At 51.7% G+C, this 67564-nt stretch overlaps 1 protein-coding gene across 1 annotated transcript; it reads right to left on the bottom strand.

Moving 5' to 3' along the window:
* Positions 1-6842: 6842 nt before the first annotated feature.
* Positions 6843-49350, bottom strand: SLC45A1 (solute carrier family 45 member 1). The gene is made up of 9 exons (XM_064363203.1): positions 49279-49350; positions 41287-41707; positions 40627-40719; positions 39676-39900; positions 34393-35120; positions 22946-23099; positions 12104-12280; positions 10124-10329; positions 6843-7263 (listed from the first exon to the last, which is right to left on the bottom strand). Exons 2-9 carry the CDS (start codon positions 41681-41683, stop codon positions 6997-6999), a joined length of 2247 nt encoding a protein of 748 aa, XP_064219273.1. The 5' UTR covers positions 41684-41707; positions 49279-49350; the 3' UTR covers positions 6843-6996.
* Between the last annotated feature and the right edge of the window lie 18214 nt (positions 49351-67564).

The raw sequence follows: 67564 nt of genomic DNA, 5'->3' as shown, positions 1-67564 counted from the left end.
TGGACAGCTGTGGCCATTGTCACCACTCTGCCACACACTCGTGAGGAAGAGGGCCAGAAAACGCTAACCAGACATCTGCTGGGTGGAAGGGGAGGAGGGCAATGGGGCCATCCTCCAGCAGCCCTCTGAAGCCAGGCCCTCGCCTCTTGCTGCCCCAGTGACGTCCTTTGTGCCCTCTGCCCCTGGTTCCTGGAAATGCATCCTCAGCTTGGGCATGGTTGCTCAAAAGCCCCACTGGTTCCGCTGCAGGTGGGCTAGGAAGATGGCACTTTGCAGGGCATGATGTAAGTCCCAGGGCCTCAGCACAGTGTAGGTGCGCAGCTGGGTATGTGGCTGTTGTTGCTAAGTATGCATGGTAAGTCCAGGGACGGGAGGCCTCACTTGGGCCTCACCTGGGTGAGTCAGGATCACGTATCTGAAGGTCAGTGGCCTCCCACATAGACATTGAAAGCTTCCAAGCCCTCAAAAGTCAGCACTCGTGAGCTGTACAATTGTAGATAGGATCAGCTGATGAGTGTTGGCGGGGCGGGGGGCAGTGGATGGTCAGGGCCAGAGCCCTGTGTGGAGGCTGAGGAGACACGGGGACCCTTCATCTGAGCTAAGAACCCTCACTGGCCCCATTCTGACCATGCGGTGAGACCCAGAGCAGTGTGGCTGGGCACGAACAGACTTCAGTGACCACCATCAGCCTCACCTGACCAGCCCAGAAGGTCCAGGCACATATCTGAACTCAGAGCTTTGACATCAGAACCAGCTACCCAGACACGGGATGAAGCTACCAGGCCCCAAGACCAGTGGAAAAATCTGTCCCGCACTAGACTCCTGGGGACCGTCCTGCTGCCCGGTGGAGACCCAGGAACGGTGGAGTCCTTGGTCTCCCTACCTCCTCCTAGGGAGGATCTGCCAGATGAGTCAGCCAGGGGAGGCTGCCGCGCACTTGGCCATCCAGGTTGACTGACGTGGGCTGCAGCATACAGCCAGCCCTTTCTCGTTCATGAGGTTCCTGGACCTCCCATTGGAAGGCAGGGCCTGGCTGGAGCTGGGAGCTATTGTGAATCCCCAGGGGGCCAGAAACAGCCTCCTGCTCAGCCCGTCGAGGTCCAGCTATGGATGCCTCACTGGGTCCTCTCAGAGGCGGCATGGTCAGCCTTTGGAAGTCTTGGTGTCTGAGGTCCTTTCCCTGAGTCTCCACTGGGTTCCTGGCTGCTCTGAGAGCCCTGGCAACTCAAGCTCTGGGCCCTGGTTCTCTGCTCCTCCAACTCAAGGTGGCTTCTCTAGTGTCTGTCTTTGCCAGGAGAGGTCATTGTTTCCTTTTGACACCTCAGGGATCCAGGCTGCAGAAGGCCCCCCGTAACTCCCGCAGCCCAGCTGTGTGTGTGCACAGGCACCCGAGCCCCTTGTTACTGAAACAAGCAAGTTCTGTGTAGAAGGCACTTGCTCTGTAGTTATTTGCTGAATGGATGGATGGATGCATGCAGGAATGAATGAACGAATGAATGAATGAGTGGGCCTTGCAGGGCAAGGTTCCTTGCTGCAGTCCAGATGTGCTGTTGGGAAGGGAGTGTGAAGGGCCGGAGAGAAGGACCTTTCCGGTTGAGTTGGGAAGGCTTTCCAGGGACTTCCCGACTCCTCTGCTGAGCGCCTGGTGACCCTCCCTTCACTTTCTCCTGACTGTGTGGGCCCTGCAGCTCCTCTGACCCCAGCCCTGGTTAACACCATCTTAGAAGTGGGGAGTGGGGCTTGGGGGATCGGCCTTTGGTGAACCCCTAGGGTATGAGCAACAATTGGAGTAAATTTAATTAAAAACAGGCCTTTAGGGCACCTTTTAGTTGGCCCAATTTCTTGTCTATCCCATTGTTTTCTGGGCACCTGACCACCCAGCCCTCTCCATCCCCTTGGACCCTGCTGCTGGGCAGCCATTGAACAGAGTCCATCCCCATGCTAGCCACCAGGTGGCAGTCGTTACAAGGTCCAGGTGCCTGCCCTGGTCCCGAGGTTGCCAGGAGACCTGCAGCCTGGGTGGTGACTGGCAAGTCAAGGCTCCAGCGGCAATGATGGGGAAGGCTGGAGGGTTTGGCAGTGGGCATTGTCTAAAAGATCCAACGTTTCCCAGAGGCAGGTGGCTGGACAGGCGGGTCAGAGATCAAGAGGTGACTGGAACAGGCCCCCGCACAGCAGGGTGTGGAGACGGCTGGGAGGAAGCGGCAGAGTGGGGCAGGGAAGGCTGGCGGCTGTGGGCAGGTAGGCAAGGTGGGCGTGGCTGTGAGAACGAGGGCAAAGGCCTTGCCTAGAGACCAGGAAGTTTCTTCTGTTCTCTGCTGCATTCCCAGGGCTTGGGCAGGTACCTGGTGGGAACTCAGTCAATGTGCTTTTATGGAAGAGAATCCCAGAATGGGCATCAGCCGTGGATGACTTCCAAGAATCATGACTCCGAGTGCCCCCACGCCCTGAAAAGCGCCCTGAGAAGCTGCTGGGAGTCCTTATGTGCCACGAAAATACCCACCCCCAGTTCCAGACACCCGCTCCTTCCCTCTTCGCCTGCCACCCGCTCCCGGCAGGGGATGATATGTCATGCCCCACGTGTTGAATGGATTCTGCAGACACTCCCAGTGAGTGCAGGGAGGGCCGGGACCTCGCTACTGCTGGGGATCCAAGCGATGGTCAGTGTAAGGTTTGTTCTCGGGTTCTTGCCGAGTTTAAAAAGAAGAAACTGAGGCCAACACAAGAAGATCCAATATGAAGGAATTTATTCAGGCTCCCGGGGGAGGTTCTGCGGCCCGACAGGAGGGGCCGGAGAAGTCGCACGGACTCCTCTCAGACGTGGGGTTTTATAGGGAGTGAAGGAGCTCGACTGGTTGTGGGAGAGCAGGACTACTATTGGGTAAGGTTACAAGCCTTTGTTTGCATACAGGACTTGACTGCTATTGGTTAGAATTACTCAGCTGCTATTGGTTAGAATTACTCGGCTGCTATTGGCTAGAAAGACTCGGCTGCTATTGGCTAGAAAGACTTGGCTGCTATTGGCTAGAATCACAAGACCCCGCTTGCATACTGGGTTCTTTAAGGGAAGGCCAGGCTATGCGAGAAGGGGAGAAGGGAACATGCCTGAGCATGTCCGAGCTTTCGGACAAAGGGGAGCGGAGTGTGCGTCCAAGCTCCCGGTGAGGCAACCGGCCTTACAGTCAGTTCTTGCATATTTCATGGAAAGCACCTCTGTTCTCCCAGAAACCTGTAGCCCAGCCTGGTGAGTGTGGGAATGCCATCTTACACTGTCCTGGTCCCCCCAAGGAATGGTCTGGGGGAGCCCAACAGCCTAGGGAGGTAGAAACACAAAACCCAGGGAGATGATGACCTCAAGGGCAATTCCTTTGCTTTGATGCTGGGTTTCCACGCTGAGGGTCACGGGCAGCGCTCGGAGGCAGTTAGGTGTGTCTCATTTCGAGTGGTATCAAGGAATGGGATCCATTTTCCAAGTTTGCTGGTAGGAAAGTCGGGAGTGCTTCAGATCTTGGTGGCACAGTTTTAGTTTTGAGTGGCCTGAGAATTGTGAGTCTTGCGGAGCGCTGGCCTGTAAAGCAAGTGGCCTTTTCCCGCTGTCTCACCTCTGAATGGAATGAGAAGCTCCCTCCAAGCTGAGCTCCCTGAGGAGCGAGCCCAAGGCCTCCCTGCAGCAGCGCAGTGTTCAGGAGGCAGACAGGGAAGGAAGCTGCCTGCCCTGTCAGCTGTCACAGCACTCCCGAGGTCCTCGGCAGCATGAGGCTGGAGTCACAGTCCCTGGGCTCAAACCCCACCCTGTTGTGACCTGGGCCAGGTGCTGGATGTGCTTGTCTCAGGGTCGAGATCTGTCCAATGGGGGAATGATACCTCCTTCCCAGCAAGGTGGGAGGTTGAATTAAGATGCACGTGGCCGCATGCGTAGTGAGGACTTGGCAAACAGCATGCAGCGGTGACTGCCGTCATCATCACCACTTGAGTTTCAAGTAGACAGCAATCCTCTCTGAGATGTGGAAGTCAAATGAGTGTGGCTCTCGGTGAGTCCCAGGCCTCCTGCCATCTGCTGGGAACAGACCTGAAGGTCAAGGCAGCTTTTTGGACCTGGCCCGAGGGCAGTACCCCCACAGTTCGGGAGGCAGGGCAGGTGCTCAGAAAAGAGAGCCTGACAGCAACAACTCCCACGTGTAGAAGCAATCTTTGTTTTGTTAGAAAGTTCCAGGAAGAGGGCCTAGGATTTGACAAGCCGAGAGTAAGAGGGAAGCCCCCTATTCTTCATTTTGACCGGTTCTGGGCAAAAACAGCCCAGACTAGAGGACAATCACCCAACCCCACATTTTCTAGAAAGTCTGAAGCTCTTCCAAGCAACATCAATGTGAGCAGGATAAGTCTGCAGTTCCAGGAGAACCGCAGGGCCTAGGTCCACGGAGGCCCAAAGGAGCTGTGTGACTTTGAAAAGCCACTAAACCTCTCTGTGCTTCAGCTACACGTGCATCAGGGACCATGAGACCCACCTCACTGAGCTCATGACCACGAAGGGTAAAGCAGCATCACATGAAGGCACAGGGAAAGAATCACCGACTCCAAGCAGGGTGGACTGCACGGGGGAGGTGGCATTTCAGACATGTCTACATGGATGAATCAGATATTGATGGGCAGAGAAGAGGTGGCCTTGGTCTGCAGGAAGAGCCTAAACACAGGCACAGACTGCGGCCCTCGAGGGTTCTGTGGCTACAGTCCAGGGGGCTGGCAATGCTGTGGGTGGGGTGGCCAGCTCGGGAAGGTGGACTGGGCTGTTTGGTGGGAGGAGTTTTCGCCTGATTCCTTAGGCTCCAGGGAGCCAGGGTAGGTGTCATGGAAGACTGGATGGGCTCAGGCTTGTGTTTATAGCCCCCAGCTTCGGGGTGGAGGATGGGCGTGAGGGTAGACGGGAGGCCAGGAGTCAGGCAGGGGCACAGAAGGAGCCACCTGGCCTCATGTGAGCCCACACAGGCCACTGGGGCTCCAGGAGGCAGCAGGCAGTGGCGCTGAGGAAGGCCGTGGCCCAGGGTGGTCGGGGCTCTGGTGGGAAGGTCATAACCAAGGTGGGGAGGTCATAACCAAGGTGGGGAGGCCGTGGTTGGGAGGGAGGCCATGGCTGGGAGGGAGGCCGTGGTTGGGAGGGAGGCCGTGGCTGGGAGGGAGGCCGTGGTTGGGAGGGAGGCCTTGGCTGGGAGGGAGGCCGTGGCTGGGAGGGAGGCCGTGGTTGGGAGGGAGGCCGTGGCTGGGAGGGAGGCCGTGGTTGGGAGGGAGGCCGTGGCTGGGAGGGAGGCTGTGGCCCAGGTGGCGAGGTGGCCTTTCTAACGTCACAGCAAGATGACAGGACACTGTCGTGAAGCCCAGACCTCCCCTGGCTGGCAACAGGCCCTGGAACCCCTGTCGTTTGTTTTGGATTTGTGGTCAAGGGTGTCTCATGTCCCCAGCACACAACATGCAGCGAGGGATCTGGGGGCTATACAACCCCATGCCAGGCCCAGCACGGCAACGACGGGGACCCGGCCGTGACCACTCGCGGCCAGTAATCAGCATGCGGGGAGGAGCCCTCCCAGGCCTCTGGGAAGGGGCCTCAGTGAGCTCTCGGTGTCAGGTGATGGAAGATGGTTAGAGGCCAGATGGCAAGGGACTGCCACACTCACGAGAGCTTTGCCAGGTCCATAAAGGAGCACTGGGAGGCAGTGGGCACAGCCCAGGCAGACCCAGGCCCAGCAGTGCCCGCACACAGCAGGCACATGGTGTCCACTTGAGGAATGAACACTTGGCAGATGGAGGGGGAAGAATGGCCCGAACCTCACCCTCCAGCCCCTAGTAGGCCTCCCTGCTAGGGACTCCTCTGCCTGTGGAGTTAAAGGGCAGGATGGGCACTGACCTCCTTAAAGTTCCAACTTGGAGGACATTTTACAATCCATGCACCTTGGTGCCTGTGCTCCCTCGAACCTGCCAAGCAAGTGCTTACCTCAGAGATCCCTCCCTCACTCCATCAGTCCCCTGCTCAAACAGCACCTCACTAGTGAGGACACCCCCGCCACTCTGTCCTCCTTCCCTGCGCTTGCGCTGCACGGAACCTCAGCCAGCCGTGTGTCTCCCTTCCTCTCACATCGGTTCCACCAGGGCAGAGTGGACACTCACAGCTGGATCCCCAGGCCAACCACTGCCTGCCACATGCGGGCACTTGTCGGATATCTGGAGTGTGGATGAGTGGATGGGTGGATGGATGGATGGATGGATATATGGAGAAGTGGATATCTGGAGTGTGGATGGGTGGATGAGTGCATGGATGGATATATGGATGGGTGGATATTCAGATGGGTAGATATTTGGATGAGTGGATGGATGGTTATGTGGATGGGTGGATATATGGATGGATAGATGAATGAACGGATGAAGAATGAATGGACGAATAGACAAGTGAAGGAATATGAGGCCTTCTGATCCAAAAGACCTGTCTGATCCAAAAGAGCTCAGACTCTACCCTGGGATGCAACGTACAGAATGCGCAGCCCGGTTAGACCAGGCTCTCTCTACTCCGCACAGTTGACGCCTGGGTCTTGCTAGCTCCTTGCTGTTGGGGTGCTCCTGTGCACCGAGGGAGGTTTACAGCATCCCTGAGTTGTGACAATCAAAACTATCTCCAGATATTGCCAGATGTCTTCCTGGGGGTGGGGTGACAATATTGCCCCTGGTTGAGAACCATTGAATTACATCTTTACTTTCAAAAAAAGATTCTTACAAACCTCCCCCCGCCCAAGTTCTCAGGAGAGTAACTCGGTCCCCAGAGCACCTCTCAGCCGCCGGAGAGCAACAGCTAGAAACTGTAGGCTTTGCAGCTGTTGTTTATTATTTTATCACATATTTACATTCCAGTAGGCAGCCTGTCCCCCTGTCTGCCAAGGCCCTTTGGTCCTCACTGGTCGGCCTGCTCCAGACCCCCAGCTGCCGGTGCGAGTCCAGACTTGAGGCTCCGCGATGTCAGACGTTCAGCAGGAGGGGCCGGTGCTCCTCGTCGGCAGTGTCGCTGGGAGGAATTTCATAAATGACAAACAGGGAGGAATACAAGCAGCCCAGGAAGGACACGAGGCTGGAGAAGTACATCACCCCGTTGGCGCTGCCCACGGCCGAGGTCAGGGGCCCCAGGACCAGGGAGACCAGAATCTGGGCCAGGAAGTACTGGCAGCTGAGCAGGGAGATGTCGACGCCCATGCCCCGCCGGGTGCCATCCGCACTGGACCCTGCAAACTGACCCAGAGGAAGAGACGTGTCAGCGAGACATGCCACAGCCAGTACGAGGTGACTGAGCCCCGCGTGGCCTGCGAGCCCAGGAGGCCCGAGTGGCCCACGCACAGCGGCTCATGTTTTCCAGCACCGACGTGCACGGGGAGTTCAGCCAAGAGTTGAACAATATTTGTGTTTGGAGAGATGACGGCAGTGAAAAGAATCTGTGACTAACGGGGCGGAGGGCTGGGCTCCCACGGGCCGAGGTGGCCGGAGACACTTTGCCCACTCAGCACGTGAGCTCGTCCCCATCCTCTCTGTGACTAACGGGGCAGAGGGCTGGGCTCCCATGGGCCGAGGTGGCCGGAGACACTTTCCCCACTCAGCACGTGAGCTCGTCCCCATCCTCTCACCCAAAGATAACCAATCTGCCCAGCCAGGTGGCCACTCCACTCCTGTCTTCCCCTCTGTCACCTTCATCCAGGATGGAGCCTGCCCCACACCCCGAAGTCCTCCGCAAGTGACGGCCTCTGCTCCTGTGCCTGAGGCTCCAAGGTCTTCGTGGCCTCCAGCTTGGACACGTCACTCACTCTCCCTCCCCTGCCCGCCATGCTGGGAGACAGTGGCTGAGAGCGTGGTCTGTGCGGAGTGATGGTGGGGAGGGGTGGCATGGGCTCCCCTCACTTGGCTCTCCCAGCACCAGCTGGCCTGTCAGGTGCTGGGTGAGTGGACATCCCTGTGACCTGGGGGCCTGGGCCTCCCCTGTGGCTTCCCTCTGCCAATTCTACCGCCATCAGAAGGGCTGTGTTCAGGGCTGGCCCAGTTGAACTTGTCAGACTCCAAACTCTCTAAAACAAACCAGGGCTAGGCCTGGGGGAGGCAACTGAGGCATGAGATTAAAAGGGAGAAAAGGCCGGGTGTGGTGGCTTATGCCTGTATTCCCAGCACTTTGGGAGGCCAAGGTGGGCAGATCACCTGAGGTTGTTAGTTCAAGACCAGCCTGGCCCCATCTATACTAAAAATTCAAAAAAATTAGCCAGGTGTAGTGGCAGGCACCTGTAATCCCAGCTACTTGGGAGGCTGAGGCACAATAATCACTTGAACCCAGGAGGCGAAGGTTGCAGTGAGCCGAGATCGCACCATTGCACTCCAGCCTGGGCAACAAGAGCGCAACTCTGTCTCAAAAAGAAAAAAGGAAAAAAAAAAAAATCTATGCTGAGAAAATATCAAAAAAAAGTTTAAGGCACTTTATTTATTTAGAGACAGAGTGTCTGTCACCCAGGCTGGCGTGCAGTGGCACAATTTCGGCTCACAGCAACCTCCACCTCCCAGGTTCAAGCAATTCTCCTGCTTCAGCCTCCCAAGTAGCTGGGATTATGGGTTCAGGCCACCACACTCGGATAATTTTTGTATTTTTAATAGAGACAGGGTTTCGTCATGTTAGCCAGACTGGTCTTGAACTCCTGACCTCAAGTGAGTGATCCACCCACCTCAGCCTCCCAAAGTGTTGGGATTACAGGCGTGAGCCACCGTGCCCAGCCTTTTAAGGCATTTTTTTTTTTTTTTTTGAAATGGAGTCTTGCTCTGTCGCCCAGGCTGGAGTGCAGTGGCACCATCTCGGCTCACTGCAACCTCCGCTTCCCCAGGTTCAAGCAGTTCCCTGCCTCAGCCTCCTGAGTAGCTGGGATTACAGGTGCCCACCATCATGCCCGGCTATTTTTTCTATTTTTAGTGGAAATAGGGTTTCACCATCTTGACCAGGCTGGTCCTGAACCCCTGACCTTGTGATCCACCTGCCTCGGCCTCCCAAAGTGCTGGGATTACAGGTGTGAGCCACTGCCTCGGACTCCAGTATGGGGTGGCTCAGCACTGTTACTGATCTTTTCTTATTTTTTTTCAAAGTGTAACTATATTATGGTATAGAGTAGTATTTTATACATTAGCTCATTTTATACTAAAAACATTTATATACCACAGTAGAGAAACCACTGCACAAATAATTAGAAAATTATCTTGAATTAGAAAATATTGGCTGGGCACAGTGTCTTATGCCTATAACCCAGCCCTTTGCGGGGCTGAGGCAGGTGGATCACTTGAGGTCAGGAGTTTGAGACCAGCCTGGCCAACATAGTGAAACCCTGTCTCTACTAAAGAAATACACAAAAATTAGCTCGGCATGGTGGTGGGTGCCTGTAATCCTAGCTACTTGGGAGGCTGAGGCAGGGAAATCGCTTGAACCCGGGAGGTGGAGGTTGCAGTGAGCCGAGATCACTCCATTGCGCTCCAGCTTGGGTGACAAGAGCAAAACTCTGTCTCAGAAAAAGAAAGAAAATATTTTCTCTGTAGAAAATAGTAAAAATTATAACGTGTACCAAGCTAGCTCAACAAGTTCATTTAAGCCAAAGAGTAGCTAAATGCATTAGACGTTTATAAATACGGGTTGAATTCTGGGACCCAGGATGACCTCCAGTTTCATTTATTGAAGCAGCCATGTTTTAAGTTATGTGAAGTGAAATTTCTATTAATCTTATGCCTGATTATTTTTCTTTATGCTAAATCCATAATCCATAACAAGGTTTAGCTGTTCGTTTCTAAAGGACTGATACTGTATCCTTTTAATCTGCTTGATAGGTACCCATGCCTGTCCAAACAATGAAATGGTTCGGCTGTTATTAAAGCATGCCCGGTATTTGGGCAAAACCAGATCTGATAAATTACGCTGTCACCTCACACCCACGGCTTGATGGGAAGCCACGGGGAACAAGAGCAAACTTAAAACTGGCAAGTAGATCAGGGACTGGAAGCAAGACAGCTCCGAGACCAGAGGGCAGCGGTTCCTCTCTCTAAGGAGCAAACCCGAAGCCAGACCAGGGCGAGCACTTACCTTCTTACTCTGGTAGTAATCGCAGAGCAGTGAGTAGGGCAAGGTGCACAGCGTGGAGAACAGAACCCCGTAGGTTATACAGAGCGACAGGACCACGTACACGTTCCTGGAGAGGGTGGCGAGCCCTGTCCCCAGGCCGAAGGCGAGATAGGCGATGAAGTAGAGGGTGCGGACGCTGAGGAACTCCTCCAGCTTCTCCAGGATCGCTGCGGGCCGCAGAGAGGGTGAGCGGTGCCACGCGGCCGGAGCCTCCAGGGACTCAGCTTCCAGCGCCACCTCCCGGAAGCTGCCCCTGACACTAGCAGTGGTGGGAACTGGCTTGGCAGGCCACTTGCCCCAGACCAGAAGGTACTTCCTAGGGGACCCAAGGGAGCTGGGAGCCCGCCCCAGTAACTCTGGTGGGTGCCCAGGTCAGGACTGTGTGGATGGATGGCATGACCGGGGTGTCTTGTTCACACTGGCCTGGGCAAGGTCCCCAGAGCTTCTGCAGGTAGAGGGGCCTTTGGCCTGTGACACCAAAGAGGCTCAGGGACTTAAGGTCTCCAGCTAAACGTCTGTGTTCTTGTGCAATTATGGGTACAACAGCAGCCCGTCCCATAGCCAGCCACCATCGTTACACCCCCGAGAAGACGTGACGGGGCTCCCTAGAATCAGATAAAACGGGGCCACTTCCCCACACCCTGAGGCACCCGGCTATGGGGGAACCCAGCACCCAAGGAGCCGCCCCATAGACTCACAAGTGAGATCTGACTGATTTCTGCTTGCTGCAGCCCCTCGGGGACCCTCTACTTTGGGGCTCGAACCCACGAAGCTTGGGGCAACTAAAATAAAGCAGTTGGCAGATTATGGCTCAAAGGCGAAGTCCAGCCTACAGCCTAGTTTTGAAAATTAAAAAAAAAAATTTAAATTTTTTTTTAAAAAGGGGCAGGGCGCGGTGGCTCACGCCTGTAATCCCAGCACTTTGAGAGGTCGAGGCAGGTGGATCACGAGGTAAAGAGATGGAGACCATTCTGGCCAACATGGTGAAACCCCGTCTCTACTAAAAATACAAAAACAGCTGGGCGTGGTGGCGTGAGCTTGTAGTCCCGGCTACTCAGGAGGCTGAGGCAGAAGAATCACTTAAACCAGGAAGGTGGAGGTTGCAGTGAGCTGAGATCACGCCACTGCATTCCAGCCTGGTGACAGAGTGAGACTCCGTCTCAAAAAAAAAAAAAAAAATCAAAAAGAGATGAATATTTTGTGACGTGAAAATCCCATGAAATTCCTATTTCAGTGAACACGGTGCAGATCTACTGGCGCGGCGCCCGCTCCGTTTCCCATGTCTGTGACTTTCAGTGAGGGGCTGCAACAGAGACCGCTGGGCTGGCAAAGCTGGAAATACCAGCTCTCCAACCTTTTACAGAAAAACTGTGCAGACCTCTGGGATAAAATTTCCCCAGTGCATGCGTCCCGTCAGGCCCCGTGGATATGGCAGCTCGGCTTCGCCCTGGTGTGAACTCAGCACTGCACTCCAAGAGTCCCCCAGACACAGAACCTCAAAGTCATCTGGGCCCCTGGCCCCTGCCCACCCCTATGCTCCACGATCACACAGCCCTGCCCCCACCTCCCTGGGGACCGGCTCCTTGACGCGAAGTGGAAAGGAGCTGGGGGCTGGCAGACAGCACGCTGCCTGGGAGTGGCCTCGGGGTCCCCCCCAGCCCCCTGCTTCACCCTCACTACGGCCTGCAGGTGTAGTCAGGTCCTGACACACCACACCCATGCCCCCGAGGGTCACCAGCCCTCGGAAGCCTGAGGCCCCCAGGCTCAGCCTCTTCAGCTCGGCTCCCCCAAGCCCAGGGCCCTGCAGCCGGGAAAGATGTGGCGTCCCCCGAATTGGGATGTAGTGTCTGCAATCGTAAGGCCAAGGTCCTGCCTTCATTTCACAAGCTCCACGGACCCAAGCGAAGCCCTCACTGCCTGCCAGCTGGCTGGGCACAGTACCTGAGTAGAAGGCAGCGCTGAAGGCGTAGATGCACATGCCCCAGCAGCCCATGGTCACGCCGCTGTTGTACTTCTGATACGCCTCTGACGTGTGCGGGGCCTTGGGGTCCCCCTGAAACACCACCTCGCCCATGAAGTCCGTGTAGAAGAGCAGCATCCCCTCGAAGGAGAGCCACCCTGGAAGAAAGAAAGGGGTTCATGACCTCAGGGCAAAGGCAGCACTCTGCCCTTTCCCTAACCATCACACGGTTACTGCTTATAAAAGTTACGAGCGATTTGTATGGATTGAAACGGTAAAGAAGAAATATCTCTAGCTTCACCATCGAGGATAAGCTCTGTTAAAACTATGTTCAGGCCAAGCACAGTGGCTCATGCCTGTAATCCCAGCACTTTGGGAGCCCAAGGAGGGCGGATTGCAAGGTCAAGAGTTTGAGACCAGCCTGGCCAATATGATGAAACCCCGTCTCTACTAAAAATTACAAAACTTAGCCAGGTGCACCTGTAGTCCCAGCTACTCTGGAGGCTGAGGCAGGAGAATCGCTGGAACCCAGGAGGCAGAGGTTGCAGTGAGCCAAGATTGTGCCACTGCACTCCAGCTTGGGCAACAGAGCAAGACTCTGTCTCAAAACAAAAACAAAAACAACCCCCCCAAAACTGTATTTGTTTCAGATATGGTCTGGCTGTGTCCCCACCAAATCTCATCTCAATTTGTAGCTCCCATGGGAGGGACCCAGTGGGAGGTAATTGAACCACAGGGCCCCGTCTTTACCATGCTGTTCTCATGAGAGTAAGTCTCATGAGATCTGATGGTTTTATAAAGGGCAGTTCCCCTGCACACGCTCTCTTTCCTGCCGCCATGTAAGAAGTGCCTTTCCTTCCCTTCACCTTCTGCCATGATTGTGAGTCCTCCCCAGCCATGTGGAACTGGAGTCCATTAAAACTCTGTTTCCTTATGAATTACCCAGTTTTGGGTATGTTTTTATTAGCAGCATGAGAACAGACTAACACAGGTCCCTTGCAGTCTTTTATTTTAAGCCACTATATATTTCTATAAACACGAGGCAAGGGTAGTGGTGAAGGTGCTCCAGCTCCCTGGGCGATGCAGGGGCAGGGGGCCGTTTAATTGGGAAAAATCCATTGGGGAGCACAGACATGAATATGATGCCATGGACCTTAGCACTCCATTCCCTGAACCTCAGCAGTTCCCTCTTCGGTAGAGGAAGGTGGTATTTATAGGCCCTCTTGAACCATAATGAATTATCACCTATGATGTTCCATGCCATCAAGAATTATTAATCAGACTTGTTTGGATGGCAGCAAAATACTTCACAGTGTGGATGCACCAAATATATTTAACCCTTCTCCAACTCCTGGACATTTCTAGCCCCTGTTGAGTCTGTGGCTGTCCTAAACCATGCTATGATAAATGCCTTGCACATATATTCTGAATACAGTCTTTGATTATGGGCTTGCAGGAAATACTGAGTAAGGTCACGGGGATAAAAGGTAGGAACATTTTTAAGATTCTCATGCATTATGACATTGCGTTCTAGGTTATGTTGGTTTATGTCCCACAAATGTATGAGTATCTCAAATTCTTTTTTTTTCTTTTTTTTTGAGACATTGCTCTGTCACCAGGCTGGAGTGCAGTGGTGCCATCTTGGCTCACTGCAACCTTGGACTCCCTGGTTCAAGCAATTCTCCTGCCTCAGCCTCCCAAGTAGCTGGGATTACAGGCATGCGCCACCACATCCAGCTAGTTTTTGTATTTTTAGTAGAGATGGGGTTCCACCATGTTGGCCAGGATGGTCCCGATCTCCTGACCTCATGATCCGCCTGCCCCGTCCTCCCAAAGTGCTAGGATTACAGGTGTGAGCCACTGTGCCTGGCCTCAAATTCTTAATCATGCTCAAATGTTTGACAACTCCACGGCAAAAAGAGACCAAATGGAACAAAAGGCAAATTGGTGCTTCTCAGTGGTCATTGGAAGGCTGAGCGAAGTGAATTTACAAAGTGCAATAGACATTGGCAGGCAGGTGTGGGGTCTGTGCTCCAAGACATAGCAAGACAAAGTGGGAAGGTGGGAAGGTGGGAATGTGTGAAGGTGGGAAGGTGGGAAGGTGGGAATGTGTGAAGGTGGGAAAGTGGAAAGGTGGGAAAGTGGGTAGGTGGTGGGAAGGTGGGAAGGTGGGAAGGTGCGAAGGTGTGAAGGTACGAATGTGGGAAGGTGGGAAAGTGGGAAAGTGGGTAGGTGGTGGGAAGGTGGGAAGGTGGGAAGGTGAAAAGGTGGGAAGCTGAGAATGTGGGAAAGTAGGAAGGTGTGAAGGTGGGAATGTGGGAAGGTGTGAAGGCGGGAATGTGGGAAGGTGGGAATTGGGGATAGTGTGAAGGTGGGAAGGTGGGAAGGTGGGAATGTGTGAAGGTGGGAAGGTGGGAATGCGGAAAGGTGGGAAAGTGGAAAGGTGGGAAGGTGGGAATGTGGGAAGGTGGGAATGTGTGAAGGTGGGAAGGTGGGAATGTGTGAAGGTGGGAAGGTGTGAAGGTGGGAATGTGGGAAGGTGGGAAAGTGTGAAGGTGTGAAGGTGGGAAGGTGGGAATGTGTGAAGGTGGGAATGTGTGAAGGTGGGAAGGTGGGAATGTGGGAAGGTGGGAAAGTGGGAACGTGTGAAGGTGGGAACGTGTGAAGGTGGGGAGGTGTTAAGGTGGGAAGGTGAGAAGGTGGGAAGGTGGGAAGGTTGGAAGGTGGGAAGGTGGGAATGTGAGAGGTGGGAAGGTGGGAAGGTAAAAAGGTGGGAATGTGGGAAGGTGAGAAGGTGGGAAGGTGGGAATGAGGGAAGGTGAGAAGGTGGGAAGGTGAGGTGGGAAGGTGGGAATGTGTGAAGGTGGGAAGGTGGGAATGTGGGAAGGTGGGAAGGTGGAAATGTATGAAGGTGGGAATGTGGGAGTGTGGGACTGTGGGAAGGTGGGAAGGTAGGAATGTGGGAAGGTGGGAAGGTGGGAAGGTGGGAATGTGTGAAGGTGGGAAGGTGGGAATGCGGGAAGGTGGGAAGGTGGAAATGTGCAAAGGTGGGAAGGTGCGAACATGTGAAGGTGGGAATGTGGGAAGGTGGGAAAGTGGGAAAGTGGGTAGGTGGTGGGAAGGTGGGAAGGTGAAAAGGTGGGAAGGAGAGAATGTGGGAACGTGGGAAGGTGTGAAGGTGTGAAGGCGGGAATGTGGGAACGTGTGAAGGTGGGAATGTGGAAAGGTGGGAATGTGGGAATCTGGGAAGGTGGGAATGTGGGAATCTGGGAAGGTGGGAACGTGGGAATGTGTGAAGGGGGCAATGTGGGAAGGTGGAAATGTGGGAATGTGTGAAGGTGGGAATGTGGGAATGTGGAAAGGGGTAAAGTGGGAAGGTGGGAATGTGGGAATGTGTGAGGTGGGAATGTGGGAAGGTGGAAATGTGGGAATGTGTGAAGGTGGGAAGGTGTGAAGGTGGGAATGTGGGAAGGTGTGATGGTGGGAAGGTGTGAAGGTGTGAAGGTGGTAATGTGGGAATGTGAGCATGTGGGAATGTGGGAAGGTGGGAAGGTGGGAATGTGTGAAGGTGGGAAGGTGAGAAGGTGGTAAGGTGGGAATGTGTGAAGGTGGGCATGTGTGAAGATGGGAATGTGGGAAGGTGAGAAGGTGTGAAGGTGTGAAGGTGCGAAGGTGTGAAGGTGTGAAGGTGGGAATGTGGGAATGTGGGCATGTGGGAATGTGGGAAGGTGGGAAGGTGGGAATGTGTGAAGGTGGGAAGGTGAGAAGGTGGTAAGGTGGGAATGTGTGAAGGTGGGCATGTGTAAAGATGGGAATGTGGGAAGGTGAGAAGGTGGGAAGGTGGGAATGTGGGAATGTGGGAAGGTGGGAAGGTGGGAACATGGAAGGTGGGAAAGTGGGAATGTGTGAAGGTAGGAATGTGTGAAGGTGGGAATGCGGGAAGGTGGGAATGTGGGAAGGTGGGAATGTGTGAATGTGTGAAGGTGGGAAGGTGGGAAAGTGGGAAAGTGTGAAGGTGGGAAGGTGGGAAGGTGGGATGGAGGGAACATTGGAAGGTGGGAACATGGGAAGGTGGGAAAGTGTGAAGGTGGGAAGGTGAGAAGGTGGGATGGATGGAACGTGGGAAGGTGGGAACGTGGGAAGGTGGGAATGTGGGAAGGTGGGAACGTGGGAAGGTGGGAAAGTGGGAATGTGGGAACGTGGGAAGTTGGGAATGTGGGAAGGTGGGAAGGTGTTAACGTGGGAAGGTGGTAATATGGGAAGGTGAGAAGGTGGGAAGGTGGAAATGTGGGAATGTGGGAAGGTGAGAAGGTGGGAAGGTGGGAATGTGGGAATGTGTGAAGGTGGGAAGGTGAGAAGTTGGGAAGTTGGGAATGTGGGAAGGTGGAAAGGTGGGAAGGTGGGAATGTGTGAAGGTGGGAATGTGTGAATGTGTGAAGGTGGGAAGGTGGGAAAGTGTGAAGGTGGGAAGGTGGGAAGGTGGGATGGAGGGAACATTGGAAGGTGGGAACATGGGAAAGTGGGAAAGTGTAACGGTGGGAAGGTGAGAAAGTGGGATGGAGGGAACATGGGAAGGTGGGAATGTGGGAATGCGTGAAGGTGGGAATGCATGAAGGTGGGAAGGTGAGAAGGTGGGAAGGTGGGAAAGTGGGAAGGTACGAATGTGGGAAGGTGAGAAGGTGTGAAGGTGAGAAGGTGTGAAGGTGGGAATGTGTGAAGGTGAGAAGGTGTGAAGGTGGGAAGCTGGGAAGGTGAGAAGGTGGGAAGGTGGAAAGGTGGGAAGGAGGAAATGTGAGAAGGTGGGAAGGTGGGAATGTTGAAAGGTGGAAAGTTGGGAAAGTCGGAATGTGTTAAGGTCAGAATGTGGGAAGGTGGGAATGTGGGAAGGTCAGAAGGTGGGAAGGTGGGAATGTCGGAAGGTGGAAAGTTGGGAAAGTTGGATTATGTGAAGGTCGGAATGTGGGAATGTGGGAAGGTGGGAAGGTGGGAATGTGTGAAGGTGGGAAGGTGGGAATATGTGAAGTTGGGAATGTGTGAAGGTGTGAATGTGGGAAGATGGGAATGTGGGAAGGTGGGAATGTGGGAAGGTGAGAAGGTGTGAAGGTGGGTATGTCGGAAGGTGGGAAGGTAGGAAGGTGGGAAGGTGGGAATTTGGGAATGTGGGAAGGTGGGAATGTGGGAAGGTAGGAATATGTGAAGGTGGGAAGGTGGGAAGGTGTGATGGAGGGAACATTGGAAGGTGGGAACATGGGAAAGTGGGAAAGTGTGAAGGTGGGAAGGTGAGAAAGTGGGATGGAGGGAACATGGAAAGGTGGGAACGTGGGAAGGTGGGAACGTGGGAAGGTGGGAAATTGGGAATGTGGGAACGTGGGAAGTTGGGAAGGTGGGAAGGTGTTAACGTGGGAAGGTGGTAATGTGGGAAGGTGAGAAGGTGGGAAGGTGGAAATGTGGGAATGTGGGAAGGTGAGAAGGTGGGAAGGTGGGAATGTGGGAATGTGTGAAGGTGGGAAGGTGAGAAGTTGGGAAGTTGGGAATGTGGGAAGGTAGAAAGGTGGGAAGGAGGGAAGGTGGGAAGGTGGGAAGGAGGGAATGTGAGAAGGTGGGAAGGTGGGAGTGTTGGAAGGTTGAAAGGTGGGAAGGTCGGAATGTGTGAAGGTTGGAATGTGGGAAGGTGGGAATGTGGGAAGGTGAGAATGTGGGAAGGTGAGAAGGTGGGAAGGTGGGAAGGTGAGAAGGTGGGAAGGTGGGAAGGTGCGAAGTTCAGAATGTGTTAAGGTGGGAAGGTGGGAACGTGTGAAGTTGGGAACATGTGAAGGTGGGAATGTCGGAAGGTGGGAATGTGGGAAGGTGAGAAGGTGTGAAGGTGGGAAGGTGGGAAGGCGGGAAGGTGGCAATGTGGGAAGGTGGGAATGTGTGAAGGTGGGAAGGTGGGATTGTGGGAAGGTGGGAATGTGGGAATGCATGAAGGTGGGAATGCATGAAGGTGGGAAGGTGAGAAGGTGGGAAGGTGGGAACGTGGGAAGGTGGGAAGGTGGGAAAGTGGGAAAGTGGGAATGTGGGAAGGTGAGAAGGTGTGAAGGTGAGAAGGTGTGAAGGTGGGAATGTGTGAAGGTGGGAAGGTGTGAAGGTGGGAAGCTGGGAAGGTGAGAAGGTGGGAAGGTGGAAAGGTGGGAAGGAGGAAATGTGAGAAGGTGGGAAGGTGGGAATGTTGAAAGGTGGAAAGTTGGGAAAGTCGGAATGTGTTAAGGTCAGAATGTGGGAAGGTGGGAATGTGGGAAGGTCAGAAGGTGGGAAGGTGGGAATGTCGGAAGGTGGAAAGTTGGGAAAGTCGGAATATGTGAAGGTCGGAATGTGGGAATGTGGGAAGGTGGGAAGGCGGGAACGTGTGAAGGTGGGAAGGTGGGAATATGTGAAGTTGGGAATGTGTGAAGGTGTGAATGTGGGAAGATGGTAATGTGGGAAGGTGGGAATGTGGGAATGTGGGAAGGTGGGAATGTGAGAAGGTGGGAAGGTGCGAAGGTGGGAAGGTAGGAAGGTAGGAATATGTGAAGGTGGGAAGGTGGGAAGGTGGCAAGGTCAGAAGGTGGGAAGGTGGGAAAGTGGGAAGGTGGGAAAGTGGGAATGTGGGAATGTGGGAATGTGGGAAGGTGGGAAAGTGGGAATGTGGGAAGGTGGGAATGTGGGAAGGTGGGAATGTGGGAAGGTGGGAAAGTGGGAATGTGGGAAGGTGGGAATGTGGGAATGTGGGAACGTGAGAAGTTGGGAATGTGGGAACGTAGGAACATGTGAAGTTAGGAAGGTGGGAAGGAGGGAATGTGTGAAAGTGGGATTGTGGGAAGGTGGGAATGTGGGAAGTTGGGAATGTGGGAAGGTGAGAAGGTGGGAATGTGGAAAGGTGTAAAGGTGGGAAGGTGGGAATGTGTGAAGGTCGGAATGTGTGAATGTGTAAAGGTGGGAAGGTGGGAATGTGGGAATGTGGGAAGGTGGGTAGGTGCAAATGTGGAAAGGTGTAAAGGTGGGAAGGTGGGAATGTGTGAAGGTTGGAATGTGTGAATGTGTAAAGGTGGGAAGGTGGGAATGTGGGAAGGTGGGAATGTCAGAAGGTGAGATGTTGGGAAGGTGAGGAGGTGGGCACGTGGGAAGGTGGGAAGGTGGGAAGGTGGAAAGGTGGGAATGTGGGAAGGTGGGAAGGTGGGAAGGTGGAAAGTTGGGAAGGTGGAAAGGTGGGAAGGTGGAAGCGTGGGAAGGTGGGAACTTCAGAAGGTGGGAACATGGGAAGTTGGGAACGTGGGACAGTCGGAACGTGGGAAGGTGGGAAGGTGGGAAGGTGGGAATGTGGGAAGGTGGGAAGCTGGGAATGTGGGAAGGTGGGTATGTGGGAAGGTGGGAAGCTGGGAATGTGTGAAGGTAGGAATGTGGGAAGGTGAGAAGCTGGGAAGGTGGGAAGGTGGGAAGGTGGAAGGTGGGAATGTGGGAAGTTGGGAAGGTGGGAATGTGGGAAGGGTGGAATGTGGGAAGTTGGGAATGTGGGAAGGTGGTAATGTGGGAATTTGGGAAGGTGGGAAGGTGGGCAAGTGGGAAGGTGGGAACGTGGGAAGATGGGAAAGTGGGAAGGTTGGAAGGTGGGAATGTGTGAAGGTGGGAAGGTGTGAAGGTGGGAATGTGGGAAGGTGGGAATGTGGGAAGGTGGGAAGTTGGGAAGGTGGGAACATGGGAAGGTGGGAACGTGGGAAGTAGGGAACGTGGGAAGTTTGGAACGTGGGAAGGTGGGAATGTGGGAATGTTTGAAGGTGGGAATGTGTGAAGGTGTGAGGTGGGAATGTGAGAAGGTGGGAATGTGGGAAGGTGAGAAGATGGGAATGTGGTAAGATGTGAAGGTGGGAATGTGTGAAGGCGGGAAGGTGGGAAGGTGGGAAGGTGAGAAGGTTGGAAGGTGGGAATGTGGGAAGGTCAGAACATGGGAATGTGGGAAGGTGGGAATGTGTGAAAGTGGGAATGTTGGAATGTGGGAATGTGAGAAGGTGGGAATGTGGGAATGTGGGAGGTGGGAATGTAGGAAGGTGGCAATGTGGAAAGGTGGGAATGTGGGAAGGTGGGAATGTGTGAAGGTGGGATTTTGGGAAGGTGAGAATGTGGGAAGGTGGGAAAGTGGGAAGGTGGGAACGTGGGAAGGTGGGAACGTGGGAAGGTGAGAAGGTGGGAAGGTGAGAAGGTGGGAAGGTGGGAAGGTGGCAAGGTGGGAAGGTGGGAAGGTGGGAACGTGGGAACGTGGGAATGTGGGAACGTGGGAAGTTGGGAACGTGGGAAGTTGGGAATGTGGGAACGTGGGAAGGTGGGAATGTGGGAAATGGGAATGTGGGAAGGTGGGAATTTGTGAAGGTGGGAATGTGGGAAGTTGTGAAGGTGGGAATGTGGGAAGGTGTGAAGGTGGGAATGTGGGAAGGTGGGAATGTGGGAATTTGGGAAGGTGGCAATGTGGGATGGTGGGAAGGTGGGAATGTGGGAATGTGTGAAGGTGGGAATGTGTGAACGTAGGAAGGTGGGAAGATGGGAAGGTGGGAAGTTGGAAGGTGGGAATGTGGGAAGGTGAGAAGATGGGAAGGTGTGAAGGTGGGAATGTGGGAATGTGGGAAGGTGAGAAGGTGGGAATGTGTGAAGGTGGGAATGTGGGAAGGTGAGAATGTAGGAATGTGGGAATGTGAGGTGGGAAGGTGGGAACATTGGAACGTGGGAACGTGGGAATGTGGGAAGGTGGGAATGTGTGAAGGTGGGATTGTGGGCAGGTGGGAATGTGGGAATGTGGAAGGTGGAAAGGTGGGAAGGTGGGAATGTGTGAAGGTCGGAATGTGTGAAGGTGGGAATGTGTGAAGGTGGGAATGTGGGAAGGTGGGAAGTTGGGAAGGTGGGAACGTGGGAAGGTGGGAAAGTGGCAAGTTGGGAACATGGGAAGTTTCGAATGTGGGAATGTGGGAATGAGTGAAGGTAGGAATGTGTGAAGTTGGGAATGTGGGAATGTGTGAAGGTGGGAAAGTGGGAAGGTGGGAAGTTGGGAAAGTGGGAAGGTGGGAATGTGGGAATGTGTGAAGGTGGAAATGTGTGAAGGTCGGAATGTGGGAAGGTGTTAAGGTGGGAATGTGGGAAGGTGGAAATGTGGGAATGTGTGAAGGTGGGAATGTGTGAAGGGGGGAATGTGGGAAGGTGGGAATGTGGGAATGTGGGAATGTGTGAAGGTGGGAATGTGTGAAGGTGAGAAGATGGGAAAGTGGGAAGGTGGGAAGGTGGGAAGGTGGGAAGGTGGGAATGTGGGAATGTGGGAATGTGGGAATGTGTGAAGGTGGGTATGTGTGAAGGTGGGAATGTGGGAAGGTGGGAAGTTGGGAAAGTGGGAAGGTGGGAAGATGGGAAGGTGGGAAGGTGAGAAGATGGGAAGGTGGGAAGGTGGGAAGGTGGGAATGTGGGAATGTGTCAAGGTGGGTATGTGTGAAGGTGGGAATGTGGGAAGGTGGGAATGTGGGAATGTGTGAAGGTGGGAATGTGTGAAGGTGAGAAGATGGGAAAGTGGGAAGGTGGGAAGGTGGGAATGTGGGAAGGTGGGAATGTGGGAAGGTGGGAATGTGGCAAGGTGGGAATGTGGGAAGGTGGGAATGTGGGAAGGTGGGAAGTTGGGAAAGTGGGAATGTGGGAAGGTGGGAAGGTGAGAAGATGGGAAGGTGAGAAGGTGGGAAGGTGGGAATGTGGGAAGGTGGGAATGTGGGAAGGTGGGAATGTGGGAAGGTGGGAATGTGGGAATGTGTGAAGGTGGGTATGTGTGAAGGTGGGAATGTGGGAAGGTGGGAAGTTTGGAAAGTGGGAATGTGGGAAGGTGGGAAGGTGGGAAGGTGAGAAGATGGGAAGGTGAGAAGGTGGGAAGGTGGGAATGTGGGAAGGTAGGAATGTGGGAATGTGCGAAGGTAGGAATGTGGGAATGTGGGAATGTGAGAAGTTGGGAAGGTGGGAATGTGGGAAGGTCGGAATGTGGGAATGTGTGAAGGTGGGAAGGTGGGAATGTGTGAAGGTGGGATTGTGGGAAGGTGGGAATGTGGGAAGTTGGGAAGGTGGGAAGGTGGGAAAGTGGGAATGTGGGAAGGTGAGAACGTGGGAAGGTGAGAAAGTGGGAAGGTGGGAAGGTGGAAAGGTGCGAATGTGAGAAAGTGGAAAGGTGGGAACTTGGGAAGGTGGGAACGTGGGAAGGTGGCAATGTGGGAATGTGGGAACGTGGGAAGGTGGGAACGTGGGAAGGTGGGAACGTGGGAAGGTGGGAAGGTGGGAAGGTGGGAATGTGTGAAGGTGAGAATGTGGGAAGGTGGGAATGTGTGAAAGTGGGAAGGTGGGAATGTGTGAAGGTTGGAATGTGGGAAGTTGGGAAGGTGGGAATGTGGGAAGGTGGGAAGGTGAGAAGGTGGGAATGTGGGAAGGTGGGAATGTGGGAAAGTGGGGAGTTGGGAAGGTGGGAATGTGGGAAAGTGGGGAGGTGGGAATGTGTGGGTCCATCATTTCACTGTGTTGTCCAAAGAGCTTCTGGTAGTGAGAATCTTGTCTCTGGGGAGCCCCAGGTGTTGGGCCCAGAATGAGCTCTGTGACTCTCAATGGTGACACCAGGTTTAGCTTAGAACTGTCCAGGGCAGGCACCCAAAGAGAATCCCCCCAGGGCAGCCACCACACCCCAGGCCTGGCCTTGGTGCTGTCGTGGGAGGCTGGTAGAACGGAAAGCTTCCTAGGAGGCCCATGGGGCGAGAGCCCTAAGGAGGACCTGGATGCACAGGGAGGCCTGGTCGAGAACTTACCCAGGAAGTGGTTGACGCAGAGGGTGCGCAGCGCCTTGGGCATGTTGCAGATGGTGGCGCAGAGGCGACCCACGGACAGAGGCTGCTCGGCACGCTCGCTGGAGCCCATCAGCTCGCTCTCATACTTCACGCCGTTGAGCAGGATGTTGGCGACCTGGGAAGAGCCCACAAATCCCTCCTCAGAGCGCTGCACCCCATCACACAGCATGGACACTGTGGCGCTCAGAGGGCAGGCGCTCTCGGAAACACCCGTGCGGAGGCTGGGTCTGTCTTCTTATCAGACAGCAGGAGCCCCCACTGAGACTAGCCTCAGAGGGACACCTCAGGGCATCGTTTTGAGGCCCCAGTAGCTAAGACTAGAATTTCATTTCGGGCGTGCCCACAGTTTGGCCACAGGACGCAAGATCTATGCCACAGGGAGTGAGATAAGACTTTGCAAAATGCAAAATGTAAGGCTGGTTGCGTTGCCGAGACCTCGGACACATCCCCCTCACCCGAAGGGAGCTCGGACACACTCCCTCCCCTCGCGGGGAGCTCGGACACATCTCCTTCCGTTGCCAGGAGCTCGGACACACACACCCCCACCCCGGGAGCCCAGAGGAAAAAAAGCCCCGCCAGGACCTACCTGACACCTTTTTGTCCTATCTGGGCCCCACTCCCTGCCTGCCATTTTGTCTTTCTGCCTACCATTTTGTCCTATCTGGGCCCCACTCCCTGCCTGCCATTTTGTCTTTCTGCCTACCATTTTGTCCTATCTGGGCCCCACTCCCTGCCTGCCATTTTGTTTTCCTGCCTACCATTTTGTCCTATCTGGGCCCCACTCCCTGCCATTTTGTTCCATCTGGGCCCCACTCCCCACCATTTTGTCCCACTCACCTTGGGCACAACCAATCAAACGTCTCCACTCCCTATAAAACCCCACATCTAAGAGGAGTCCGTGCGACTTCTCCGGCCCCTCCTGTCAGACCACAGAACCTCACCCGGGAGCCTGAATAAAACCCTTTGCATTGGATTTTTTCATGCTAGCCTCAGTTTCTTCATCTTACACTCGGTGAGAACAGACCTTACAGATGGTGCCGAAACCCGGGAGGGGTTGTAAGACACCTCCTGGGGATAACTGACTCCTCCACACAGTGCCGGACCGGGAAGCTGCCGTTTCACCACAAGGTAAGACTTCTGTTACCCACTACCCCACCTGCTGCTTTCAGGGAGTTCCTGTCCGAAAACCGCTGCGCAGCGTCAGGGATTCCCACCGCCACCGGGTCCGTGACCCCCGGCTTCCTTCCCCATGGGTCCGTGACCCTGGCAGGCCTCCTGCCGCAAGTCCGTGACTCCGGCTTCCCTCCTTTCCTTCCCCATGGGTCCGTGACCCTGGGAGGCCTCCCGCCACGAGTCTGTGACTCCAGCTTCCTTCCCCATGAGTCCATGACTCCAGTTTAGGACCTGAGTGTAAGAGGAGACGTCCCTACACTCTTGTTCTCTCCCTGTGAGGGGTTTTTTAGGGTCAGGAATTTGAGGGAGACATCCCCACTTTCCTGAACCCTCACCAGCAACCGAGGTGTGGGTATTCATAAGCCCCTTTTAAGCAGCCCTGACTCACGGCAGAGTCAAACCCTCCGGCTTACACCAAATTTTTTAATTTGAACTGGTCTATTTGGCATAAAGGCTCCCGTTAGAAGGAAACTGAAAATACAGTTTCCTTCTCATCTGTTTTTCTTTTTCGGTTTCTCTTTCTCTCTCTTTCTGTTTTTCTCTCTTTCTCTCTCTTGTCTCTCTACCTCTCTTCTAAAATGGCAGCTATACCACAGCCTTAAGATGGTGGCCATACCACACCCTTAAGGTGGAGGCCACTTTCTACCTTTAACTCTATTCTTCTCTCCTTTACTAACTCTGATGTGAGTGAGTGAGTGAGTTTATGTGTAGTCCCATGGCCTAACAGCTACGGAGCTTGTGTGGGCCTCCACCCATGGTTCCATGGGGACGTGGCCGGGAAGGCATCAGACTGGTCTCCCATCTGGGCACCCACCCTTTGTCCATGAGTCTTGTCTGTCTTTATCATAACCTCTAATTTTGCCATGTGGCAGACAGTCCTTGCCTGGTCTCTCTTTGTTTTCCTCCTTATTATCATCATTGCATATGTGATGTTGGCTTTATTATGCCCTCTAATTTACCCATGTGGCAGACAGCCCTAGTCCTGTCTCCACTGCCCAGGTGCTCCTAGCCACCCACTTTATCTCTCAGTCAGTGACTGATATAAGGAGGAAACTTAAAAAAGCTGAGGAGGGCCCCCAGACTCCCATGCGAGACCTGGTAAACATGGCATTTAAAGTTTTTAACAGCTGAGAGGATAAGGCTGAGGCCACCCGACAGGCTCACTTAAGGCAGAAGTTAGGCCTCCAAACCTGAGCTCTTGTAGGAGCCCTGGGGCCGGCAGCCTACCGAACATCTGGTGAGGGAGGTCCATCGAAACCCTTCCGAAATATTTTAAGGGCCCCGCCTGGGTCCTGTTATAGATGTGGTCAAGAAGGACATTGGGCCTGGGAGTGCCCCTGTCCTCGACCACCCCCTGGACCTTGCCCAAATTGTAAATGAACTGGACACTGGAAGGTTGATTGCCTGTCCTGGACCAAAGGCTCACTCCCCGCACCTCTATGTGGGGAGCAGGCCGGTCTGCAGGAGGCAGTCCCTTCACCTGAATTTCTTGGCCTTCTGGATGACTGATGCAGCCCAGACTCGAGGACTCCCATCACCCTTGCCGAGCCCAGGGTAACACTGCAGGTAGCGGGTAAGTGCATTTCCTCCTTAGTGGACACGGGGGCTACCTATTCTGTATTACATTCCTACTCAGGGCCTAGCATACCTTCCCAAGTCTTGGTCATGGGAGTTAATGGAAGGCTTTTCTATCCCAACCAAACCCCTCCCCTAACCTGTCTCCTCAAGAGACACCCCTTCTCTCACTCCTTTTTAATCGTACCCTCATGCCCAGTTTCCTTGCTAGGAAGAGATATTCTCCAGACTGTGGGGGCCACTCTCCAACTCACTAATCTCACATACTCAAATTCAAACCCCTCACATACACAACTCCTACTGTCTCTCCTAACGGAGGCTACACCCTATCCTAACCCTACATCCCAAATCCCTATTTCTCTGGATGTAGTTGCAAAAATTCTACTCGCTTTCTCTCACGTCCTCAGTTTCCTATTTCAAAGACCCACCGTCAGGGCCTGAAGCCTATCATCGCTTGACTCCTAGCCCAGGGACTCCTTATTCCTACCAGTTCCCCTTGTAACACTCCTATATTACCAGTCCAAAAGCTGTATGGCGACTATCACTTGGTTCAGGACCTACGCCTTATCAACGAGGCAGTAGTACCCCTGCACCTGGTAGTCCCCAACCCAAATACCTTGTTATCTAGCATTCCCTCCAATACCTCCCACTTCACAGTTCTGGACCTCAAGAGTGCCTTCTTTACCATCCCTCTACACCCTGAGTCATACTTTCTCTTTGCCTTCACCTGGACTGATCCGGACACCAATTTGGCACAACAGCTTACCTGGACAGTTTTGCCCCAAGGATTTAGAGACGGTCCTCATTTTTGGGCAGGCCTTAGCAGCTGATCTCAGCTCCTGCCCTCTCCAACCCAGTCTCCTCCTCCAATATGTGGACGACCTTTTACTCTGTAGTCCCTCCCTCTCCCTGTCTCAATAGCATACTGCCACTCTTCTTAACTTTTTGGGATCCAAAGGATACCGAGTATCCTCATCCAAGGCACAGTTGTCAGTCACCTCAATAGTTTATTTAGGCATTCGCCTCACCCCTAAAACTAGGAGCCTGACAACAGACCGTAAAAAGGCACTCCTTTCACTACAGCCTCCAGAGACAGCAGACCAAATTCTCTCCTTTTTAGGGTTTGTAGGATTTTTCCGCCATTGGATACCTAATTTTGCCTCCCTGGCTAAACCTCTGTATGTGGCGGCTAAAGACACACCCACGGGACCCCTCTCCCACCCTGGGGTAGTAAAACAGGCTTTTAAAACCCTACAAACTGCCCTGTCCATGGCACCTCCACTCCAATTACCTGATCTCGACCGCTCCTTCCATTTGTTCACTGATGAAAAACAGGGAATTGCGGTTGGAGTCTTAACCCAGCCCCTAGGCCCTGTGTATCATCCAGTAGCCTATTTATCAAAGCAACTTGACCCCACGGTCAGGGGATGGCAGCCTTGCCTGTGGGCCTTGGGGGTGGCAACAGAACTCACTAAGGAATCCCTAAAACTTACCTTAGGCCAACCCATCTTGGTATTTTCTCCCCATCGGCTCACTGACCTTCTCTCTCATAAGTCTCTCGCACACCTAGGACCTTCCCGGTTACAAGAGTTTCATCTACTCTTCTTTGAAAATCCTTCAGTCAGTCTTCATCCCTCTTCTCCACTCAACCCGGCTACTTTACTTCCCCTTCCATCCCACTCCCCTTCCCCAATTCATTCCTGTCCTGAACTAATAGAGGCATTTGCTAAACCACGAGAGGGTCTGTCTAGCCTTCCACTCTCCAGCCTAGACCTTACCTTGTATGTAGATGGGAGTTCAGTAATAACGGCTGAGGGACGGCGAAAAGCAGCCTATGCTGTAGTTACAGATTCAGCCACCCTCGAGGCACGCCAACTCCCTGATGGGACAACATCCCAAAAGGCAGAGCTCATTGCCTTAACCCGAGCTCTCACACTAGCAAAAGGGAAACGGGCAAATATCTATACAGACTCCAAGTATGCTTTCCTTATTACCCATTGTCACTCTACCCTCTGGAAAGAGCAAGGATTCCTTACCATAAAGGGGACCCCCATAGTCAATGCCACCCAAATCACTAACCTCTTGCAAGCTCTTTTGCTGCCATCCACTGCCGAGGGCACTGGGCCCAGCAGGATGCCATTTCTCGGGGCAATGCAAGGGCAGATGCAGTAGCAAAGGCTCTAACCAGTACCAGGCCAGCTCCCACTCCGGTCCTGTTCCTTACCACAGCCACGTCGCCAGTGTACACACCATCAGAAAGACAGGACCTTATGTTAAGAGGAGGAACCGAGTCTGACCAGGGCTGGATCTTCCTAAACAATAAGATCACCCTCCCAGGGGAACAGGCTTCTAAAATTATTGCCAAAATCCACCAATCCTTACATATAGGGCCCAAGGCGTTACACCGCTTTGTGCAACCCCTCTTTAATTCACCAGGTTTGCAACAGACAATTGAACAGGTACACAAAACATGTGTTACTTGCTCTAAGGTCTCATCTCAGGGAAGCTTGAGGCTACAGTTTCCCACCCACCAAATGCGTGGCAACCTCCCTGCTCAGGATTGGCAAATTGATTTCACCCATATGCCCACTCACAAAAGACTTCGTTACCTCCTAACCTTTGTAGATACCTTTTCAGGTTGGATTGAAGCCTTCCCTACCTCTCGTGAAACAGCAAACATGGTAGCCTCCATTCTTATTCAAGAGATCATCCCCCGCTTCGGCCTACCTGCCACCATCCAGTCGGACAACGGTCCAGCATTCATAGCCCAGGTAGTCCAGCTGGTCATCAAGTCTCTCAACATCTCCTGGAAACTACACATCCCCTACCACCCTCACTCATCGGGTAAGGTTGAACAGGCCCACGGCATTCTCAAAGACCATTTGGCCAAACTGACCATTGAAGTAAAACTTTCTTGGCCTACTCTCCTACCTCTTGCTCTAGCCCGGATCCAAGCCACCCCATGGGAACCAACAGGCCTTAGTCCCTTTGAGTTGCTGTACAGCCGACCCTTCCTGGTCTCTCATAATTTCCTGGTGCAACCACCTCCCCTAGCCTCATACCTTCTCTATCTATCCCTCTTCGCCACTTACTCAGGGAGCATGCAGATCGTGCTCTCCCCATCGTTCCAGGGCTTGGAGACTCGCACCCAGCAGCACACCTACAGCCAGTTGACAGTGTTCTCCGGGAGCTCCAGCCAGGATCTCTGCAGCCCAGGTGGTCAGGACCCCACATCATTATCCTGACCACCCCCACGGCTGCCAAGCTCCTGGGTCACACCCCGTGGTATCATGTGTCCCGCCTTAAAGCGGCACCACAAAATGACCAGTGGAAATCCGAATCCCTGGGCCCCACTCACCTTCGCCTCACCCGTGGCCCCTGCACATCAACTCCTGATCTTTCGAATTCTCCTCCTAACATTTCTTCTAATATCTCCCTCTAAAGCCAGCCCCTACTATGCCTGGCAATTCTACTTGCAGGATTCCTGGAAACAAGGCCCCACCACTAGAACCCAATACAGTGCTACAAGCTCGTATGTGAGAAGTTGGACGTGTCTGACTCTCAGTCGAGGTGCCAGCCGACTAACCTGTCCCCCTTACTTTGCCCCTATTCAGCAGGAAGTAGTCAGAAAGAGCGGCGCCCTCTATCTATCATCAAAAGGTCGGAATGTAAGGCTGGTTGCATCGCCGAGACCTCGGACGCACCCCCCTCCCCCGCGGGGAGCTCGGACACACCCCCTTCCCTCGCGGGGAGCTCGGAAACACCCCCTCCCCTCGCCGGGAGCTTGGACACACCTCCTTCCCTCACCGGGAGCCCGGACGCCCCCCCCTCGCGGGGAGGTCAGACGCACCTCCTTCCCTTGCGGGAGCTCACGCACACACCTCCCTCCCTCCCTTGTGGAGAGCTCGGACACACCCCCCTCCCTTGTGGGGAGCTCGGACACACCCCCTCCCTCACGGGGAGCTCAGACACACGCCCTGCCCCTTGCCAGGAGCTCGGACACACCCCCCCCGGGAGCTCAGGGAAAAAAAAGCCCCGCCAGGACCTACCTGATACCATTTTGTCCAATCCAGGCCCCACTCCCTGTCTGCCATTTTGTCTTTCTGCCTACCATTTTGTCCTATCTGGGCCCCACTCCCTGCCTGCCATTTTGTTTTCCTGCCTACTATTTTGCCCTATCTGGGCCCCACTCCCTGCCATTTTGTTCCATCCAGGCCCCACTCCCCGCCATTTTGTCTCACTCACCTTGGGCACAACCAATCAAATGCCTCCACTCCCTATAAAACCCCGCATCTAAGAGGAGTCCATGCGCCTTCTCCAGCCCTTCCTGTCAGACCACAGAACCTCACCCAGAAGCCTGAATAAAACCCTCTGCATTGGATTTTTTCATGCTGGCCTCAGTTTCTTCATCTTACACTCAGCGAGAACAGACCTTACACAAAATACATTTGAAATTTTAAAAAACATGGGTCAGGCAGATGTGGTGGCTCATGTCTGTAATCCCAGCCCTCTGAGAGGCTGAGGTAGGTGGATCACCTGAGGTCAGGAGTTCAGAACCAGCTTGGCCAACATAGTGAAACCCCATCTCTACTAAAAAAATACAAAAATTAGCCAGTCATGGTGGTGGGCACCTGTAATCCCAGCTACACAGGAGACTGAGACAGGAGAACTGCTTGAACCCAGGAAGTGGAGGTGGCAGTGGACCAAGATTGCGCCACTGCACTCCAGCCTGGGTGACAGAGTGAGACTCCATCTCAAAAAAAAGAGCTGGGGAGGGGGTCAGTTCAGATCCAGACACTTGGGAAGTCCTTTCTTTTCCATAAGAAAAGGCTGGGAAAGACTTATTTCAAGGTGGCCACCAGGAACATGCGTTCAAAATTCTCTCTGCACGGATTACCCCTCCATGCTCCCCAACTCCCTCACCAAGAAGACAGGGCAGCCCTGTCCCCACAAATGCCTCAGCTCTTGACAGGGGCTCACAGAGCACATGACAAACCCCATGGTCAACAGGATGGAAACTGGAGCCGGGGCCTTAGAGTGAGGGGGCTTAGAGCAAGGGGGCTGAGAGCGAGGGGGCTGAGAGCCAGGGGACTTAGAGCGAGGGGGCTTAGAGCGAGGGGGCTTAGAGCGAGGGGGCTTAGAGCGAGGGGGCTGAGATTTCTTTCTGGGGCTCAAGAGCAGCATTGCACAGACATCTGCACTGGGTCTGCAAGCTCCTCCTAGAAGGAGAAGGTTTCATTCCAAGTAGCCCTGGTTGGGTTTGGGGTACAGACTCCAGTCAGGGGACAGGAGAACTTGTCAACTGTTTTTCCTTTTTTTCTTTCTTTTTTTTGAGATGGAGTCTCACTTTGTCACCAGGCTAAATGCAATGGCACCATCTCTGCTCACTGCAACCTCTACCTCCTGGGTTCAAGCGATTCTCCTGTCTCAGTCTCCTGAGTAGCTGGGATTACAGCCATGCACCATCACATCCAGCTAATTTTTTTTATTTTTAGTAGAGACGGGGTTTCACCATGTTGGCCAGGATGGTCTTGATCTCTTGACCTCGTGATCTGCCTACCTCGGCCTCCCAAAGTGCTGGGATTACAGGTGTGAGCCACCGCGCCTGGCCTTTTGTCATTTTTTTAGAGACAGAGTCTCGCTCTGTCACCTGGGCTGGAGTGCAGTGGGGTGGTCATGGTTTATTTACTGCAGTCTCGATCTCCTGGGTTCAAGTGATCCTTCCACCTCAGCCTCCCTAGTAGCCGGAACTACAGGCATGCACCACCACACCTGGCTAATTTTTAAAAAGTTTTTATAGAGGTGAGGTCTCACTGTGTTGCCTAGGCTGGTCTCAAACTCCTGGCCTCGAGTGATGCTCCCACCTTGGGAAACTAAACGTTTTTGAATTTAGATGTTGGAGAGCAAAGAGGCGCTGGCTCCACTGGGGAGTCTGTGGTGCGGTCGGCCCTGGATACTCCCGCTGGGAAAGAAAGCTGAGAGGACGCCGTGCCGGCTCCCAGGACACCCACGCCAGCAGGGCGCATCACCCACGCCTGCCGGAGGAACAGCGTTGCAGCTATGCCTCTCTGTCCGCTGAGCGCGGACGTGTTTATATTTAGCTCATGATTTTTACTTTCCTCAAAGAACTGATGCATAAATTACATTCTCTGGAGAAAGGAAACGGAAAAGGGGGATGAAGGGGAGATTTTCAACCACACCTAAAGAACGGGATCTAAAGTCAGTCTGAACTTTTTGAAACAGTCTGGGATGACCCAGTGTTTATGAAGGCCAGATCAATGACCCCGACATCATCCACAGTGAGGGTGACAGTGCCTTCAACCCAAGCAATTAGAACATCTCTTTCCTTGAAGATGACAGGCTTTCCTGGCTCTCCAGTGATTCTCAGTTCCTCAAGCCCTTCCCAGACAGGAGCTCGCTGTCCTTGGTGCCACCAGGAGCCTCAATGGATGTCCCTATAAGGCCTGCACACACCGGGCAGCATCCCTCCTTACGCTGAGATGGCACGCAGGCATGAAGACACCCTGGCCACACACACCAGAGAAAAGCAAACAGAAGGCGCCATCCTGCTCACTCCAAGGAGAAAACGGACTGGGGCTGAGCGCGGTGACTCATGTCTGGAATCCCAGCACTTTGGGAGGCCGAGGTGGGAGGATCGTTTGAGCCCAGGAGGTCAAGACCAACTTGGGCCACATAGTGAGACCTCATCTCTACAAAAAGTAAAAAATTAGCTGGGTGTGGTAGCACACACCTGTAGTCTGAACTACTCAGGAAGCTGAGATGGGAGGATCACTTGGGCCTTAGAGACTGAGGCTGGAGTGAGCCGTGATTGCACCCCGCACTCCAGCCTGGGTGACAGAGTGAGACCCTGTCTCAAAACAAAACCAAACAAGGCCAGGCGCAGTGGCTCACACCTGTAATTCTAGCACTTTGGGAGGCCGAGGCAGGTGGATCGCTTGAGCCCAGGAGCTCAAGACCAGCCTGGGCAACATGGTAAGAGCACATTTCTATATTTTAAAAAAAGTAAAAACTAAAACAAGGCAAAACATTTTTAAAAAAACAAAACAGCCGGGCATGGTGGCTCACGCCTGTAATCCCAACACTGGGAGGCCAAGGCGGTAGATCGCCTGAGATCAGGAGTTCAAGACCTGCCTGGCCAACATGGTGAAACCCCGTCTCTAATAAAAATATAAAATTAGCCAGGCATGGTGGCAGGTGCCTGTCCAGCTACTTGGGAGGCTGAGGCAGGAGAATCGCTTGAACCCGGGACTCAGAGGTTGCAGTGAGCCGAGATGGTGCCACTGTACTCCAGCCTGGGTAACAGAGCAACACTCTGTCTCAAAAAAAAAAAAAAAAAAAAGATCAGGGATTCTAAAATCTCGTGAAACCCCACAGATCAGTTGGTGGCCTTACAGCGCATCTGACATATAGAAAACACAACTGAAACAGCTTTCCGGAAGGTTCTTGGCCTTCACAGAAGATGGCACTGCTCTGGAAATTCCTGTTCTCACAGCCTCTGGGAGTTAACGAATGTCAGGCACCAGGAAGGATGATCCCAGACACATCTGCAGGTTTCACATCTTGTTTCCACCGTCAATGAAGACTTGGATTTATTGGCACGGGAGTCCCATGGCTAAAATGGGCCAGAGCCTGGACATCCAGGGAAAAATACTAGAAACAGGTGGGGTACACGCAATGCCTGCAAGAAACTCACCAGCAGGACAGGCCCAGCCTGAATTACCTTTGGGCAAATGTAAGTGTTTAAAACAATTGTAAGGCTGGGCACGGTAGCTCACGCCTGTAATCCCAGCACTTTGGAAGGCCAAGACGGGCAGATCACCTCAGGTCAGGAGTTCGTGACAAGCCTGACCAACATGGAGAAACACCATCTCTATTAAAAATACAAAATTAGCTGGCCCAGTGGCGCGTGCCTGTAATCCCAGCTACTCGGGAGGCTGAGGCAGGAGAATTGCTTGAACCTGGGAGGCGGAGGTCATGGTGAGCCAAGATCACGCCATTGCACTCCAGCCAGGGCAACAAGAGCAAAACTCCATCTCAAAAAAAAAAAAAAGTCACTGTCACTCCCAGCCAGGGTGTTAAACCAGCTGATACCTAACAGATGCCCTGAACTCACTCACTCATTGTGGTCTCAGGCCCAGAACTTGTTCACTGATGTGCAAGTGAAGACGTAATGTCTCTGAGACTCGTCTTTTTTTTTGGAGACAGGGTCTTGCTCTGTCACCCAGGCTGGACTGAAGTGGTACAATCATGGCTTCCTATAGCTTCAACCTCCTGGGCTCAAGCCATCCTCCTGCCTCAGCCTCCAGAGTGGTTGGGACCACTCACATGCACCACCACGCCCAGCTAATTTTTGTATTTTTAGTAGAGACAGGGTTTCACCATGTTGCCCAGGCTAGTTTCAAAGTCCTGAGCTCAATCGCTCCTCCCACCTCAGCCTCCTCAAGTGCTGGGACTACGGGTGTGAGTCACCACTCCTGGCCTCTAAGGCTTTGTTCTTTAGGCCAAAGCACTTGGCAACACCCCCATGATGGCTGGGAACTTCTTCCTGGATGGACTCTTCCTCTTCGTCATGTACCTGACCAGGGGGACCCCCGTATGCTGCCCTTGATCCTTGCCCCTCCCCCGACATTTGCTGTTACCTGCTGACTGAAGGTCACGTTTCTTCTCCTGCTAGTTTCGGGACCCCCTCCTCCGGCTGCGTCCGGGATGGCTAAGGTCTGGGGTCTCTTCAGAATCCCTGATGACCTCGGCTTGGAAGTGTCCAAGGAGCCCACCCTCAGAATGTCCCCGTCGGAGCCAGAGGTCAGGGCACACTCTCTGCCCTCCAGAAGTCCACGGTCCTGGCGGTAGAAGCCGTCGGGGACTCGGGGGAAGCTGACGCTGATGGGCGGCCTGGGGACGCTGCCAGAGATGGCCAGGTAGCTGTCATGGCCACCCGTGAAGCAGTCAATGAGGACGCTGTCAATGTTGGCTGTGCCGAAGGATGAGGCGAACTCGCTGATGCCTGTCAGGGAGCTGTCCCTGCTGATGAAGCTGCCGTACTTGGGCGTGAGGGGGCTGGTGGGGGAGATGGGGCTGGAGAAGTTGGTGGCCTCGTGCACCGGGAGGGTGTCGCTGGGGCCTTCCTCTGGCAGGACAGGTGGGGAAGGGGGCAGCGGGAGGCTGGGGCTCTTCATAGCTGCCCGCTTCTCACCCAGCGGTCGCAGCGGCCTCTCGGGAATGCTGACCAGGGTCAGGACAGTCGTGACACTCAGGGTGACCGCAGTGAAGAGGTAAATGACACGGAGCTGCCCCCCCAGGGCCCTCCCAAAGCCGGTCTTATCCCAGTGGATTCCACCAACCACGTAGCCGAAGCCTCCTCCGAGACCTGGGGGGAGAGACAGGGTGTGAGTTCCCATCTGTGGGAGGAGAAGCCCCAAGCGCGGCGGCCCTGTTTCTTAGAAGGACACAAACATAGCCAAGGCCATTCCAGGGACCTTGGCACAGTCTGTCCCACCTAAACCCCAACAAGATGGGACAGGATTCCCAGGGCAGGCCCCTTGGGGACATCCCAGTCCTGTCCTACACGGCCACCTGCAAGGCCCTTCCTGGCAGGACCCCTGGCAGCAGCGCAGCGACCACCTACCTGCCCACAGCCCCTTCCACTTCCTACCTGTTCCACTCCCGATAACCTTTCAAGTCCCTGGAGCAAATGTTGACAGCCAGGTACATCCTCCCTCTGATGCCCCCTCTAGCTCAGGGCTGACCCCATTGCTCACACACAGATGACTGCACAAGTGCCTGTGGCTGTCTGTCCCATGCCTGGGACACTATGAGGAGAGTCACCCCTGTGGGGACCAGATGGAGCCTGCCTCCCCCAACCCTGGCGCGCAGCTCTCTGACAACTGAGCCATTGGCCGACAGCAGAAAAGCAGGGACCGGATCACTGCTGTTCCTGCTCTGTTCTCGCTCCACGCCTCAGGGCACTGGCCATCCCAGCCCGGCCTTGAAACATAGCAGGAAACTGTGAGCAATGCCGCGGGGGCCCAGCTAACAGCAGTGGGCAGATTTACCTCCAAACGGTGAGGCTTCCTCCAGCCCGGCTCTATGCTTCGATGGCAAGAGCCAGGGAAGCCGCAGGGGCACCGCCCCAGCCAGCTGCACGTTCACGACACCCACTCCATCAGGGATCCACTGTTTTATCTTATATTATTGTGAGTTCAGCTACATTTGGAGTTAGTCCAGTACTGAGAGGAGAGGAGGGTTCTCTTGTTTACCGCTGCTGCTGAGGAGGAACCTGCCTGTTACCAGCATGGGATTTTTGGTCTGGGGAAGACTTGACCACATTAGGGGTTTACCTTTCAAATAAGAACTTCTATGGGCAGGCCTGGGCTTCAGACATGCCCAGCTCAGCCTTCCATGCATACCTAAGGACGGCATGACCCCAGATTTAATTATGTCGTGGTTTTACTGTAGAACTTCCTTCATTAATCCCAGATGGGCCTTTTCATTTCACATGCATGACCATTTAAAAGCCCCAGTCCTAGGCCAGGCACAGTGGCTCACGCCTGTAATCCCAGCAGTTTGGGAGGACGAGGGGGTGTGGATCACCTGAGGTCAGGAGTTCGAGACCAGCCTGGCCAACATGGTGAAACCCTGTCTCTACTAAAAATACAAAAAAATTAGTCGGGTGTGGTGGCACGTGCTTGTAATCCCAGCTACTCGGGAGGCTGAGGCAGGAGAATCACTTGAACCCAGGAGGCAGAGGCTGCAGTGAACTGAGATCACGCCATTGCACTCCAGCTTGGGTGACAAGAGCAAAACTCTGTCTAAAAAAAGAAAAAAGAAGAAGCCCTAGTCCCGTTCCTTCTCTGCCTCTATTCATCTAGACTTAGGAGTCTTTCTGCCTCCCCACTACCCCTAGTGTGTTTTATTATTTTGACTTCCCATGCTCACGATCCTGATAACCTTCCCTCCTCCCCTCCTGAAAGACACCATTGCTATTGGTGACCCTTAGTCAAGGTCAGATTTCAGATGAACTTTATTAACTAATTTTCTTGAATGATCAAAGTGGTGTCTTCTCACAGACAGGTGTAAGGTAAAAACCGATGTCCCTCTTCCTCTCTGCCAAGCCCAGCACTCACCCGGCCCCTTTGGAAGTCCCCTTGCCCCCAGCAGCTCACGGGCAGGCGGAAACAGAGAGAGAAGTGGCAGCATATTCCGGGAGCTGCGAGGGAGGCTTGGGGAGGCTGAGCCATTTGTGTAACATGGAATTTCAGCTCCTGAGCCCCCAACCACCCGAGACTCAGCCTCTTCATTCGGGCCCTATGTGTGTGTCTCATGAAGACTTTCCCTTAATTTTTTTTTTTTTTTTTTTTTTTTGAGACAGAGTCTTGCTCTGTCTCCAGGCTAGAGTGTAGTGGCGTGATCTTGGCTCACTGCAACCTCCGCCTCCCAGGTTCAAGCAATTCCCCTGCCTCAACCTCCCAAGTAGCTGAGATTACAGGGGCATGACACCATGCCCAGCTAACTTTTGTATTTTTAGTAGAGACGGGATTTCACCATGTTGGCCAGGATGGTCTTGATCGCCTGACCTCGTGATCTGTCCACCTTGGTCTCCCAAAGTGCTGAGATTACAGGCATGAGCCACCATGCCTGGCCCTTTCCCCTTGATTTTTAAATATTGTTTCAATTGATATATGCATGTCTTTTTCAAGACAAGTCAAGTGCAGCAGTGAGAGCTGGAGAAAGAGCAGAGGAAGGAATTCCATCTGTAACTGACTGTGAGAAATCAGCTGAGATAACTCGCTACCTTCAGCCCAGCCAACTGCTATTTTCTTTTATTTTTAAATTCATTTATTTTGAGATGGGGTCTCACTCTGTCACTTAGGCTGGAGTGCAGTGGCTTGATCCTGGCTCACTACAACCTCCACCTCTTGGGTTCAAGTGATTCTCTTGCCTCAGCCTCCCAAGTAGCTGGGATTACAGGTGCATGCCACATGCCTGGCTAAGTTTTGTATTTTTAGTAGAGATGGGGTTTCGCCATGTTGACTAGGCTGGTCTCAAACTCCTGACCTCAAGTGATCCACCTACCTCAGCCTCCCAAAGTGCTGGGATTACAGGCATGCCCCAGTTGCTATTTTAAATGGATTTTTTTTCTTCCATTTTATTCTGTAACAAAGCAAATATTTTATATTTAAAAAGCTACATTTATTTATGTATTTATTTTAGAGATGGGGTCTATTTATTATTTAGAGACGGGTGAGTGATGGCTGGTTTCAACCTTCTGAACTCAAGCAATCCTCCTGGCTTAGCCTCCCAACGTGTAGCGATTATAGGCATGAACCACCGTACCCAACCAGTATTGATTTGCAGACAATACATTCATAACTAAGCATGATACTGAATTCCTGCACCGCTTTGCAGCTAATTCCCTTGAAGTTTTCATACATCCAGCCCCGGAGACCAGTGGGGCTGAAGCCTCATTATATGCACGTTCTGTATTTGCGAATTCACCTCCTCACTACCACTTATTTGTAAACGCAGAACCAATCCTCACGGTGCTCTCACAGTCGTTCAAGGATTTGCACAGAACAGCACAATGCCTGCACTTCCTAAGGGCGGGTGGTCCAGCTGAGGCCCCGCAGCGCTGAGCTCTGCTTTCTCGTCTCTGCACTCACACTAAAAACAAGTTTTCTTTTCTTTTCCTTTTTGAGACAGAGTTTTGCTCTTGTTGCCCAAGTTGGAGTGCAATGGCACAATCTCAGCTCACTGCAGCTTCTACCTCCCGGGTTCAAGTGATTCTCCTGCCTCAGCCTCTTGAGTAGCTGGGATTACAGGCTCCCGCCACCACGCCTGGATAATTTTTTGTATTTTTAGTAGAGATGGGGTTTCTCCATGTTGGTCAGCCTGGTCTGGAACTCCCAACCTCAGGTGATCCACCTGCCTCGGCCTGCCAAAGTGCTGGGATTATAGGCGTGAGCCACTGCGCCCGGCTGAAACAAGAGTTTTTTGTGTGGTCTATTTAGTGCCACCTTTTTTTACATTTTTGTGTTTTCTGTTGGCGTTTCACTGTTTAAATGGCCCCCAAGCTGTCTGATGTTCCCAAGCGTAAGAAGGCCAGACGTGCCTTGCATAGAAAATGTGCGTGACAGCGAAGCTTCGTTCAGGCTTGAGTTGCAGCGCTGTCGGCCATCAATCCAATGTCAGTCGGCCAAAGGCATAGATGAAATAAGGGGTTTTAAACAGAAATGCATACAGCAAGGTTATGTGTTGATGAGTTGATGAAAGCATTGTGACTGGAGGCTCACAGGAACCTAACGCTGTAATTTTCCTAGGAGCGAAATTCGGTGTTCGCTAATTCAGTGTTTGTGGTGACTTTGTGGAACATAACAACCTCAAACAATGAGAATCCATGTATATAAACATTTGGATGGCCGGGCGCGGTGTCTCACGCCTGTATTCCCAGCACTTTGGGAGGCTGAGGTGGACAGATCACAAGGTCAGGAGATCGAGACCATCCTGGCTAACATGGTGAAACCCCGTCTCTACTAAAAACACACAAAAAAATTAGCCATGGCATGGTGGCACGTGCCTGTAGTCCCAGCTACTTGGGAGGCTAAGGCAGGAGAATTGCTTGAACTCGGGAGGCAGAGGTTGCAGTGAGTTGAGATCGTGCCACTGCACTCCAGCCTGGGCTACAGAGAGAGACTCTGTCTCAAAAAAAAAAATTGGATTTATAGCTCTACAATTGTGTAGATCTATAATTGTGGATGATGTGTCAACAGCATAGGTTGTGGTTGATATGTGTTATGTGAGATATGTGTTTTCAATCATTTAGTGTTTCTCTGTATATTGGAATTCTGCCAGCTTCTTTGTCAAATCAGGGAGTGAGGAAGGCCCTGAAAGCCACACGTCTGAAGCCTGCAGCCCTGCAGACTCACCTGCCAGGAGGGCGTGGATGTTGAGGCCTCGGTCCTGGTCCGCAGGGCTGCACACGTCCATCATGTAGGCGTGGCTGGGGTTGTCCGCCGAGTCGGCGCTGAAGTCCATGAGCACCACCCCGCACACGGTCAGCAGCAGGCCCCACTTGTGGTTGCCCGTCACGTCGGCCAGGGCGATGCCGATGTCCCGGCCATTCAGCAAGAGCGAAAGGCCCAGCAGTGCCCCTGGACACAGAGACACAAAGTCATGCCAAGGAAACGCAGACCAGCTCTGTCCCCGGCAGCTCACGGCTTACGTCTAGAATCTTCAGGACCCAGTAATTTTTAGAACTTAAACCCCAAGCAGAGCCCAGTGGAAAAGGCGCCTGCAGACTCACCACATGTTTTGCACTTGGATGGGAGTTTTATTTCATCAAGCAGAGAAGAAATGAGATTAACTTTATCAACTCATTTTAAAAAAATAATCAAAGGGATCTATTCTTACAGTTAACTCAGGCCAGGTTGTGGGACACACCAGTGCGGGGCCCAGAGCTATCTGGGTAACTGCTTTGGTCAACGTTCTTTCTTTCTTTATTTTTTTGTGAGATGGAGTTTTGCTCTTGTCACCCAGGCTGGAGTGCAGTGGTGCAAGCTCGGCTCACTACAAACTCCACCTCCCAGGTTCAAGCGATTCTCCTGCTTTAGACCCCTGAGTATCTGGGATTACAGGTATCCGCCACCATGCCCAGCTAATTTTGTGTCTTTAGTATAGATGGGGTTTCTCCATGTTAGGCTGGTCTCAAACTCCTGACCTCAGGTGATCCGCCTGCCTCAGCCTCCCCAAGTGCTGGGATTACAGGTGTGAGCCACCACGCCCGGCCTGGTCAACATTCTTTTAAATGTTCCTAAAAGGAAGCAGTTGGGACCTTTTTATTTTCCTCTCCATTTTATTTCCATGCCAAAACAACAGACCTATAGCCAGGACAAGAATGAAAGGGCGTCTCCTTCCAAACCTTGAGGTACACCGGTCACTCCAAGCACCCAACAGAGGCTGCAGTAGGAATCCTGAAACAGAGCAGGCCAGTGGTCATTGCCGGGGTCCCCATGGCACATGGGGACGTTGAATCAGCCTCCATATTCCTGAAGTGGCAGCTCTCAAACGCCCACAGTGCATCAAAAGAATAAGATGATGAAAGGGAGTCAGCGACAAAACCCTGAAAACCAAAGCTGAGCAGACTCTTGGAATCGCTCGGCAATTCCTCATATCCTCCACTTTCGACCCTAAGGCCCTAAGCGGCCACAGCTTTCCTTGGGAATCCAAGAAATTTCCGGAACTCCCAGGCCCACAGGACACCAGCATCATGGCTTGGATCCTCCGATGAGGAGAGCCTGGCATGAGACGGTGCCAGTCCTCGGGGGCTGCTAAGCCCCTGTTCCATTGTCTGGTTTTGATGAGCAACTTAAAATCTGGGATATGACCGGCCCTCCCTGTGTTCCCCACAGCCCCAGACTAATGAGGGGAACTTAACTCCTGATCCTCCCTGGTCCTATCAGGACCCTCAAGCTGCTGCAATGAGCTTCCAGAGGTTTCCAGAGGCCCTCCACCACCGTCAGGATGGAGCTGGGGCTCACCGAGGATGGGGCTGATGAACCACACCAGGCTGTAGAGCTGGTCGGGCAGGCCCATCTGCAGGAGCACCGGGGTCACGTACGCGGTCTCCATGGCGTAGCTGAACTCGATGCCGAAGAGGATGCAGCCGTTGAAGAGCAGCTCCCGGAAGGACCTCTGGGGGTGCAGGTCCCCGAAGTCCACCAGCTCAAGCGGGCACGGGGTGTTGGGGGGTGGGGGTGGGGAGGGCCGAACGCACTTCCTCCTCTTGGGGTGTCGTTTGAAGTTGTTGGCCCGGTGACTGAGGTGTCGCGTCACGGACCCCGAGTAGCCCGTGACCTGGGACCTCCAGAAGTCCTGCGGGGCCACGCTGGGGAAGAGGGCGTCTCCCGGCGGGGTGCTGCTGGCTGCGGGGATCATCGTGGGGAGGGCTGGTGGGCGTCCCTGCGAGGAAAGCCCCGGTGGCCACAGTTACTTTCTCCGGGGCAGTCCTCCCCCGACTCCAGGCAGCCCTCGCCCTTTTCCGTGGGAACACGTGAGAGCAGAATTTACAGCCAAACACCGGCCCCCAAAGCAGAGCCCACTGCTCATGGGTGATGCTCCGGGCTTCTGCCCATCTGCAGTTCATCTGCCCCAGGAGGCCGAAGCCCAGCACCTTCCCTCCTCAGAGAGAGGACCCCGCCCTGTAGGTCCCCATCCCAAACTCAAAGGGACCATTTCCTAGATAGAGGCTTGGTCAGGACTGTCCTGAGGAAGTGAGTGCCTCTCAGCTCCTCTCAGGCCTCCAAGGACACCAGGCTATTTTAGGACCTGCGGCCCATTTCCAGGGCTAATTTTGCCCATCCCTGAAGGTCTCAGGGGACCAGAGAGGACGAGAGACCTGGCATTGCTAGGAACCACCCCCAGCACCCTGAGTGCTCCCTCGAGGTTGGGGGACAGCTCCTGTGTCACCAGATAGTCACAGCCAGCCCCCTCCCCTCCCTAAAGCTTGTGTTCCTCCTTCATGGCAGGCCAGCGGACCCTCCCCAAAGGCAGCTGAATGGGCTTAACACGAGCCCCTTCTCTTCAGTACCCACTGATGAGTGAGTTTTAGTCCAGTAGGGAGAACTGAGACTTTGACAGTGTTTGAAAATGCTCTCTTTACAGAAATAAGCCAAACTCTGGAATCCTGTAGTCACAGACAACACGGGAATGCAGAGGGACAGAACCAGGGAGAGCTGAAAAACAGATCCCCACTCGCCAGCTTCAACTTACTTTTTAAGCATTTTCACAATGTCTGTGACCTAGGTAGGGAATGAGCAAGTTCAAGGCCTTCACAGATAGACATCTCTCTATTCCCCTCCTCTCCTGTACTCTGCCCCGCTGGGGTTTGCAATCTGCACCACTTAGGCACCAGCTCCAAAGCTTCCAACTGTTTTTCACTGCTTTGAAATTAACCTAGATTGCTATTATTATTATTGAGACGGAGTCTCGCTCTGTTACCCCCGGATGGAGTGCAGTGGTGCGATCTCGGGTCACTACAACCTCTGCCTTCTGGTTTCAAGCGATTCTCCTGCCTCAGTCTCTGAGTAGCTGGGATTACAGGTGCCTGCCACCATGCCCAGCTAATTTCTTGTATTTTTAGTAGAGACAGGGTTTCACCATGTTGGCCAGGCTGGTCTCAAACTCCTGACCTCCTGATCACCAGCCTCAGCCTCCCAAAGAGCTGGGATTACAGGCTTGAGCCACCACGCCTGGCAATCTAGATTATTGATGGATTGAATAGAATGGATTCTAGTATGTTAGCTTGTGTGTTTTAGCCAACGTCCACTTTTCTAAACACAGGGAGAGGAAAACTGCTCAGATCAGAGGGAAATAAACAGATACCAAAATAACAGAGGGAGAGTTCAGGATTCTCTCAGACACAGCCCACCCCACCCACTCTACAAAAAAGCAACAGAATAAATTCCCTTTGAAGTCCTTTCTGAGACATAGGCCCCAAAATTGGGACAACTTTCCCAACACTGATTTCTGATGATGACACTTGTCATTGACCAAGATAAATATCACAGGCTTTCTCTCAAAATTAGTATTAAACTTCAAAAGTAAGGCTCTTTCTGATATTAACTTATACTACTTTCCATCACACTATCACTAGATGATAAATTATTTATGGATCACTCTGAAATTCCTCACTCCAGATTTATATCCAAAAATTCTTCCACCCCTCTACCCACTCAGAGATTGTCTTTCTTCTCTTTGGAAGGCACTGATGGTGAAAATGATTGGATCTAGAGACATTCCAGTAGGATGAAGAACACTGTGTTAATCCAATGACTCATCCATCCATCCATGTACCCACCCACCCACTCATCCACCCATACATCCACCCACCCACCCAGTCATCCATGTACCTATCAACTCACCCACCCACCTACACATCCACCCATCCATCCACCCACCCACTCACCTATCCACCCACTCACCCATCCATCAACCCATTCATCCATCTACCCACTCATCTATCCATCCATACATTTATCCACCCACTCACCCACCTATCCACTCATCCACCCATCCACTCACTCAGCCATGTATCTATCCATGTATCCATCCACTCACCCACCCATCCATCCATGCACCTATCGACCCACCCACCCATTCATCCATGCATCCATCTACCCACCCACTCACCCATCCATCCACCCATCCATCCATCCACTTATCCATCCATCCATCCACCATCCATCCATCTATCACCCACCCACCCACTCACCCATCCATCCATCCACCCATCCACCCATCCATTCATTCATCCATCCACTTACCCACCTATCCACTCATCCACTCATTCACTTGCCTAGCCATCCATGTATCCATCGAACCACCCACCCATCCTTCCATGCATACATCCACCCACCCACCCATCTTTCCATGCATACATCCACCCACCCACTCACCCATCCATCCACCCACTCATCCATTCACCCATCCACCCACTCACCCATCCACCCACCCACCCATCCATCCACTCACTCACTCATCCATCCATCCATCCACTCACCCATCTACCCACTCATCCACCCATCCACTCGCCCAGCCATCTACCCACCCACTCACCCATCCATCCATGCATTTATCCACCCACCCACTCACCCATCCATCTACCCACCCACTCACCCATCCAACCACCCACCCATCCATCCATGCACCTATCGACCCACCCATCCATTCGTCCATGCATCCATCCATCCACCCACCCACTCACCCATCCATCCATCCACCCACCCACCCACTCACCCACCTATCCACTCATCCATCCATCCACTCACCCAGCCATCCATGTATCCATCCACTCACCCACCATTCATCCATGCACCTATTGACTCACCCATCCATTCGTCCATGCATCCACCCACCCACGCACCCACCCATCCATCCACCCATCCATCCATCTATCCATCCATCCATCCACCTACCCACTCATCCATCCATCCATCCACCCACTCACCCACCTATCCACTCATCCACTCACCCAGCCGTCCATGTATCCATCCACTCACCCACCCATTTATCCATGCACCTATCGACCCACCCATCCATTCATCCATGCATCCATCCACCCACCCACTCACCCATCCATTCATCCATCCACCATCCATCCATCCATCCATCCACTCACCCACCTATCCACTCATCCACCCATCCACTCGCCCACCCATCCATATATCCATTTACCCACCCATTCACCCATCCATCCACCCATCCATCCACCCATTCATCCACCCACCCATCCACCCATTCATCCACCCACCCATCCATTCAGCCATTCTTCCACTCAGTCATCTGCCCATCCATCCTTCCACACATCCTCTCTTCCATTCATTTATTAATCTGTCTATCCAAACAAGCATCTGCACATCCACCTGCCTATTTTCCAGCCACTCCTCTATCCATCCTTCCATTCACCCATCTACCTACCCACCCTTCCAAACATGCATTCATCCACCCACCCACCTACCCAGCCTCCAATTCAGCTAGAGTATTGAGTACCAAGACGCTGAGGTAATAGAGATAAAAGAAAGACACCGTTCTTGCCCTCGAGTTAGGTGAAAAAGTGAGGAAAGGCCCTTCCTGGTTGGCAGAATCACTGGGTAAAGGAGATATGAGTAACAGTCGTCGGGCACAGTGGGGGCAGGGTGAGAGATGAGGCCCTCAGAAAGGTCTTAGCTAATCATGGGGCGCCTGGAGGCCTTGTTAAGAGATGGATTTTATTCCAAGGTGACAGGGAGTGACACAGCAGAGACAGTATCCTGTCACTTCTATAAATGACTTGTCCTGTGGCCTTGGAAAATACCATGCTTTCCCATAGGAAGAGAACAGATAAACCTAAGAACTATGTAGACAAGTAATACTTCATTTGAAATAGAATTCATCGATGAGGAGTACATCAAGATTAACATGTTTAAAAAGCTAAGCTTATGTATGTTCCTCACTGGCCTAGCTCAAGCATTTCTGCATGGTAAAATCTGCTGATTGGCGGTCTTCCTTCCAAAAACCCAAGTAGGAGTTAGTATCCCCTGGAGCTTCATTCATTGAAAGCACAGAAACAGAGCACCAGTTCCAGCACCGTGTAAGTCTCCTTCAGAGTCAGAGGTGAGACCCCGCTCAGGTGAGGTGGAGAGTTGGATCGGACTCCACCCGAAGGTCACAGTCCCACGTTTGCCCCAGTGGCCAACTCCCTTTCTGTCCCTCTGCCCAGCCTCTCCCCACCTTCAGGCACACAGGGATATCTCCTGCTCTTTCTAAGCAGCATTTTAACCCATAATGTGAACTTAAATGCCTTAGAAACCTTCCCTTTAAATTTGGAATGAGCCAGGTGTGGTGGCTCACGCCTGTAATCCCAGCACTCTGGGAGGCTGAGGAGGGAGGATCACAAGGTCAAGAGATTGAGACCATCCTAGCCAACATGGTGAAACCCCATCTCTATTGAAAATACAAAAATTAGCCAGGTGTGGTGGTGCACACCTGTAGTCCCAGTTACTCAGGAGGCTGAGGCAGGAAAGTCGCTTGAACTCGGGGGGTGGAGGCTGCAATGAGCCAAGATCACGACTGCACTACAGCCTGGTGACTAAGTGAGACTCCATCTCAAAAATAAATAAACAAATAAATAAATTTGGAATGAAGAACTGTAACCCAGTTTGAAAAAATTTCAGCTTTAAACAGCATATGGAAGAGAGAGAGAGAGAGAGTGTGTGTGTGTGTATGTTTCTGTGTGTAGAGAGAGAAACATACAGAGAGAGACAGAGACAGACAGACAGACAGACAGAGTCTCCCTCTGTCCAGCCCAGGCTGGAGTGCAGTCATCATGGCTCAGTGCAGCCTCCACCTCCCTGAGAGGTCAGGTGATCCTCTCATCTCAGCCTACCGAATAGCTGGAACTACAGGTGCACGCCACAACACCAGGCTACTTTTTGTATTTTTTTTTTTTTTTTTTTTGTAGAGATGGGGTTTTGCCATGTTGCCCAAGCTGGCCTCAAACTCCTGGGCTCAAGCGATCCACCTGCGTTGGCTTCCCAAAGTGTTGGAATTACAGGCGTGAGCCACCGCACCCACCCCCTGAGCTGTATTTTTGAAAAGAGGAGCTTCTTGGATCTTATTTAAAGTGGGCTATGTAATGGGACAGCTCTCCCATCACCTCCGCCAGCCCCACTGCAGCCTGTCCTGGCAGAAGTGAGGGCCTCACACATCAGTGAACTTCTCTCTAGCATCGGAACCAGAATTAAACCTAGTTTAATCCTGGCTCGGAAAGTCTTTACTAAGGATTCATCTTCAAATCTGGGGATGAGCATTATCATTTTTATTAAAACTACATTTAGTAAAAGTTGTTCACAAATGTTTATTCTAAGAAGATTTTATTTATTTATTTATTTAATTTACTTATTTATTTATTTGAGACAGAATTTCACTCTTGTTTCCCAGGCTGGAGCGCAATGGCACGGTCTCGGCTCACTGCAACCTCTGCCTCCCGGGTTCAAGTGATTCTCCTGCCTCAGCCTTCCCAGTAGCTGGGATTATAGGCACCTGCTACCACGCCCAGCTACTTTTGTATTTTTAGTAGAGACAGTTTTCTCCATGTTGGTCAGGCTGGTCTTAAACTCCTGCCCTCAGGTGATCTGTCTGCCTCAGCCTCCCAAAGTGCTGGGATTACAGATGTGAGCCACTGTGCCCAGCCTCAAAAATTAATTTCTAAAATTCTTCTGGCTGGGAGTGGAGGTCCAGGCGGGTGGCTCACCTGAGGTCAGGAGTTTGAGACCAGCCTGGCCAACATGGAGAAACCCCGTCTCTTTTAAAAGTACAAAAATCATCCCGGTGTGGTGGCATATACCTGTAATCCCAGCTACTCAGGAGGCTGAGGCAGGAGAATCACTTGAACCTGAGAGGCAGAGGTTCCAGTGAGCCTAGATCATGCCACTGCACTCCAGCCTGGGCGACAGAGCAAGACTCTGTTTAATAATAATAATTAAAAATTCATTTTTGAATGTTCCCATAAAAATGAGTGAGAGTGGAATTTAAGATCGTGAAATCTAATTTTAATACACAAACACAAACATTCACCAGACATGGCACCATCTGACCATTTACTCAGTCAAAAGGGAATGTACTCATCTCTCTGGACCCCCCAAAGGTTATACAGGGGCCCACTGTGCTTCCAGAGTACACAGGATGTTTAAAGTAACAGATCCCTCCAACTGCATTATGGGAAGTTTAAGAGGTAAATGATTAATAAAAGTAATCATGTTCGTGTAGTTTGAATGCTTACAACGATTCTACTATGAGTGGAAACGATTTCCTCATTTCTTTCTTCTCTTTATGAAAATGGGATCCTACCCATTTTCACCTGGGGCCACCTCCCATCCTCACACTTATTTACTTGTTATTTATTTGAGATGGAGTCTTACTCTATCGCCCAGGCTGGAGTGCAGTGGCATGATCTCAGCTCACTGCAACTTCCACCTCCCGGGTTCATGCAATTCTCCTGCCTCGACCTCCCAAGTAGCTGGGATTACAGGTGCCCGCCACCACGCCCGGCTAATTTTGTATTTTTAGTAGAGATGGGGTTTTGCCATGTTTTCCAGGCTGGTCTCGAACTCCTGACCTCAGGTGATTCGCCTGACTGGGCCTCCCAAAGTACTGGGATTACAGGCATGAGCCACCACGCCGGCCCCTCATGCTTCTTTCTACCGACCCTCAAAATTCTTCAGGGAGGTCCTCCCGGACCAGGAAGGGGCTCTAGGGACTTGGAAGGGTGTGTGGAACAGGCTAGTTTCTGAATCGTGGCCGTTTCCCACGTTCCATCTCTGGCAGCTTGACCCCTACTCCAGGGCCACCTTTTCCCCAAAACCCAGGCCAGGTGCAGCCTGAATTTGGCTGTCCTCCGCCCCTAACTCTGCTTCCCTAGAAGAGCTGAGAAACATGCATGGCGGTAACTCTAGAAATAATTTGAGAAGTTGCTCGTTGTCGAGGGCAGAAGGAGCTGACCGGCTTCCACCTCAGCGCGTTCCCCTTGGCGCCGACTCGGGAAAGGAGAGCCCTGGGTGGCCTCGCTAAGTAACCCTGGGATGCTGAGGGGCGCTGCCAGGCCCCTGGTCAGGGAGAGGGGTCAGCCCCACGCAGAAGGTGAGCCGGAAGCGGATGACACCTGCCCAGGTGACCAGGGACCAGGCCTCGGGCTCGAGGAGCGCACCCGGTGCCGGGGCCGAGGCCAGGGTCCCCTCCCCTCGCCAGCACGGACGAGGGCACTTGCCACCTGGCCGGCACCCAAACCCCCGGGCCCGAGGCTCCTGCCCTCGGAAGGGCGGGACGGGGGGCTCCGTGGACTCTGCCATTCACGAGACTTCCACGAGGAACAAAGGTCTCCGTGCCGGCCTCGGGTCCCGAACCCGGCGCCCTGACTACCCCGGGGCCCAGGGCGCGGCGCTCCGGCGGGCACCGGGCCGGGGAGCGGGCGGAGGGCGCGGGGGAGACGGCGGTACCTGTGGGTGGAGACGGCGGGCATCCCTGTCCCCGCTGGCTGCTGCCTGCCCGGCCGCGGTCCCCGCTGCTGCAGCATCACCCGGGGCGGGGCGCTGACGTCACGGCCGCAGCCTCCGCATCCGCGCCGGCCCCGAGCCTTAAAGCGGCGCCGCGCCCGGGGCCTCGCGGGCGGGAGGGGAGCCCGAGCCCGGCGCCCTCCCGGGCCCTTCCCGCGGGGGACCCGACCCGGGGCTTCGCGCACGACGGCGCGGTCTCTGGGACTTGCCAGTATCCCTGGGGAGAACGGCCCCCTGGCCGCACCGTTCTCCCCGATTTGTTCTGATTTTAAAAGAAGTGAATGCATTTTGGTGTCTTCAGGTATAAATAGATGCCCATGTGTTCGCCATTCGCGGATGCCGCAGTGCGCGCGCTAAGCCTGTGCCCACGTGCGCAGCCGGGGAGCCGGGCCTGCAGGAGGCCTCGCGACTCGGGCGCTGTCCAAGGCACTGGGGATGCGGCAGGGAACGAGGCAACGTTCGCGGCTCTGGGGAGGGACATTTTATTTATTTATTATTTATTTCCTTTTTTAAAATACAGAGTGACGGGGTCTTGCTATGTTGCCCAGGCTGGTCTCCACTCCTGGGCTCAAGTGGAGGCCTCGGCCTCCCAAAGTACAGGCGTGAGCCACCGCACCAGCTGCATGACATTTGAGAGAGACACACATATATTACACAAGACATAAAATAAATTGTGTGTCAGAAGATGGACACGCCCTAGAGAAGGGGTTAGGGAGTGTGGGGCTGGGGAGGGGCTGGCCTTGCAGGCTTCCATCAGATTGTTGGGAGTCCTCACCTCGCAGGTGATATTAGAAGAGGGACTTGACTAGCAGGCCGGTTGCAGTGGCTCACGCCTGTAATCCTCACTCTCTGGCAGGTCAAGGCGGGCAGATCACCTGATGTCAGGAGTTCGAGACCAACCTGGCCCACATGGAGAAACCCCGTCTCTACTTAAAACACAAAAGTTAGCCGGGCATGGTGGTGGGTGCCTGTAATCCCAGCTACTCGGGAGTCTGAGGCAGGAGAATCTCTTGAACCAGGAGGCAGGGGTTGCAGTGAGCTGAGACCATGCCACTGCACTCCAGCCTGGGCCACAGACTGAGACTCCATCTCAAAAAGAAAAGGACTTGAGGAGCTACAGGGGCCAGCCAGGCTGCCGTGTGGGGGAAGTCACGCCAGGCACTGGGAAGAGCCAGTGCAAAGGCTGGGGGAGGGGGCAGAAGTGAGCTGGGCGGAGTCAAAGCATTACGGATCAAATAACTATGCAGCCAAGAGTGGAATTCCAACCCCAGGAAGGTGTCGCAGAGGGGGCATGGGCCCTGTGGAAGTCTACAGCGGTGGACTCCACCCTGTTGGGAGGGTTGAGGGCTCCTCAGGTGCACTACCAGCCAAGTGGAAAGGACAGCATTTCCCATGCAGGGGGCTGGGGGCTCAGCACCAGCAGAGCTTGGGGAGGGGAGAGGCCCTGGAGGCACACAGCAAAAGAAGTGGAGGGGGAGGATGCAGGGGCCTGGGGAGGAAGTGTAGGGGGAGGATGCAGGGGCCTGGGGAGCAAGTGGAGGGGGAGGATGCAGAGCCCTGGGGAGGCAGGACCGGACAGGTGTGGCCTCCTGGGCAGTTGCTATTTTCCAAGAGCAAAGAGAAGCTTAGAAAGGTTTTATGGAGGGGACCAGGTGACATGGATCCTATTCATAGTTAGCAAAGATCATAAAGTTCAGAGTGAAATGGATTGGAGGGAACCAGGGGACCAGGTGGGCGCGCCGGGTGGCCCAGGTGGGAGAGTCGGGTGTTGGTGGCTGGACTGAGGTGATGGATTGCCCAAGGACTTAGGACTCCGTGCCTGATTGAAGGTGGGGTTTACAGGAAGGAGGAGGGTGGCACTAAGAAGTTTCTAATTTGAGCTGTGAGGGAAGAGGGTGGATTCATGAAGGCCAAAGCAGGTGTGGGCTGGAGTGAGTGCCATGGGCTTGCTTTAGGACACACTGAGCTTGAAGGCCTTTGCAACCTCTAAGCCGTTAGAGACCTGGGTGGCTCATGCCTGTAATCACAGCACTTTGGGAGGCCGAGGTGGGCAGATCACGAGGTCAAGAGATCAAGACCATCCTGGCCAACGTGGTGAAACCCCGTCTCTACTAAAAATACAAAAATTAGCTGGCCGTGGTGGTGCGTGCCTGTAATCCCAGCTACTCAGGAGGCTGAGGCAGGAGAATCCCTTCAACCTGGAGGCAGGGGTTGCAATGAGCCGAGATGGAGCCACTGCACTCCAGCCTGGTGGGAAAAAAAAGAAAAGAAAAGAAAATTAAAAAAAAAAGAGAGAGAGAGAGACGGGAGTCTGGAGCTCGAGACGCTCCTTTGCTAACTGGGAGCTAACTGCAGGTGGACTGCTGACCTCGCACTGCCAGGGAGAGGCACAGGGCAGAGGGCCCCAGAGGACACAGAGGACACGGAGGGAATTTCAACAGGTCCTGGTCAGGCGGAACAGAAGGAGCGCTGGAGGACTGGTTCTACTTATTTGATCTCTATAACGGGGTCATTGTTTGAAAAAAAATACCGACATGCTTTTCTATTTTGCATGCAAGTGGCCTGCCACGAACTGATGACCTTTAACACCTCAGGGACATAACGAAATAGAAGCTTCCTTCCACCTGAGGCTGGCAGAAGTGTGCCCGGTGGGTGGGAAGCTCTGCGAAGTCATCCAGGGGTCCGGGTTCCTCCATCTTGCTCTGTCCCGTGCCCTGTGGGAGGAGCACAGACGGTCAGTGCCTGCCTGCCGAGCCAGGTGTGCTGGAGGACCCGGTTCCACTCGAGTCCCATTGGCTAGGACCCTGTGACACAGCCACAGCGGACACACCCAACCCGCAACAGGGCTGGGAAATGGGGCCCCTGTCCCCAGGAGAGGAGGGGGTGGGGTGGGGAGTCGCCGGCTTCACCTGCTGCTGTGACTTAGCTGTTTGCGGAGGGAGGGAAGACGGGGAATGCTGAGAAAACAAAAAGATCGTCTGGAGGTTCTGCAGCAAGAGAAGAGGTTTGGTTTTGTTTTTTTTTTTAATTTCTTTTAATTATTTTATTTTATTTTATGTTTTATGAGAGAAAGAAAGAAAGAGAAAGAGAAAGAGGGAGAGAGAACAGGATTCTTGCTCTATTGCCCGGGCTGGAATGCAATCTAAAAATAGGTATTAAAAACCTCTTTTATGCCGATAATTGTGCTTAACAGCGGAGACAGGAAAGAATAAGGGAAGAAAATAACAAACCAACAGCCAACCAATATTTCATTTAAGTCTGTGAAATGCTATGCAAATGCTGAAGAGTGATTTACTTTCAATTATGTAGTCACTTTCAAAATAGGTGTGATGTGATACTGAGAAAAATGTATGTTCTGTGGACCTGGGGTGAAGAATTCTATAAATATTCACTAAGTTTACTTTTTCCAGGTCTAAGTTCAAATCATAGATGTGTCTATTAATTTTCTATGTCGTTGATCCGTCGAATACTAACAATGTGGTGTCAAAATCTCCCGCTATTATTGTGCGGGAGTCCAGGTCTATAAGTCATTAAGAACTTGTCTTATGTATCTGGGTGCTCTTGTATTGGGTGCATATATATTTATAATCATTAACTCCTGTTGTTGCATTGATCCTTTTAACATTATGGAATGTCCTTCTTTGTTTCTCTTAGTCTTTGTTACTATTAAAGTCTATTTTGTGAGAGACAAATGTTACAACTGTTTTTTTTTTTTTTTTCTCTCTATTTGATTGGTGAGTCTTCCTCCATCCCTTTGTTTTGAGTCTTTGTATGTCGTTGCTTGTGAAATAGATCTGGATACAGCGTACCGATGGGTTTTGACTTTTTATTCAATTTACCTGTCTGTGTCTTTGATTGGGGCATTTAATCCATTTAAATTTAGAATTAATATTGATATTTGTGAGTTCAATATTGTCATTTAATGCTAGCTGGCTATTTTGCCCATTAGTTGATGTAGATTCTTCATTATAGAGATACTCTTTACGTTTTGGTAAGTTTTTGGGATGACTGATACTAGTTGTTCCTTTCTGTTTGTAGTGCTTCTTTCAGAAGCTCTTGTAAAGCAGGCCTGGTGGTGATGAAATTGCTGAATGCTTACTTGTTCACGAAAAATTTTATTTTTCCTTCGCTTATGAAGCTTAGTTTGGCGGGATATGAGATTCTGGGTTGAAAATTCTTTTCTTTGAGGATATTGAATATTGACCCCCACTCTCTTCTAGTTTGTAGGGTTTCTGCTGAGAGATCTGCTGTGAGTCTGATAGGCTTCCCTTTATGGGTAATGTGACCTTTCTCTCTAGCTGCCCTTAGAATTTTCTCCTTTATTTCAACCCTGGTGAATCTAGCGATTATGTGTCTTGGGGTTGCTCTACTTGAGGAATATCTTTGTGGTGTTCTCTGGATTAGCTGGAGTTGAGTATTGTCCTGCCTTACTAGATTAGGAAAGTTTTCCTGAATAATATCCTGAAGAATATTTTCCAGCTTGGATTCATTCTCTTCATGACATTCAGGTACACCTGTCAAATATAAATTAGGTCTTTTCACATAGTCCCATATTTCTTGGAGACTTCGCTCATTCCTTTTTACTCTTTCTTCTCTAATCTTGTCTTCTCGTTTCATTTCCTTAAGTTGGTCTTCGACCTCTGATATCCTTTCTTCTGTTTCATCAATTCGACTGTTAAAACCTGTGTTTACTTCGCGGAGTTCTCCTATTGTGTTCTTCAGTTCCATTAATTCACCTATATTCCTCTCTAAGTTGTCTATTCTCGTTAGCATTTCGTCAAACCTTTTTTCAAGGTTCTTAGTTTCTTTACATTGGGCTAGAACATGTTCTTTTAGCTCAGTAAAGTTCCTTATTATCCACTTTCTGAAGCCTAAACCTGTTAATGGAACACACTCGTTCTCCATCAGGCCTTGTTCTCTTGTTGATGAGGAACTGTGATCCCCTGTAGAAGGAGAGGCATTCTGATCTTGGCTATTCTCAGCCTTTTTACGCTGGTTTCTTCCCATAATTGTGAGTTCATCCACCTGTCGTCTTTGTAATTGCCTACTTTCAAATTAGGTCTCTAAGTGGATGGAAGAGGTTTGATTTCTAAGCATTGCTGAGAAAGAAAGGGATTTCGAAAAGTTCTTTGACCTTTTTTAAATCTCCAAAGTGAGAACCTTCTGAGGCTGGAGTTTTGGCTTTTTAGCTGCGTGTAGGTCAGGTCAGAGTGCGGTGTTTCTCCCTTTGGGTAGACAGAATTCTCCTGCCTTGTCAGTAGGTCTAGACGGGGGACCAGAGTGGAAGGGCTGGCAGAACATGCAGAAAACACCAGGGTCCTCGCCCCTCTGGTCCTTGGCGTGTGGGGAGGACGGCAGAGCGAGCAGGGAGAGTGACGGGGAGGAAGGTGGTTGGGGTGCATCCGGCTCCTTTCTCCCTGCGCTTCGGCCCTGACCTGGCAGAGTGTGTTCTGGGCAGAGCCACCCCAGATCAGCACAGAGGCCGCAGCCCGGCTCGGGGATCAGAACGCTGGGGGCTCTAAGCTGCCCTCTGAGGCCCCCGGGGCTCCCATTCGGTGCCTGGATGCGGAGCTGAAGCTGCAGTGGCCCCATGGGGTGGGGGGACCCTCAGCCTCAGTGTGGGGGCAGTCGGGCCAGAAGGCTGGGTGGAGGGACTTTGGCAGAGAGACCTGGAGGGTTCTACGGGGCCAGCCAGGGCTCCAGGGTGGCAGGAGCCCCACCAACTCCTCAGCAGGACCCAGGAAAATAGGGCACTGCTGCAGCCCTGCAGCGCAAATGGGGACCCACAGCTTGTGGCTCCCAATTCAGATCTGAGCAATGACAGACATGGGTGTGTGTGTGCCCCTGCATGTACAAAGTGTGTGCTGCGCAAACATTTTCGTGCATTCTTGGCCGGGCATGGTGGCTCACACCTGGAATCCCACCTGGAGGCTGATGCAGGCAGATCGCTTGAGCCCAGGAGTTCAAGACCAGCCCAGGCAACACGGTGAAACCCTGTCTATACTAAAAATACAAAGAATCAGCCAGGCATGGTGGTGTGCACCTGTAGACAGGAGGGCCCCGGAGCCCCGTCCAACTGCCCCAGCCCAGAGAGGAACAGAGGATGGAGCCTGGATGTGAGCAGTGTTAGCCTAGAGAGACCCAGTCAGACCCGAAACAACAAGCTCCAACAGTGCAGAGCAGAGCTGGGCGAGGAGGTGGGCGCCGGCTCATCTGCCATCCCTGGGTGTCCACAAGGTGGTGGAAGAGTCCCACTTTCCCGGGAGGCAGCGGGAAAACCTCAGAGCGGGACGGGGGTGAAGGAAGCAACTTTTCCTGACCTTGTAAAGATTCTTGGTTCTAAGGCCGGATTTTTCTTCCTACTTTGTGAACACACTTTTTCTGCAAAGCATGAAGCCAAGTGGATTTTTATGAATAATGTTATCTGTAATAACAGATCTCGCGCTAGTCACTGTGCTAAGGTTTTTATGTATTTGAACCTCCGGTCGTCGTCATAGCTTTAGGATTGGGCATGATCTCCACCAATTCTTTTCAATCCAGAAGCCTGAGGCTTGGATGGAGCCAGGCCTGACACAAGGCAGGGTTAGAGGGGGGATTTGAACTCAGGACTGAAGTTCACACCCTCCAGCAGAGGTGGTGGGAGAGCCTCCCAGCCTATGTTTCCAGGCCTGGGGGTCATTCTTCCATTTGTGCAGTGGTGATTAATGGAGCATCTGCTGTCCTCGGGTGCCTGGCGGGAGGTGGGATTCGAGATGGCGTCTGAATCCCCTCGGCTCTGTCCTCAGCCCCAGCCTCCTCAAGGGACCATGCCATTCTATGGTCTCTACCACCCCTCCCCATCCCATTCCCTGACCTACAACATTGTCAGCTTGTGGCTCTCAATTCAGATCTGAGCAGTGACAGACATGAGTGTGTGTGCAGCTGTGTGTACAAAGTGTGTGCTGTGTAAACATAGAGAAAGGTGAGTTCTCGGCCAGACACAGTGGCTCACACCTGGAATCCCAGCACTTGGGGAGGGTGAGGCAGGCAGATCGCTTGAGACCAGGAGTTCAAGACCAGCCTGGGCAACACCATGAAACGCTGTCTCCGCCAAAAACACAAAGAATTAGCCAGGCGTGGTGGTGTGCACCTGTAGGTAGTCCCAGCTACTCAGGGGGCTGAGGTGGGAGGATTGTCTGACCCTGGGAAGTTGAGGCTGCAGTGAACTGAGACTATGCCACCGCGCTCCAGCCTGGGCAAGAGACCTTGTCAAAAAAAAAAAAAAGTGCATTCTTTTACATTGTGTGGAGTTAATGAATTATTGGCGACCTGCAGTCAATATTGCTTTCCACTCTTCAGATAGCCTCTGTGGCTCTGACACGACCTAGACTCATACATACACATGCACACATATGCACACACATGCTCAGATATGTGCCACACCTACACGCACGCTATTCCTATTGCCACATCTCCTCCTGGTGGGAGCTCAGCAGCCACCTGAAACTCTGAGTTAGAATCTAGACATTTTGTGTCCATATGAAAAAAGTCAAAAAAGTCACAAAATTACAGTCCTGTAATGACATCACACTGCAAACTCCAGAGGACAGGGCCATCTAATTCTTTTTTTTTTTTTTTGAGACAGTTTCTCTCTTGTTGCCCAGGCTAGAGTGCAATGGTGCGATCTCGGCTCACTGCAACCTCCGCTTCTTGGGTTCAAGCAATTCTCCTGTCTCAGCCTCCTGAGTAGCTGGGATTATAGGCATGCATCACCACACCTGGCTAACTTTGTGTATTTTTCGTAGAGACAGGGTTTTGCCATGTTGGCCAGGCTTGTCTCGAACTCCTGACCTTGTGATCTGTCCACCTCGGCCTTCCAATACTGGGATTACAGACATGAACCACTGCGCCCGGCCCCAATTCTTTTCGTAGCCTCCTGCAACGTGTCGCGGAGGCCAAGCACTGACACCCAAATGCTTATTTACCCCACATGGAATAGGACTGATTGAAGACACATGGTTTACCTGTGCACACATGGGTACATTGGGGATAAAACAGATTGTCCCGCGCTGCCCTGGGCATGCCGATGAAACTCCATTGAACCATTTCTGCAGGAAAATGAATTCTGATTTCCAAACGTATGTCCTTCTTATAAAGCACCTGTGGAAGCAAACGCTGGACTTCAGGTCTTCTAGAAGAACTGGGACAAGGGGGACTTAGAACCTACAGGGTCATGAGGAATCTGAGCTGAGCCAGAGTGTGAACCCAGGGTCTCGATGTTGGGCAACGCTGGAGCCAAAGGGTGTTGGGCCGCTGAGGTTCTAGAAATAAGGCGGTGGAATCCAGGCGTGGTTGGCACCCAGGCAGCTACAGCCTCCGGGTTTGTGGGCTGGGTAAAGCCTCACTGGGTCACACAGTTGCCAAATAAAATACAAATACCCAGTTAAATTTGAATTTCAGATGAACAGAGAGTAATTTTTATGCTCAGTATGTTCCAGGCAACGTTTGGCATCCTTTATTCTGATTTGCTCGACTTGGCAACCTTATCGGGACAGCTCCTGGAACCAGGCAGAAGCAGCCACCCAGGGAGCCCAAGGCCCTGAGGCTCAGCCTGCTGCTCCGAGCCTGCTTCGATTTGCGGTTCACCTGTGAGAACAGTCAACACCCACCGTCCACAGAGAAGCCCCGGCCAACTTCTGCATGGGGCTGGAAAGAAGCAACTACCAGACAATGCGTGGCTGGGAGCTTTAAAGTTCAAGCGGCTTTCGTGCTTTATTTATTTGTTCAATTTATTAAAATTCTGAATCGACTAAGCGAACTTTCTAAACACTTAACCACTCATTATGCAACTAATAAAAGCATGAAAATTTCAAATTATTTTAATCTTTGATCTTAATAACATCACGAATTATTAAACTTTTATGTTATGAAATATAATGCAGAAAAGTGTGCAAAACAAAATGAACACTCAATGATTTATCACACATGCGCAGCCACCAGCCAGGCCTAGAATAAATAGCATAGAATATCCCTAGAAGCCCCTTCACACCGTCCGTAGTGCTAAGCCTTTCTCCTCTCAGTCCCTGTCAAGAGCTCATCACTATTCTGCCTTTTGCATTCATTGCTTTCTGGCTTTTTTCTGTAGCATGTGTCTTAGTTTGGATTCCCCCAAAAGCTGTTAGTTCACTGGGAAAGTGATCCCAGGGACCAGGAAGAGAGGGAGATAGGAAAGAGGGAAAAGCTAATAAACTTATGAATGACCAAGTCTTCCACGTGAGTGACTGGGGCTCAGTCTAGCTCAGAATCTATTTCTCAGTCCTAGAGGCTGAGAAGTCCAAGATGAAAGCATGACAGATTCGGTGTCTCATGAGGGCTGAATTCTTGGTCCACAGATGGCCATCTCCTGAGTAGCTGGGAAGGGATGTTCTCACCTGGTAGAAGGGATGAGGGAATTCTCTGGTGTCTCTATGATAAGGGCGCTAATCCCATTCATGAGGGCCCCACCCTCATGACCTAATCACTTGCAAGAGACCTCACCTCTCCAAATACCATCTCATTGGGAATTATGTTTCAACGCATGAATTTTAGGGAGACACAAACATTCAAGTCTATAGCAACTTTTCATTGTCCTGCTGGAGGATAGGGGCACTGGGGCACGTATTTACCAAATTCTGGTGGAGAACTGCCCCTGGGAGTGCTAACTGCCCTGCACTAGTCACATTTGTTGGCAACTGTATTAGCTCAGCTGCTAAAACAAAACACCATGAACAAGGTGGCTTAAACAAGCGAATTTATTTTCTGACGGTTCCGAAGTCTGGAAGTCCAAGATCAGGATGTCAGCATGGTCAGATTCTGGTGAGGCCTCTCTTCTTAGTTTGTGGATGGCTGCCTTCTTGCTGTGTCCTCACATGCCAGAGAGAGAGAGAGAGAAGAGAGAACAAACTTTCTGGTGCCTCTTCGTTTTTTCTTTTTATTTTTTTTTGAGATGGAGCCTCACTCTGTTGTCCAGGCAACAGAACTAAGCAGTGTATTCAGTGCAGGTGAACAACTCTGATGCAAGCTCCATGTTTCCTGGTGGGCTGGAAACTGTGCCATTCACACAGCGACGCTGAGAGCTACAGTGTCCATCCCCGCACTGTAAGGTTTAGTTTAGCCTTAAAAAAACAAAACAAAACAAAACAAAACTGTATGTAAATGAAATCAGAAGTATGCATTCTCCTGCGTCTAGTTTCTTTTGCTCATCTTGACCTTGAGAGTCTTCCGTGCTGCTGCTTGTAGCTCTAGCTCATTCTCAGAACTGTGTGTGTTCCATTACATGACTATACCGTCCGATATTTATCCATCCTCCTAGTGACAGACATTCGGGCTTGAGGCTTAATACTCTTTAAGGCTGTTATAGATAATGCTGCTATGGACATTGTCATACACAGTTTTGGTACATAGATGTAGGCATCTCTGTTGGGCATATACCCAGAAGTGGCATTTTGGGGTAAATATAGTTCACCTTTAGCAGGTAATGTCAGTTTCCCAAAGGGTTGTACTAATTTACACTCTCAGTAGTGAGTATAGCTTACTCACGACAACTTGACACTGTTTGTCTTTTACTTCCTTTCTTTTGAGACAAGGTTTTGCTTTGTCGCCCAAGCCGGAGTGCAGTGGCACAATCTCAGCTCACTGCAACCTCGGCCTCCTAGAGTCAAGCTATTCTCCTGCCTCAGCCTCCTGAGTAGCTGGGATTACAGGTGTACACCACCATGCCTGGTTAATTTTTGTATTTTTAGTAGAGACGGGGTTTTACCCTGTTGGGCGGACTGGTTGTGAACTCCTTTCCTCAAGTGATCCTCCTGCCTTCCACCAAAGTGCCGGGATTACAGGCGTGAGCCACCACGCCTGGCCTTGTCTTTTGCTTTCAGCCATCTGGTAGATGTACACTGGCAGATAATGATAGTTGTAATTTACATTTCCCTATGAGTAATGAGGTTAAACACCTCTTCACGTGTTTATCAACTATCTCAGTGTCTCCTCTGCAGAGGGCCTGGCCAAGCCTTTTGCCCATATTTCTATTTGGTTGTCTGTCTTCTTTATTGATGTATAAGCATATGTTGATATGTTGTGTATCTGGATACAAGTCCTTTGCAAGTTCTTTTTTTTTTTGAGACATGGTCTCACTCAAATGATAGATAAATAGCAGATCTAAACATGAAAAGTAAATCAATAAAATTTCTAGAAGTTAATATAGGACAATATATTTATAACCTTGAAGCAAGAAAAGATTTTTTAAGTAGGGCAAAAAAAATACCATAAAATTGTCGGGCATGGTGGCTCACATCTGTAATCCTAGCATTTTGGGAGTTTGAGGTGGGTGGATCACCTGAGGTCAGGAGTTCCCCCCACCAGCCTGGCCAATGTGGTGAAACCCTGTCTCTGCTAAAAATACAAAAATCAGCCAGACATGGTGGCAGGTGCCTGTAATCCCAGCCTACTGGGAAGGCTGAGGCAGGAGAATCACTTGAACCCAGGAAGCAGAGCTTGTAGTGAACCAAGATCGCGCCACTGCACTCCAGCCTGGGAAACAAGAACGAAATTCCATCTCAAAAAATAAAACAAAACAAAAAACCAAAACCAACCAACCAACAAAAAAAACACATGAAATTGATTAACTGTACTACATTAAAGTTAAGAACTTGCAAAGGTGCCAGGAGCAGTGGCTTACGCCTGTGATCCAAACTCTTTGGGAGGCTGAGGTGGGCAGATCATTTGAGCTTAGGAGTCTGAGACCAGTCTGGGCAACACGGTGAAATTCCGTCTCTACAAAAAATACAAAAACTACACCAGGCATGGTGGTGCATGACCGTAGTCCCAGCTACTCAGAGGGCCGAGGCAGGAAGGTTGCTTGAACCTGGGAGATCGAAGCTGCCGGGAGCCGAGACTGCACTGCACTCCAGCCTGCCTGACAAAGTGAAAGCCTGTCTCAAAAAACGAAAAAACAAACTTTAAGCATTTTAGAACAATACATGGATTTGAGAAGAACTGGCATTTTTGCATATTTTCAATCTATGAGCATTATATACAGATCTCCATCTGTTTTAGTCTTTTAAATTTTCTTTTAATAATATTTTATAGTATACAGGACATAGGTACAAAAAAATTAGTCAGGTCTGGTGGTATGTGTCTGTAGTCCCAGCTACTCAGGAGGCTGAGGTGGGAGGATGGCTTGAACCTAGGAGGCAGAGGTTGAAGTGAGCCGAGATTGCGCCACTGCACTCCAGCCTGGACAACAGAGCCAGACTCCATCTAAAAAAAATAATAGGCCGGGCGCGGTGGCTCACGCCTGTAATCCCAGCACTTTGGGAGGCCGAGGCGGGTGGATCACGAGGTCAAGAGATCGAGACCATCCTGGTCAACATGGTGAAACCTCGTCTCTACTAAAAATACAAAAAATTAGCTGGGCATGGTGGCGCGTGCCTGTAATCCCAGCTACTCAGGAGGCTGAGGCAGGAGAATTGCCTGAACCCAGGAGGCGGAGGTTGCGGTGAGCCAAGATCGCGCTATTGCACTCCAGCCTGGGTAACAAGAGCGAAACTCCGTCTCAAAAAAAAAAATTAAAATAAATAAATAAATAAAAATAATAAATAAAACAATGTAAAACCCACAATTTCATTGTGGCAATTTCTTCTATTAATTAATTATTGATTTTTTTTGAGACAGAGTTTCCCTTTTGTTGCCTAGTCTGGAGTGCAATGATGCAAGCTCTGCCTCCTGGGTTCAAGCAATTCTCCTGCCTCAGCCTCCCGAGTAGCTGGGATTACGGGCACCTGCCACCACACCCAGCTAATTTTGTATTTTTAGTAGAGACAAGGTTTGTCCATGTTGGTCAGGCCGGTCTCGAACTCCCGACCTCAGGTGATCCACCCACTTCAGCCTCCCAAAGTACTGGGATCACAGGCGTGCGCCACCACACCCCGCCAATTCTTTTACTTACTGAAGGACTTGCTTTGTGGTCATTTTTCAGAGACTGGCCCTGCTGTAATTTTCCCTTTTAAAAATATCCTCTCAGGTTTTGGTTTCAAGGTTATGCTGGTCTCACAAAACAAATCGGAATGCTTCCCCTTCCGTCTCTCAATTTTTTTCTCTTTCCAGGAAGAATTCGGGTAAGATTGGCTTTATATTTTTGTCAACTGTTTAGAAGAACTCATCAGTGAGACAGCTGGGACTAGAGTTTTCTTTGTGGAAAAATTTAAAGTTGTGAATTGGATATATTTAATAGCCATAGGCTATTCAGATTTTGTATTGCTGTTTTTTTTTTCTTTCGAGACAGAGTCTTGCTCTATTGCCCAGGCTGGAGTACAGTGGCGCGATCTCGGCTCACTGCAACCTCTGCCTTCTAGATTCAAGCGATTCTTCCACCTCAACCTCTTGAGTAGCAGGGTCTACAGTTGTGTGCCACCACACCCAGCTAATTTTTGTATTTTTTGGTAAAGACATGGTTTCACCATGTTGGCCAGGCTGGTCTCAAACTCCTGACCTCAAGTGATCCATCCACCTTGGCCTCCCAAAGTGCTGGGATTATAGGCGTGAGCCGCCGTACTTGGCCAGATTTTGTATTTCTTTTTGTGACAGATTGATGATATGTATTTTCCAAGGAAATTGTCCACTTCCTCTTAATTTTGATTGTGGCACAAGTTTCTGACCTTTTAAATGTCTATGAGAGCTACACGGTTGTTTATGAAATGGGCTGAGTTGCGCCGTCCCCACAAAATTCATACGAAGAAGTCCTAGCCTTTTGTAGCTGACTGTATTTGGAAATAAGGATCTTCAAAGAGGGAATTAAGGTACCTTTCTAAGAAGGGGAGGTTGGGACACAGACGAACACAGAGGGGGACCATGTGAGGACACAGGGAGAAGATGGCATCTACCAGCGAAGGAGAGAGGCCTCAGGGGAAGCCAACCCCTGCTGATAGTTTGGCTGCAGGTCCCCACCCAAATCTCATGTCTGATTGTAATTCCCAGTGTTGGAGGAGGGGCCTGCGGGAGGTGACTGGATCATGGGGGCGGATGTCCTCCTTGCTCTCCTGAGAAACTCTGTCCCTTGTTCTCAGGAAAGCTGGTTGTTTGCAAGTGTCTAGCACTTCCCCTTTGCTCTCTCCCGCTCCTGCACTGGGCAAGTGAAGACCGTGCCTGCCTCCCCTTTGCCTTCTGCCACGATTTAGGTTTCCTGAGGCCTCCCCAGAAGCAGAAGCCTGTATAGCCCGCAGAACTGTGAGCTGATGAAACCTCTTTTCTTAATAAACTACCCAGTCTCAGGTATGTCTTTATAGTAGGGTAGGAACAGACTAATACACCTGTCCACATCTTGACCTCAGACTTCCAGCTTTCAGGACTATGAGAAATAAGTTTCTGGTCGGGCATGATGGCTCATGCCTTGGTACTTTGGGAGACTGAGGTAGGCAGATCGCTTGAACTCAGAAGTTCAAGACCAGCCTGGGCAACATGTTGAAACACCATCTCAAAAAAAAAAAAAAAAAAAAAAAGAAAGAAAGAAAGAAAGAAAAAAGAAAAGGAAAGAAAGAAAAGAAAAGAAAATGTAAAAAAAAAAAGTGAAATAAACGTCAGTCGTTTAAGCCATTTGGCCTGGGGTGCTTTGTTACGGCAGCCTAGCAAACTAGTACAGTCTCATTTTTCACTCCTAATGTTGATTATTTAGGAGTGAAATTTATTTAGGCTTTCTCTCTTTTTTCTTGATCAGTCTTGCCAGGGGTTTATCATTAATGTCTCTTCAAAGAACCAGAAACAGGCTGGGCTCAGTGGCTCACGCCTGTAATCCCAGCACTTTGGGAGGCTGACGCAGGCTGATCACCTGAGGTCAGGAGTTTGAGACCAGCCTGGCCAATATGGTGAAACCCCGTCTCTACCAAAAATACAAAAATTATCTGGGCATTGTGGTGGGTGCCTGTAGTCCCAGCTACTCAGGAGACTGAGGCATGAGAATCGCTTGAACCCAGGAGGCAGAGGTTGCAGTGAGCTGAGATTGCGCCACTGCACTACAGCCTGGGCGACAGAGTGAGATTCTGTCTCAAAAAAAAAAAAAAAAAAAAAAAGTACTACTGGGAAAGCTAGAGGAAGAACGTTTTAGAAACTGCCTGAAGGGACTGGTATCGGTGATCATGCCTATAATCCCAGCACTTTGTGGGGCCGAGGTGGGAGGATCAATTGAGGCCAGGAGTTCATGACCAGCCTGGGCAATAAAGCAAGACTCCATTTCTATGGAAAATAAAGGATCCTGTGCTCTCTGGGTGTTCCAGCCCCCTGAAATTCGTACCCAGGAAGGATCCTCTGCCTTCCTGCCCTGCTCCTTAAATGCCACCCCAGGGAGACTGGCCATTGGCTCTGTCACGTGGTTCCGAGAGGAGGTGGCTGCAAGGAAGGAGAACATCCTTAGCTGGGGCTGGCACAGTCCTCCTCCTTCGGGCTGGATTCCATGCCATCAGCTTTTTCTCTGTGGCTGTGGGCAGCACCCTCTATTACCAGGGCAAGTATGCCCAATCTACTCTCTCCAGATTCCCCCAACTCTAAACTCTCCCTTCCACCAGCTTCCGGTCGTGGTACTCAGGGCCCCTCCCACCATTATGTGGGAGCTCAGGACACCTGCTTCCCCAGACCCAGGAGGCTGAGTCTGATTGTCCTGAGAAATGGGAAGGATCAGATACGACTCCTCCTTGGCAACTGCCCTTTCCTGCCAGGCCCACACAAACTCTCCTCAGGCCGTTAGGGGAGCTCGGGTCCCTGAACTCTCTAATTTGCCCAATAAATCACTACTTGACCCTCCCCCCACAAAAAAACCAGAAATAATTACAATACAGATAACTCGTTCATCATCTGTATTTTATGCTCATTTTCTACTTCATTAATTTCCGCTTTTATCTGTATTATTTTCTCCTTCAGCTTTCTTTGGGTTTAATTTGCCATTTGCTTACTGATTTCTTGAGATGAAAGTTTAGGTTGTTGACATTCCAGCCCTTCCTCTTTTCTGGTTTTCCTTTTTTTGAGACAGGGTATTACTCTGTTGACTATGCTGGAGTGTAGTGGTTTGATCTCAGCTCATTTCAGCCTCAACCTCCCAGGTCCAGGTGATCCTCCCCACCTCAGCCTCCTGAGTAGCTGGGACTACAGGCAAGAGCCACCATGCTCAGCTAATTTTTTTGTATTTTTAATAGAGGCAGGATTTTGCCACGTTGTCGAGGCTGGTCTTGAACTCCTGGGCTCAAGCGATCCTCCCTCTTAGGTCTCTCAAAGTACCATGATTACAGGGATTACAGGCGTGAGCCATTGCACCTGGCCTACTTTCTCTTTTCTTCTCTTTTTTTTTTTTTTTTGAGACAGAGTCTCACTGTCGCCCAGGCTGGAGTGCAGTGACACGATCTGGGCTCACTGCAACCTCCACCTCCCAGATTCAAGTGATTCTCCCCTCTCAGCCTCCTGAGTAGCTGGGATTACAGGTGCGCACCAATACACCTGGCTAATTTTTGTATTTTTAGTACAGACGGGGTTTCACCATGTTGGCTAAGCTGGTCTCGAACTCCTGGCCTCAAGCGATCCACCCACCTTGGCCTTCCAAGGTGCTGGGATTACAGGCGGGAGCCATCACTCCTAACATAAGCACTTCAAATCACACATTTTCCTCTGAGCATGACTTTAGATGTATCCTACAAATTCTGATACATAGAATTTTCATTATCATTGACTTAAACATTTCAGCAAGACATACAAGTGAAAAATAAAATTGAGAAGTGGCATCGTGGGCCTGGGGCTTAGCTACATTTAGAGACATGGATTTGGATATTGAGAGATGGATTTTGGTCGAGGGAACAGACATTTTCAGGTTCCACTCTGCTGCCAACCATTGTAGATGGAACAGGGCAAACTGAGACGATCCCTTGACTCACTAACTTCCATTTAAATACTCTCTGTGCCCCGTTCTCTCCTGCCTTGACCTCTTTCTGTTCTTTAGACTTGAATAACCAATCACTCACTTGTTTTCTTCACTTAGATAGCTTATAGGCACCTCAGATTTATCATGTTCAAAACCAAACCCTTGACTGGTGTGTTGGCTCATGCCTGTAATTCCAGCACTTTGGGAGCCCAAGGCAGGAGAATTGCTTGAGGCAGAGAGCCTGGGCAGCAAAGCAAAACCCCACCTCAAAAAAAGAAACCAGCGAATGCCAGGCATGGTGGTGTGTGCCTGCAGTCCCAGCTACTTGGGAGGCTGAGAAAAAAAATAAAAGAACAAAACCAAACCTTTGACCTCCTCTTTCCCATCTGCTCCCTGCTTAGTTAATCACCAAATGAAACTTAGAGGATATTTAAGAACCCACAAGGCTGGGTGTGGTGGCTCACACCTGTAATCCCAGCACTTTGGGAGGCTGAGGCAGGCAGATCACTTGAGGTCAGGAGTTTGAGACCAACCTGGCCAACATGGTGAAACCTGTCCCTACTAAAAATACAAAAATTAGCAAGGTATGGTGGTGCATGTTCGTAATCCCAGCTACTTGGGAGGCTGAGGCAGGAGAATTGCTTGAACCCTGGAGACAGAGGTTGCAGTGAGCTGAGATTGAGACATTGCACTCCAGCCTGGGCAACACAGTGAGACTCTGTCTCAAAAAAAAAAAAGGAACCCACAGAAATGTGAGGTGTACAAATTGCTTGCTTCTGCGTGTGTATTCATAAGTCAGAAGGCGATCCTTCGTCCCCTGCACAGATACACGAATACTCCCTAAATATCTGCTTGAGAATGCTCCGTGGCATTTCCCACATCACAAAGCATCCACTGTCTGTCGGATTTTCTGGGGCTTCCATCACCTGCTTCCCTCTGTCCACTCAGGTTCATTTCTCTCCTTGGCGTGAACAATCTATTGCCATAAATCTTGACTCTTGTCTGTGAATATATTATATACTAACTATGCTTTTTCTTGCTTCTGCACCCTTTCTGGTGATTATTCAGTTCCTACCAATTCTTTTTGTTTGTTTGTTTGAAATGGAGTCTCACTTTGTTGCCCAGGCTGGAGTGCAGTGGCGCTATCTCAGCTCACTGCAACCTCTGCCTCCTGGGTTCAAGCAATTCTCCTGCCTCAGCCTCCCGAGTAGCTGGGACTACAGGCACACACCACCATGCCCGGCTAATTTTTTGTATTGTTAGTAGAGATGGGGTTTCACTAGGTTGGCCAGGCTAGTCATGACCTCCTGACCTCAGGTG

Source organism: Aotus nancymaae, unplaced genomic scaffold (assembly GCF_030222135.1).
Source record: "Aotus nancymaae isolate 86718 unplaced genomic scaffold, 86718_ANA_hifiasm-v0.15.2.pri h1tg000053l, whole genome shotgun sequence".
Classification (NCBI taxonomy): Eukaryota; Metazoa; Chordata; class Mammalia; order Primates; family Aotidae; genus Aotus; species Aotus nancymaae.
This window is presented reverse-complemented; position numbering and strand designations above follow the sequence as displayed.

What these genes read in the sequence shown, in the direction of transcription:
- SLC45A1 (XM_064363203.1), bottom strand. Translation starts at nt 41,683, where the DNA reads ATGATCCCCGCAGCCAGCAGCACCCCGCCGGGAGACGCCCTCTTCCCC. An exon ending in GTTCATCAGCCCCATCCTCG is followed by an intron (nt 40,720 to 41,286) that starts GTGAGCCCCAGC and finishes GCTCTGTTTCAG; the next exon opens with GATTCCTACTGCAGCCTCTG. An exon ending in ATTACTACCAGAGTAAGAAG is followed by an intron (nt 7,264 to 10,123) that starts GTAAGTGCTCGC and finishes CCTCTGGGTCAG; the next exon opens with TTTGCAGGGTCCAGTGCGGA.